At 39.3% G+C, this 72,089-nt stretch overlaps 4 protein-coding genes and 1 pseudogene across 7 annotated transcripts; 1 reads left to right on the top strand and 4 right to left on the bottom strand.

The window, feature by feature from the left end:
* The window catches only part of LOC120107905, a 14,639-nt pseudogene extending 14,285 nt beyond the window's left edge, over nucleotides 1-354 (bottom strand).
* A 15,758-nt stretch (nucleotides 355-16,112) lies between these two features.
* Nucleotides 16,113-21,792, top strand: LOC103723013. The gene is made up of 2 exons (XM_039121426.1): nucleotides 16,113-17,827; nucleotides 21,252-21,792. Exon 1 carries the CDS (start codon nucleotides 16,559-16,561, stop codon nucleotides 17,744-17,746), a length of 1,188 nt encoding a protein of 395 aa, XP_038977354.1. The 5' UTR covers nucleotides 16,113-16,558; the 3' UTR covers nucleotides 17,747-17,827; nucleotides 21,252-21,792.
* Nucleotides 21,793-25,268: 3,476 nt separating this feature from the next.
* Nucleotides 25,269-27,262, bottom strand: LOC120107906. The gene is made up of 2 exons (XM_039121428.1): nucleotides 25,889-27,262; nucleotides 25,269-25,794 (listed from the first exon to the last, which is right to left on the bottom strand). Exon 1 carries the CDS (start codon nucleotides 27,144-27,146, stop codon nucleotides 25,986-25,988), a length of 1,161 nt encoding a protein of 386 aa, XP_038977356.1. The 5' UTR covers nucleotides 27,147-27,262; the 3' UTR covers nucleotides 25,269-25,794; nucleotides 25,889-25,985.
* A 7,098-nt stretch (nucleotides 27,263-34,360) lies between these two features.
* LOC120103671 (ELMO domain-containing protein A-like) lies at nucleotides 34,361-51,075 on the bottom strand. 3 transcript variants are annotated; one of them, XM_039121430.1, is made up of 10 exons: nucleotides 50,777-51,075; nucleotides 44,681-44,852; nucleotides 44,470-44,578; nucleotides 40,776-40,879; nucleotides 35,802-35,870; nucleotides 35,483-35,598; nucleotides 35,331-35,385; nucleotides 35,085-35,205; nucleotides 34,864-35,009; nucleotides 34,361-34,750 (listed from the first exon to the last, which is right to left on the bottom strand). In XM_039121430.1, the coding sequence occupies exons 2-10, from the start codon at nucleotides 44,819-44,821 to the stop codon at nucleotides 34,649-34,651; spliced, it is 963 nt and encodes a 320-aa protein (XP_038977358.1). In that variant the 5' UTR covers nucleotides 44,822-44,852; nucleotides 50,777-51,075; the 3' UTR covers nucleotides 34,361-34,648. The 3 variants fall into 3 exon arrangements, with proteins under 3 accessions (XP_038977358.1, XP_038977359.1, XP_038977360.1); XM_039121431.1 differs by having other exon boundaries at nucleotides 50,782-51,075; XM_039121432.1 differs by having other exon boundaries at nucleotides 34,864-35,006; nucleotides 50,777-51,069.
* A 7,648-nt stretch (nucleotides 51,076-58,723) lies between these two features.
* LOC103723007 (disease resistance protein RGA2-like) lies at nucleotides 58,724-65,390 on the bottom strand. Of its 2 annotated transcripts, none has more exons than XM_039121427.1 (2): nucleotides 59,169-65,390; nucleotides 58,724-59,067 (listed from the first exon to the last, which is right to left on the bottom strand). In XM_039121427.1, exon 1 carries the CDS (start codon nucleotides 61,825-61,827, stop codon nucleotides 60,898-60,900), a length of 930 nt encoding a protein of 309 aa, XP_038977355.1. In that variant the 5' UTR covers nucleotides 61,828-65,390; the 3' UTR covers nucleotides 58,724-59,067; nucleotides 59,169-60,897. The 2 variants fall into 2 exon arrangements, with proteins under 2 accessions (XP_038977355.1, XP_008812009.3); XM_008813787.4 differs by having other exon boundaries at nucleotides 59,169-65,387.
* Nucleotides 65,391-72,089: the final 6,699 nt, after the last annotated feature.

Below are 72,089 nucleotides of genomic sequence, written 5' to 3'. Positions count from 1 at the left end.
CGAGGTCTGGCGAGATCTGGAGGGCCTCGGCGAGGGCCAGGGCATCGACGCTGCCGGGGCAGGGAGAGGACAAGCCGAGGAGCTTGTCGCGGAGGGTGCCGAGGGTTAGGGTTCCGTCGGAGAAGATGAGCTTGGGGATGGGGAGGAGACCGTACTCGAAGGGCTCACGGCGGGGGCGGAGGAGGAGAGGGGCGCCGGCGGCGCTGGCGGAGGGCGGAGGAGGGATGGTGGGGGTCGAGGGGTCGGGTCTCTCGTCGCCCATCCCGCTTTGCTTTCTTCGCCTTCTTTACTCGTGGTCAGAGGCCTGGGAGGAAAGTACGAGGGCGCGCAGATCTCAGCGCGAATGATATCGGAGTCAAGCGAAACGGGATTGCAGAAGATAATTATTTAAGCTTTTTGCAAATAACACCTTACCAGCGGCTTATCGTTTACAGATATTTGCATTTATATTGTATCCTCATTAAACTTTTGGGCGATCATTTGCATTTCTATCCTTCATATATGCGAATTTATCGCTTTTACCCTTCTGTGCAATTATCCCCTCCGTATCTCTCTCTCTCTCCTTGCGGCGGGTTTACGTGAACCTGCCAATAGCGATTTTGATGGAGCCACCAGCCGGAAGCCACGTCCATTTATTCAACTACTTGAACTTGTTGCAACGATGTGCGTTAAATAAAAAATATATTATTATATTTTGCAATCACAAATCTCATCCTTTTCACCAATGAGCCGGCTCTGCTGCCATTGATGTTGGGCCTTCCAAAAAGAGGCAAAGTCAGTTTTAACAGCGTCCTTGATCAAGCAGTTCTAATTAAATAACACCCCTCACTATAAGAAAGAAGAGATTTTCCGACATTTTTTTTCCGACGCTAGGAAGAAGCGTCAGAAAATTTTGGTTCAGCGCCAAACTTTGCCACGCTTCTAAAAAGCGTTGGTAAAGCTTCGAAATCAACGTCTAAAGATTCGACCTACAACGATGCTTATAAGTGTCGTCGGAGGCCAAATCCATTTAAATATCAGTCCCTTCTCAATTGATGCCCTAGTTCTTATAAACTTTTCCTCTCCTCTCCTCCTTTGTCCAGCGCCGACATCAATCCACTGCCTCCTAATATCTTCCCTCCCCTGAAACCCTTAAACCATCGCCACTCTCACCACTTCTCATGTGATCTAGGGCAAAGCAGCCATGGCCACTCGAACTCGAATCCTTAAAGATCCCAAGCCCTCCAAGAATAGTACAAATCCTGCTTCTCCTTCTCTTTTTCTTATTTTTTGCCTCGTGCTTTCTCTCAGCAATCTTTTGATCATTACATCATTTTTTTTCCTTTTGCTTTCACTTTTTCTTCTTTTTTCCCTCAAGTAATGGCGAAATATTTCAAGATATACTCTGGAAAGGAAAAGACAAAGGCTGAGTCCCATAAATCAGGTTTTGAATCATCGAGGTATATTGTTTTTCTCCGCCCCTCTTTTCTTCTTTTTTAATTGACCGTCTTATAAGAGTAGTAGCTCTGGCTTCTGCATTTTGTTCGCAGGAAGGATTCAAGAAAGGTCTTGATGGCCGCCTCTCGGTATTTTTTTTCTTTTCTTTCTTTAATAAAGTTTTATGTGCATGGTTATTGTCCCTTTGCCTTAATTATCACATGTTTTCTTGAAGGAAATCGTTGCCTGGGAGTAATGCATGTGAAAAGCCTGCTGTGCAAACTAGTCTGAATGGTGGCAAGGTGATTTCGTTGACTTGATCTACGAAATTTTGGTTCTATCCTTTCTTAGAGTTCTTGATTTCCTCCTTAGTTTTGTTTACCGATGCCTAGGTGTTTGTCCCTGTCTTCGGAAAAAAAAATTCGAAGAGTTGATGTTGCTGAGGCTGATATCGTTGATGTTGAGCCAAACGGCTAGGTGGATCTCTGATGTAAGAAGGAATGGGGATGCTGAAGAAAATAAATTTTTTAAAAAAAATTAAAGACTAAAGCCGACTCTTATAATCGTCGGCTTTGAGGCTTTTAGCGACGCTTTTAAGCGTCGCAAGAAAGCATAGCTAAAAACTGATCTTTTACGACGCTTTCCAAAACCATCGAAAAAAACTTTTTACGCTTATAAACGTCAGTAAAGGTCATAAAAAACATCGGAAAAGATGTATTTTTCTGTAGTGCCTTGGCAGTTTTTGTCTATATGTGTAATAAAGGATATTTCTTTCAGTTAATATCTATTAAGTGATTGTGGTTGATTATATCATATATTCTCAACAACTTGTTTTGCTATATGATAGTTTTCATCAAGTACAACATTGTTCGACATAGTTCTTTATGCAAAGCCAAAATACTTTGACCCGATCATGAGAGAGAGAGAGAGAGGTGTGGAGGAAAAGCCGCAAGGATTTCTGACCATCAATATGAGAAAATTATCAGGTTAAGTAGAAGCACAAGGAAACCTAGTGTCATAGTCCCACAATGACGAATCAAAGGAGTGCCACAAGAGTTTACGAGCCTAGGTTGGTCCTCCTCCTAATAGCTTAAGTTTTTGAGCTGTGAGTCCATAACAAGTGATATCGAAATCTGTTGACCCCCTAATGGATTTTGATGAATACAAAACACTAGAGTATAATTCCATTTATCTTAACAATTTAATTGAGAAATTCATGTGTTTTATTAAGAATATTGTTAAGAAATGTCTAGGCAAGTTTCCATAATTTTTATGAATTTATTGAAGAATTTTTTGAGATGAAAGAAAAAGTTCAGGACAGCCGAGATGTCTCCTGATAGTCTCAGAGACGTCTCTGGCACAAACAGGAAGAACTGGCACACTTGGAGACGTCCCCGGCACCTGCCGGGTCGTCCCCACGATAGCGGAGTCGACTCTCTCAGTAGCGGAGTCGACTCTCTCAGTGGCGGCAGAAAGGCAGTTTTCAAGAGATATGCGCGAGACGTCCCCACCGCAAGCAGAGTCGTCCCCACAAGTAAAAAGGAGACTTTCCGAGTCGTCCCCAAGATAGCGGAGACGGCTCTCTCAGGGTTTTTCCAGAGAATGATTTTTTCGGTGATAAGGCAGCGGAGACGTCCCCTGAAAGAGCGGAGTCGGCTCTCTCAGGGAATTCCAGAGGACATGTTTTTTGGAGATAAAGAAACGGAGTCGACCCCGAGACAGCGGAGTCGTCCCCATTCAAAAAGTGCAAACAAGCAGAGTCGTCCCGTAAAGTGCCGAGTCGACCCCAGACAACGTAAAAAGTAAAATCTTGTAGCCGAGACGTCTCTCGTTGAAGCGGAGACGTCCCCGGAACGCCTGGGACGCGACTGACAACTTTTACAGGTTTGGTTTGAATTTCAAATCTCTTTTACTTTATCTCTAACGGCTATATTTGCTTTTTGGGCTATAAAAGGGAGCTCTTAAGTGCTTCAAAACAACTTTTCACCAACCCAAAAGCTAGATCATTTAAGAGAGAAACAAGAGAGAGAAGTTCAAGGGAGTGAGTGCATTCAAGTGAAGAAATCAAGTGCTTTCAAGCTTCCCAAGTGATTTCAAGCTCAACCACTCTCTTCCGCTCGTGCATTCAAAGCTCACACTCAAATCTACGCGATCCACATCGGAAGAATCACCATTTCCCACGCTTCCAACGGCAAAAGGATTCTTCCGGGTTCTATTGTTCATCATTGCCATATTTGCTTTTCTAGAGCTTTTCTTTTCTGTGTAAACTCTTTCATTGTGGTGCTTGTTCCAGTCAAGGGACTTGGAACAAGGGAAAGGCGTCCCAAGCCTAAGTGAAATTGGGGGTGTTAGGGTTTGTTGTGAGCCCGGTGTAAAACAACGAGTTAGGTAGTGAACTCGCAAAACTACCGTACTGTAATCTTGGATTATAGTGAAAATTCCCAAAAGTGATTTGGGAGTGGATGTAGGAGCAGTGGAAGCTCCGAACCACTATAAAACCTTGTGTTTGCGATTGACCTTTCTCATTCCTCCTTCTTTACTTTAGTACATATATTTGTGTGTTTTATTTTTAATTAGGCGAAAAGTTTTAAAACACCCAATTCCCCCCTCTTGGGTGACCATCTCTGGGCAACAAGTGGTATCAGAGCAGGTGCTCTGTGTATTTCTTGAAAGACCTAACCGTCTTAGCCAAAGATCTAGATGGCAACACCCTTTAACAATGTTCCTGCCGAGGGCAATGTAATAACCCCATTTTTTTTTTTTAATTTTTTTATATAAAAAAAGGAATAGAATAGTCCTTTAAAATTGATATAAGGGGTAAAATTGGAAGGAATCAAAAGTTAATGGCATAACCGTAGATATGTTGAAGTGTTAGGGGCAAAATGGGAATTTAATAATATTAAAAAAGGGTGAATAGTTTTGATGTGATTTAATTGGAGGGTTTGAGCTGGCTTTTGGAATGAAACCGAGAGAAAGAGGGAGGGGGTTCTCAGGCGTGAAACAGGAAAGAAAGAAAGAAAAAGAGAAGAAAGAAGAAGAAAGAAGAAAGAAGAAGAGGAAGAAAAGGAGGAAAGGGATCCCGGTTGCACTTCCAGCTGAAGGGAAAAAGTAGATCTCCTTCCCCTCTACGCAAGGACCTCGATTTCCAAAAAGAAAAAGGTAAATATCCATCCCTATCTAGTCTTTTTAATGACATTAGGCTATACAAAGGGTGGATATAGTCTAGAGGTCGGATAAGGGTTGTAGAGGTGGTTAAAAGAGGAAGAACGGATTTTGACAAATTTTCCGCACTACGGAAAAACTGTGCGAAGTCCCAACTTCGGCGCGAATTATTTAGGGGTCAAAAACGGCCTCCGATGATGATGCATGTTATCTCTTGGCCTCTATGAGTGTAATGTTAGGTTAAAAATTTCATCAAATTTGGAGTCCTGAAAGTGGGATCAACAACCGGGATGAAGTAACCACTGTCAGTCTCGGGTTACTGTTCATCCGGGCTGGGAAAATAGGGATTCATGCTATAATAGAGTATTAAGCCTAGATAAGGAGACCTCTCATGCAGGGAAGTCCCTAATACAATAAATGGTGAGTTATTAATTAAAAAGAAAAAGAAGGAAAGAAAAGATTTAGGGAACAGGGGAGTTGAATCAATTAAAGTTCCCTATGTTATAATTGGCACGTAGATTATAGCCCTTGATACAAAGACTAAATATATTGTAAATGCATGTCCAGTTGGGCAAGAAGCTAGGAACAAGAGGAAGAAGTCCCCTGCTGACCTACTGTAAAATTCTAGAGGCGTATCGGAGCCGTGCCGGATTGACAGGTGAGTGGGAGTCATGTACTTTGCACTATGAGCATTCCTTAATTCATTTTCATGAATGTCGCCAAGTGTGAATTGATTCCACTTGAGCATATTGATTGATATTGTAGTAGATTCCTTTATAATCTTGATTCTCCATGCTTGATTATTCCTGTACATGCATTTGAGGGAACATTGAGAGGAATTACGAGGGGGTTGATGAGCTAATCAAATTGAATTCCGAATTGTGAAAAGATTTCTTTTGTAAATTGATTTCATTTCCTCTATTTTAAAGACTTGTGAAGTCGTAGCTTGATTATACTCTTTTATTGAGTAATTAATTGGTTCCAAATTGTGAAATAACTTCTTTGTAAATTGATTTCATTTCCTCCATTTCAAGATTTGTAGAGCCTTCTTAGTGTATATTGAGTTGTATTGCACTTCCTTGACCCTCACTCCTAACCCTGATGTTAGTTTATGATTGAGTCCATGATCGAGTGAGTGGTAGTCTTGATCATACTCCTTTTTAGTAGAGTATTGGGAGGGTGCATTATGGCATTTATGCATGGCTTGGCAGTATCTGCAGGACACCTACAGTCGAGGGGTTGAACATCGGCCTTTGTGCACATAGTAGCCTTCTGGGTGGGCGGAACCCAGTCCCTTCCTAGGGGGGACACGGCCTAGGCGTAGGATCGGCCGTCTACGACTTATATTCTGCTTGCCGCCGGGCATAGTAAGACCCGCGAGGTGCAGTATGGCTTTCCGCGGATGTAGAATTCCGCGAGGTGCCGTTTAGTATGTAGATGTGAGATGGATTTCTGTTCTGGATACTGGCCAGCATTTATATGATCAGTGTGGTGTCTTATCCTGCATATGCATGTGACAGTAGGAGTTGTTGCTGGTTCGCCTGGGGCGTAAACCCACCTCCGATAGCTGTAGCATTTATGTTATCGGTATGGTGTCTTATCCTGCATATGCATGTGACAGTAGGGAGTTGTTGCTGGTTCGCCTGGGGCGTAAAACCCACCTCCCGATAGCTGTCTAGCATTTATGTTATCGGTATGGTTCCTGCATCATTATCCTGCATATGCATGTGACAGTAGGGAGTTGTTGCTGGTTCGCCTGGGGCGTAAAACCCACCTCCGACAGCTGTCTAGTGATGATTTACATATTGGTGTGGTGTCATATTCGATGTATGCATATGGCAGTAGGGAGTTGTTGCTGGTTCGCCTGGGGCGTAAAACCACCTCCCGATAGCTGTCTTGTTGATGATTCAGCCTATTGACACCTGATTTATATGATTCAGTACTATGACCTGTTGAGTATTCATGAGTAGCATATATGTTACTTGATTATTCCATATATGCTTCAGATGAGTTGATATTGATTGTGGTGATATTTGATTTACTCATATTCTTCTATGTTGAGTTCATGTTCATCTTGTTATTGATCTTGAGATTTCACCTCGAGCCATGATTATATCTGTCTCATGTGCATAGTACTCTCTACTCCACTCACTGAGTATTTATATACTCACTCCCCAGTTTTGTTTTTGATTGCAGGAAAGGTATTGTATAGAGAGGAGCAGGATTAGTGGTTGCCTGCTAGCTGTGCCGCTCCATAGTATATGTATGTACTATGTAGATAGAGGTTTATATCTTTTGTTGTATTATAAACCCTTCTATTGATATAGTGCATGAGTTTAACAGTCATAGGATCCTGTTTGTGGATATTGGGTTTGGACCATGGATGGATGGGGAAAGCAGGTATATATATATATGTGTGCAGATCAATTGGTGTGCCTGTGATAATGTTATTGCTATATATTGTCCAGGTTTATTATGCTGACAGATTATGTGATTGCTGCTCTGACAGGTAGTGTGTTGTATGTATTGAGATAATCCTGACAAGTCACTATAGGAAAAGTGATCATTTTGTGCATGTATCATGCCGAATTTTTTTCAAGATCTATTGATGATTTATAGGTAGTAGGGTCTCTACGCGGTGGCTGGTGGCCTTTATGCCTACCCGCACCCTAGGACCGTCGCGGCGGCCCGCCGGGAACGGGGCGGGGGTCGTGACAAAGCTTGGTATCAGAGCAAAGGTTAAACAAGAGTCCTGTCAAGAGCAATAGGATGAGTCAGGATTAAGTATAGGATTATACTATGGAGCATTAGGATTTTTCTGTATGTTATTTTATGAGTCATTTACAACTCAGTAAATATATCATGACTCAGTGTGTAACGACCATCCTCTCTTTTTGACTTTTTTAGAGAGATATAAAGAATACCTCCAAGGAGAGGGACCTGCTCGTCCTGGAAGGAGGATGGAGCCAGATATAGCATTGGATGCGGGTTCTGCACATGTCGAGCCCCAAAGAGAAAAACCTCCTCCTGCTGATAGACGGAGGGTTAATGATCAAGGAGAGGTAGGAAGTAGAGATGCATTGATGGAAACGGTTACTGGCGGAGAATCAGGCTCTGAGAGAGCAGATTGCTCGGGGGAAACCTCCTGCCCGTCAGTTAGTATCCATCTCACCTCCTGTACCTGTGCCAAGAAGTTTGGCTAGGCGGGCTCTAGATGATGAGGGGATTACTGTACAGGAATTTCTGAGGCTCAGAACCCCGGAGTTTAAGGGGGAAGAAGTGAAGGATCCTCAGAGATTCCTGGAGGAGACTGAAAAGATGATACGGAGACTGCCCTGTTCTGATGCAAGGCAATAGAACTTGTAGGGCTCACAATGAAAGAAGATGCCTGGGGCTGGTACCAGAGGCACTGTGGAGGACAGATGTACAGTAGGAATCCTCCAACCTGGGAAGAGTTCAGGCAAGCAGTGATGGATGAGTTTTTGTCTCCGGCTGAGAGGCAGAATCGGGCTCTTCAGTTTGAGAGGCTGAAGCAGATGCCCGGAATGAGCGTATCTGAGTACGCTCGTGAGTTCACTAGATGGGAAATATGCTCCTTACATCATCTCCACTGAAGCTGCCAGAAGAAAGATTCAGGCGGAGTCTGATTTCCCCCGCTTTATAATGCATGTACTGGCAGTAGAGGTCCCCACCTTGTCTAGGCTGATAGATAAAGCAAAACAGTGGGAGACCAGAAACAAAAGAGGAAAGAGCTGAAAGAGAACACAGAGGAAAAATTGAGTGTGGGGAAGGAGCAAAGCAGTAGAGGTAGATCTGAGGGAGTAGATCTCTCGGAGGGCCCGACGGAGCAGTCTGTATGCTCAGCTCCACCTGCCCCACGTAAGAGGAAATCGGAGGGAAAGAGGTCAATCACCAAGATACTTTTCTACCATCAGTACCTCTTCCTCCAATCACTATAGCCAGAACTGAATCTGGGTTCCAATCATGGCCAGTGTGTGGCATATGTGGGAAGCAGCACCCTGGCAGATGCAGAATGGGTCAAGGAGTGTGCTACAGATGTGGACAGCCGGGTCATTTTGCCAGAGAATGCCTGCACGGGTGCCCACCCAGCAGTTTGTGCCTTTGGCATCCTACCCTTCTGTGCAGATGGACAGGCCTAGTAGTAGGGGGCCTGTAGGCAGAGGCAGAGGTCAGACACCAAACGTCACAGCAGAGTATTGGACCATCTCAGCTGTTAGCTCCAGCAGGCAGAGGGCAAGGAAGGGTGTTCACGGTAAATCCACAGGAGGCACAGGCCTCAAATGCAGCTGTGACAGGTATGCTCCTCATTGATAAGATTAAAGCTTGAGTGTTATTTGATTCTGGAGCTACCCATTTATTTGTGTCCCCTTATTTTGCTAAGAAGTTAGCTAAGGATAAGATATTAATGCATATTTCCTTAGCTATTAGTACATCTGTAGGGGAAGTATAAAAGCGAAGTATGTGTATCCTACCTGTGTGGTAGAGATAGAAGTAAAAACACTCCCAATTTATTTGATTTTCAATACCACACCGAGCAGAATATGAAAAAGCAAATACACTCACCCCTTTGAGTAAACAGGTAATTTACTCTTTTAAATTCGAGGACGAATTTTATATAAGGGGGGGAGGATGTATAACCCCCAAAATTTTTTTTTTATATAACAAAGGATAGAATAGTCCTTTAAATTGATATAAGGGTAAAATTGGAAGGAATCAAAAGTTAATGGCATAACCGTAGATATGTTTGAAGTGTTAGGGGCCAAAATGGGAATTTAATAATATTAAAAAAAGGGTGAATAGTATCTTGATGTGATTTAATTGGAGGGTTTGAGCTGGCTTTTGGAATGAAAACCGAGAGAAAGAAGGGAGGGGGTTTCTCAGGCGTGAAACAGAGGAAAGAAAGAAAGAAAAAGAGAAGAAGAAGAAGAAGAAAGAAGAAGAGGAAGGGGATTCAGGAGGAAAGGGATCCCGGTTGCACTTCCAGCTGAAGGGAAAAACGTAGATCTCCTTCCCCTCTACGCAAGGACCTCGATTTCCAAAAAGAAAAAGGTAAATATCCGTCCCTATCTAGTCTTTTGATGACATTAGGCTATACAAAGGGTGGATATAGTCTAGAGGGGTCGGATAAGGGTTGTAGAGGTGGTTAAAAGAGGAAGAATCGGATTTTAACAAATTTTTCCGGCACTACGGAAAAACTGTGTCGAAGTCCCCAACTTCGGCGAATTATTTAGGGGGTCAAACGGCCTCCCGATGATGATGCATGCTATCTCTTTGGAATCCTCTATGAGTGTAAAATGTTAGGTAAAAATTTCATCAAATTTGGAGTCCTGAAAGTGGATCAAAACCGGGATGAAGTAACCCACTGTCAGTTCGGATTACTGTTCATCCGGGTGGAAAATAAGGGATTTCATGCCAGAATAGGGTATTAAGCCTAGATTAGGCTAAGGGAGACCTTGTACTCATGCAAGGGAGTCCCTAATACATATAAATGGTAAGTTATTAATTAAAAAGAAAAAGAAGAAAGAAAAGAAAAGATTTAGGGAATGGGGGAGTTGAATCAATTAAAGTTCCCTATATTATAATTGGCACGTAGATTATAGCCCTTGATACAAAACTAAATGTATTGTAAATGCATGTCACAGTTGGGCAAGAAGCTAGGGAACAAGAGGAAGAAGTCCCCTGCTGCCTACTGTAAAATTCTAGAGGCGTATCGAGGCCCGTGCCGGATTGACAGGTGAGTGGGAGTCATGTACTTTGCACCATGAGCATTCTTAATTCATTTTCATGAATGTCGCCAAGTGTGAATTGATTCTACTTGAGCATATTGATTGATATTGTAGTAGATTTCTCTATAATCTTGATTCTCTATGCTTGATTATTCTGTACATGCATTTGAGGGAACATTGAGAGGAATTACGAGGGGTTGATGAGTAATCAAATTGATTCCGAATTGTGAAATGATTTCTTTTGTAAATTGATTTCATTTCCTCTATTTTAAAGACTTGTGAGTCGTAGCTTGATTATACTCTTTTATGAGTAATTAAATTGGTTCCAAATTGTGAAATAACTTCTTTTGTAAATTGATTTCATTTCCTCCATTTCAAAGATTTGTAGAGCCTTCTTAGTGGTATATTGAGTTGTATTGCACTTCCTTGACCCTCACTCCTAACCCTGATGTTAGTTTATGATTGGGTCATGATCGAGTGAGTGGTAGTCTTGATCATACTCCCTTTTTAGTAGAGTATTGGGAGGGTGCATTATGGCATTTATGCATGGCTTGGCAGTATCTGCAGGACACCTATAGTCGATGGGGTTGAACATCGGCCTTTGTGCACATAGTAGCCTTCTGGGTGGGCGGAACCCAGTCCCTTCCTAGGGGGGACACGGCCCTAGGCGTAGGATCGGCCGGTCCTACGACTTATATTCTGCTTGCCGCCCGGGCATAGTAAGACCCCGCGAGGTGCAGTATGGCTTTCCGGGGATGTAGAATTCCCGCGAGGTGCCGTTTAGTATGTAGATGTGAGATGGATTTCTGTTCTGGATACTGGCCAGCATTTATATGATCAGTGTGGTGTCTTATCCTGCATATGCATGTGACAGTAGGGAGTTGTTGCTGGTTCGCCTGGGGCGTAAAACCCACCTCCCGATAGCTGTCTAGCATTTATGTTATCGGTATGGTGTCTTATCCTGTATATGCATGTGACAGTAGGGAGTTGCTGCTGGTTCGCCTGGGGCGTAAAACCCACCTCCCGATAGCTGTCTAGCATTTATGTTATCGGTATGGTATCTTATCCTGCATATGCATGTGACAATAGGGAGTTGTTGCTGGTTCGCCTAGGGCGTAAAACCCATCTCCCGACAGCTGTCTAGTGATGATTTACATATTGGTGTGGTGTCATATTCGATGTATGCATATGGCAGTAGGGAGTTGTTGCTGGTTCGCCTGGGGCGTAAATCCACCTCCCGATAGCTGTCTTGTTGATGATTCAGCCTATTGACACCTGATTTATATGATTCAGTACTATGACCTGTTGAGCATATTCATGAGTAGCATATATGTTTACTTGATTATTCCATATATGCTTCAGATGAGTTGAGATTGATTGTGGTGATATTAATGACTTACTCCATATTCTCTATGTTGAGATCATGTTCATCTTATTATTGATCTTGAGATTTTCACCTCGAGCCATGATTATATCTGGTCTCATGTGCATAGTACTCTCTACTCCACTCACTGAGTATTTATATACTCACTCCCCAGTTTGATGTTTTTGATTGCAGGAAAGGTATTGTATAGAGAGGAGCAGGATTAGTGGTTGCTTGCTAGCTGTGCCGCTCCATAGTATAGTATAGTATAATGTAGATAGAGGTTTATATCTTTTGGTGTATTATAAACCTTCTATTGTATATAGTGCATAGTTACAGTCATAGATCCTGTTGTGGATATGGGTTTGACCATGGATGGATTGGGAAGCAGGTATATATATATGTGTGCAGATCAATTGTGTGCCTGTGATAATGTATTGCTATATATTGTCCAGGTTTATTATGTGACAGATTATGTGATTGCTGCTCTGACAGGTAGTGTGTTGTATGTATTGAGATAATCCTGACAGGTCACTATAGGAAAAGTGATCATTTTGTGCATGTATCATGCCAATTTTTTTCAAGATCTATTGATGATTTATAGGTAGTAGGGTTCTACGCGGTGGCTGGTGGCCTTATGCCTACCCGCACCCTAGGACCGTCGCGGCGGCCCGCCGGGAACGGGGCGGGGGTCGTGACAATCATTTTGTTTAAATCTTTTATTCTTTATTTCCTTGAACTTGTTTATTAAGATTTTTATAGTAAATTTCATGATGTCTTTACTCATAAATTGTGGTTTTGGATAGATCTGTGATTCTATGTTACACGAATAGTTTTGTAAATTAAACATTTCTTACATGGAATCTTTGATTTTTGAGGTGACCATTGCATATGTAATGTCACTATTTGTGTCACCGAGATTCAAATTGCCTTCACCAAGATTTGGAGGGTGAGGACAATTTGTCTAAGACTTTTCCTCTGCCATACTATCAGGTCCTCACTATAAAGCCCGTTAACTATAGACCTCTTCTACTTAAAAAAAAAAATAATAATAAAATTTGAATTTTGTTTGGCCAACCAATGCCTTAACCACAGTTAATATTACAGGTTAATATTTTAATACTTCAGCTCACTAGAGCATTAATCAATTTTTGAGAACACATTAGAGCATAAATTTTGACTTATATATTCATTCTATTATTTATGAAGGGTTGTCAATCTGGAGTACAATCAAAGCTTGCAACTCTAGATCTTCTCAATTCTGTGAGTTTTTTCTTTCATCTTACAACTTCATCTTCATTAAAGCAACATAAGTTTAGCAATTTTATGTCCAAAAAATAAATTATGATTTAATAATGCATACAATCATCACATATGTAATAAGTAACACCACTCACAACTCATCTTTCATAAAAATAAGCTTTGTGAATCATTATTCATTAAACATGTCTATTTAATTAAGTTTAACCATTCCTATTTAATGCTAGCTCATCTTTCACCATTAACTCATTGTTAATATTGAATAATTTTTATGCTTAATCCACACAAATTGTGTATTGTCCACTCATATCTAACTAATGAAATCCTTAACTGAAATTTCTTGTTCCAACAAGGTTACTAAAGAATGAAATAAGTTTTGAATATCCCATTATACAACCTTTTAATTCATTACCAGAAATATGTAACATATAATATCCCAGAATAAGGAGGATAATCACACTCTTTTATAATGTTTTGAATAAAATAGAACGAAATAAGTTTGGAGAAAGGAGAATGGTAAAACCTCTTATCTATTAGATTCAATATTCTTGTGCTAATGGATATAGGAGTTGATAATGACCAAGGCTAACATGCTCTCCTATCACAACTGGACTGAAATGCATATCTAGCATATGCTACACCTCAACATTTGAAATATAAAAGAACAATAAAGTAATAAGCTAACAGCCTAGTAAGATACTTCTAATACCTCTAGTCAGATCAAGCCATGTAGTAAAATTATTTAGATAAGTGCCGATATCAATTATATACATTTATGAAGGAAGCAAGTTGAAAATTAGGATAAGATTTCCATATCTTGTTCACAATATTCATAACTTAAATAGTTAACCTTTCAAAATAAGAGTGAAAATCTAGGTTTGATATAATCAGTGAGAAACCACAATATTATTAAATTTTCAAGAAATAATTACAAAGAAAACCCTCTCTTAGTCATCATGAATATGGCCATGATTAGCCTTGTGACAAGGCTTGAAACAATATTTGGCCCTATGGTGTAGGCTTTGTGATGGAGACTCGAAAGTAACCAGTTTCTAAACACATGTTTGCCAATGATCATCCTCACCGACTAAGCTTGAACTATTGTTACACTAGAAAATAACCAAGAGTTTCCATACCAATTTTTTCAGCCACAAATACCAATTCTTTCAGATGTATCATTATAAAAAGTGTACAATATTGCAACATGATACACCAATCTAATGTCTCTTTTTAACATATTAACATCATAAACTAAATAGCATACCTAATAGAATTTCCCTTCTTGATCCCTATTTTAAAAAATAGTTTCTTTTCTAGGGTAAATCAAGCATAATATTTATTTTCAATCATTTCCATAAAACAACTCTATAGCATTCAATCTTCAAGAATTGTTGTCATTTCAAAGTATAGATCTACAGATATTTTAAACTAGGAATGCAAATATGCTAAATTCACAGAATCAGGATATAAGTTTCAATATAAATTTTCTAAATATATTACATGAAATGCATGATAAAATATTAGGGTGATAGAGGCACTTACTGATCTAGGGCAACAAAGTCTAGAAATTTCTCCCAACAAAAGGTTACATATAACTTACAATAAATATATTGATCATTAAGCTTTCTTCAATCCCAAAGTAAAATCCTTGCAACCCAATCTTCCTTTACTTTTAGGCATTAGGAAGTTTCTGTTGGTTTGTGAGATACTCTCTCAAGGCTTCACAACCTACGATCCTTCCAAATCAAGCATGATGATCTTGGATCTGCAAATAAGAAACTATATCTTTGGATGGTAGAACCTAACCTAGGCACATATCCCCTAGCCAAGCATACAGAAGTTCCTAGGCTAGATATTCATCAACTAGCCTATCCTACATAAACAATTAAAAATTGGAATGAGAATTTACTGACTACCTCAAGAATAGGTTTAGATCCCATGATGGATGCTACGAGAAGATTGTGGGGTTTGACCTGAGAGAAAATGGTTAGATCCTACATACAAATAAAATAATATAATATAATAAATTTGATAAACTAGAATGTCTCTATGAAGAGGTATACCAATCACTCAATCAAACAACCAAGCAACTCAAATGGTCAAAATATTTGGAATATACTAGCACCATTGTCTAGTTTGTAGAATGCTAAATTTAATATATGAAATTATTAAAGCAAGAATAACTAATAAAGGATTTATTTTGGATGCAGGGTTTCAAGAATGTGAAAAACATGCAACGTGGTTATCTTTCATGGGTGGAGAGTACAAGCAAACTAGCAGAATAATTTTGTACAATTCACCAAAAAAGTTCCTTGCAAATAATTATCGTATAGTGATATTCCAATAAAAATATATGCTACCTCCAACTATAAAATCCATGTTGATTAAATATGCAACTATTGGGCGGTTGTTTGGTTAGTAGTTTATTTTATTTTGGAAGCTCATGTTCATAGTCTTTCTCCGTGAATGACTGCTAAAACTATAAAGCTAATAAGTCCAAATAAAATTTAGGATGGGAATATTGCAGTTGTCATATATTTGTGATAATCATATCTAGTATTTGATACAATAAAATTGTACAAAATATGAGTGAACTACTAAAAGAATGATGGTGATACAGAGAAATGTTTCCTTGATAGTCATTTCTTTTATTCTTTTTTTTGCTTCCCTTATAAGTAATTTAATCTAGATATTATAAATATGCATCACAAAGATTATCTAGAACAACATACTGGAGGGGCATCAATGCTAGTATATCTTGTGTATGATCACTTCTTTCAAGATCCAAAGCACTCTTATGTAATTAGACGAGGATGTGGTTCAAACTATAGCCCCACATGTCCCAAACTTTCTCACTTAACATAGATTATAATGTTAATAGCTTAAAACATTTTTTTCTCCTTGTTTTTAAGCGAAATAAAGAACTATGTCTAAGGCTAAAAGCATTGATTATCGACTTGACATCCGTGGAGCGATCACATTGATGAACATGCATAGCAGAAAATAACTGACGTCAGTCAGTACAACAACCAGGAGTGGAAGATAGACGTGAGAACAATTGTGAGAATGCATAGTTATTATTATTAATATAACTAAGTAGAAAGTATGCTTTGTACAAGATCCATTGACAATCAATCTAATGAGTATTTATTTTTTATCTTAGTTTAATCTACATCTTATTTTAGAAGTAAGTGTAACTTAGCTTTCTACTCTAGACTAATATTACAACCTTATTGTAGCCCAGCACTACATCGTTCTACTGTAATCTAGCATTACACCCTTCTATTGAAGCCCAATACTATACCCTTTTATCCACCTACAAATGGCAGTATAATGGTGGCAAAAGTTCTTCAAGGTAGTTGAACACATGCTATTTTCCACCTTTCCTCTGCCAGGCAACACAGTACTCTCATACCCCGTGTTCTCTACGACTTGCCCAAATAACACAAAAAAAAATACCAACATAATTTAGAGGGACCCTCAAACTCGATGCAAGCTATATGAGTAGGGCTGGACGCATGTCAAGGAGCGAGATCCGCCGAAACGTCAAACAGCATCACATCGCTAATTCTGAGTTCTCCCTCGGCCGTCATCCTTTTCCGCCCGCGCAATGCTTCGCCTTCTCCACGCTCGGCTGCTCCATAGCGTTACTGCTGCTCCTCCCCATTTCCTCCCACACCCATTCCCTCAGCCTTTCTCCCACATCTCCCTCGCACCAAACGATTCACCATCCCTGACGGTCCATTTCCTCGAGAAATCATGCGGCCTCTCCTCCGAAGCCGCCCTCTCCGTGGCCACCAGAATCCAGCTCAAGACCACGAAGAATTCCCACTCTGTGCTCGCCCTCCTCAAACACTTCGGCTTCTCCAAGCCCGACATCGCCCGCCTCATCTCCCGTCGCCCCCGGCTCCTCCTCGCCAGCCCCGACAAAACCCTCAAGCCCAAGCTGGAGTTCTACCGGGACATCGGTCTCTCCGGCGCCGACCTCGCGAAGCTCCTCTCTGGAATTCCCGGCCTTCTGCTGTGGAGCTTGGAGAAGCGACTGCTCCCAAACTTCCATCTCCTCAAGCCCTTGCTCCATACCAACGAGAACGTCATCTCAGCTGCGAGGAATTCTCCTCGTTTGCTTATCTCTGACCTCCCCAAGCTGTTGCTTCCCAAGATTGAGAGTTTGAAGAACTACGGCGTGCCGCCGGCTGTAATCTTCACACTGCTCACCACCCACCCGAAATCTCTGATAGAAAAAGCCGATCACTTCGAGGAGACCTTCGCCGCAATCAAGGATATGGGGATTAGTCCTTCGAGTTCCATGTTCGCCCATGCATTCGGGGTGCTCTCTAAATTGCCTAAGACAACAGTGAACAGGAGGTTGGAGAATTACTTGAGCTTAGGCTGGTCGCAGGAGCAAGTCTTTTGGGCGTTTGCCAAGCATCCATACTGCATGTCGGCGTCGGATGACAAGGTGAGGAAGAACATGGAGTTCTTCGCGGAGAAGCTCAGATGGGGGCCGGACTATGTGTCGGCGAATCCGGTGCTTCTGTCGCTCAGTTTCGAGAAGAGGATTGCTCCAAGGTGTTTGGTCTTGGCAATTCTAGCGTCCAAGGGCCTGGTGAAGCGTGGTGTGAAAGCGCGGCACTTGATGATGGGGGAGAAGAAGTTCCTTGAGGATTATGTGACCAAGTACCAGGGTGAAGTCCCGGAAGTTGTTGATGCTATGGAGGGCAACAAGTTGGGACTGCTGGGCTTGGAGATGGGAAACCTGGGAGCTGATGGGAATGAGCATTTTGATGCAGCTTAAACAGCAATGCCTCAAACTCCTCTTCATTTCATTGATGTCTTTCTGATTCCTTTCAGCGGTGAACTGCAACAGCATAAAGAGGTTGCTTCCTGTTCTGTTCTATCCAAAGCTTGCTTTGTTATTTTTGGACTTACTTTATTTTCGATAAAATCAAATTGGATTGATAGGCCCCATCTTATTGCAAGTTGAATGACATCACCTTCTGGAGCCCTAATATTTTGTAAGGAGTGGGGAGTTACTCCTCAATCTCTGATGAGGGTGGGTAAAGCATTGCTATTTATGTTCGTTTAGTTGGGGTACTACGTCATATTACGAGGTAAGCTCGGAATTCTCGAAAATTATTTATCTAGAAAAATGATGGCGGGATAAAATAAATTTTATTGTGTTTGATTAGGAAAAAATTATTCCAGAAAATGACATAAAAAAAGATTACTATATTTAGTTGGAGATAATCTTACATAAGAATATTATTAAATTTCTAACAACACCTTTGAATAAACAATTCAAGTAATGATTTTTTTTTTTTTGGTTCAATCCATTTGTTGGCCATTTATGACCCACTTGCATGAAGGCTGTCAATATAGGCCATTTCAAATATTGTAATATATTTACATGAGTCAATAAATATTTTTAAATTAATTATTCATATTAAAAAAATATTTTTATTATTAATGAATTTTTTAATTTCTTATTAAGTAAATATATTTAAGTTGGGACTGTTGTGGCATTGACAATATTAGAAGAGTGCATAAGTGGGTTTTAACCAAATAATTGGTGTATTTTCATCAAGCAATGATAATTTTATATTACCTTCACTCGGTAATCTAGTGTGGGAAAAAATTAATATCCACTTAGTGGTAACTTTTCTATCAATAAAATAGGCATGGGACCCACCATATATTTTACCTTCTCGCTTATCTTCTTTTTTGCACCAAATATGCTAATCTGACATATGATTTAGTTTTCCAGGCAAGATTACCCCCAATAAAATGAACCTTAATAGTAACTCTATCGAGGGCCAAATTTCAGGCTTCTCGGTACCTACAACATATACCAGCTTGGCCTAAAGAAACTTCTTGATTTCTTCTAAAAAACCTTCTTGATTTCTTCACTTCCACAAATCTTAATATGGTAAATTCAATGACACCTAGTAGGCTATCCCTGTAGCAGACTTCCTCACAAAGATTTAATAATAATGACAATGACAATGATAATGATGATGATGGAGGACTCAGAGTTTATGGCAGTATAGAGTTTCGATGGAGGAAGATGAGATATCTTTATCAAGCCCTGGAAGATTGAGGTTGGGGTTGTTGCTCATAAATATAGAGTTTGGATTAAGTTATCTGATATTCCTATATTCTATGGGGACAAGATGAATATATTTAGTACGTGAAGCCCTTTCGGTGCTATTGAAATTCTTGAAAAAGACTGTGTTCTGAAAAGGAATATGAACTCTCATGCGTACCAATATTTGTTATGATTTGCAAAACAGTGTTGAGATTTCGAAGGTTAATATGACTGTTATACATAATCTGTGGAGGTGGAAGTTGAAGATTGGTTTAAGTACTCAACTATTCTCAAACCTCCAGCTGATTAAGAAGAAAATTGGAATAGACGGTATAAGGAGGTACATAAAAAATACAAGAAAAGAAGTAATATTTATTCTGTTAATTCTTCGAGAAACAGTTCTGGTGTACATAATTCTGGAGCTGGAGTTGCTGGTAGGGAAGCTCTCATTGTCAGCAATCCATCTCTGGTTGCTCAGTTAGCTCAAATTGTCCAGCAGGTAAATATGGAAGTCCAAGAGTCTCCATTTTTAATTGGATTAAGGTTGGATCTGTTGCTTGTCCCAAGGTGGCTGTGGATGGATTCCCATGGATTCCCAGGAGACCTCTTCTAAGAAAAGTGCTATTCAATTTGTGCTTGGAAGAAGATATCTTGAGGAAACAATAGAGCCAGAGTTAACTAGTTACAGTCGGGTGACAGGAATCTTGAGTATTTTTACAAGATAGCCAATGGAAGTAGGAAGATTGGATTCAGCAGATTGAAGTGGATGATGGAGTTATTACAGATGAGAAGGAGATTGTTGTCTTGGATTAGAAGCTTATTATTTGATGGGAAGACAGCTATTTTAATCAATGAAAAGCCTGGTAGATGGATGAAAATTAGAAGAGTGCATCAAGGGGACCCATTGTCCCTTATTTTTTTAATTATGGCAGCTAGTATTCTACCAAGTCTGTTGAAGTATGCTGCCTTCTCTGGAATTATTGAAGGTCCGGTTACATGTGAAAATTTGAAGGTTAATTCCCTCCATTTTGCTGATGGCACTCTCATTTATTCTTCTCTGGCCTGGGGGAAGATTGGTAATCTGAAATGCATCTTGCATATTTCTGAATTTCTTTCTGCATCAAAAGTAAACTATACTAAATCTTCTTTAACATATATAGCTTAAAATGCTCAGAATGTATGGATAGCAGCTGTTGCTCTGAATTGTAAGATCTCTTCTTTTCTGTCATCTTATTTGGATCTACCTCTTATACCAGCTAAACTGTTGAGAAGTGATAGGTCTGCTGTTATTGGTCTTCTAAGGTGCTTTGTATAGGAGGGAGATTCTCTTTTGAACTCTGTCCTTGCGAATTTACCTACTAATTACTTGTTATCAGTATTTTGGATGCCGGGTTGCGTCATTAAGAAACTTGATTTACAATATCATCCTTTTGAAAGGAGAAAACATGGTTAGTGGCGGACATTGTTTAGTTAACTGGAAGGACTGTATGGCAAAGGCATAGGAGGCTTGTGGTGTTAAGGAGTCGAACAATTTCAATATATCTTTGTTAGCTCAGTTTGTGGCGGAAGCTTCTCAAAGGAGAATCGGGTTTCTGGAAGGACCCGGTTATGCAGTTGTATTATAATAATAGGAGATCATGGTTTTCGGATCCAAGGAATGGTGTAATTTCTCTAAAGGTTCTTTCAGAACAAAGGATAGCTTCTATGTGGTATTTCATTTTTTGTTGGGTAATGGGAAATGGATCAGGTTTTGGTGGGATGGGTTCCGGTTGCATCTTTTGTTGAAAGAATGATTGACTTCTTTCACAACATTGACCTTTAGATTGCGCCCTATACCAGATCTCAAAGCACTCCAAATTCATTCATTCATGTGCCTATACAGATCTCAAAACGACCCTTGCGTGATCCAAAAGGAGGTGAATCCTACTTTTGCACGAAAGATACTGCCCTGTCCTTTGCCTGATCATTTTCCAAATTTGTTCCTTTGGACTTCTTACTGCGTTTCAGTCTGTGGAAGCTTTAATTGGGTGATTCTTTATAGAATGACCGTTGGAGTTAAGCTTTCTTGGAATATAATCAACTAAAGGGGACCTTCATTTGATTTCCCCTTCTAATGACAAATTAAAGTGGCACAGGTCTTCTTCGAGCTTGTTCATAGTATATTCGTATTATAAGTTCATTAATTTTGGTGGTAATTTGGAATGATATTGTTCAGGTTTTTGGGAAGATCAAGGTACCAGAGTAAGGATTACTTGTGGTTAGCTTCAAAAGGAAAGGTTCTTACAGCTGCCATCTTGAGAAAAAGTTCCTGGCCTCGGACTCCATGTGTGCTGAGTTATGATATGCTAAGCGGCAGTGGGAGAATTTCAGCGCAAGATTAAATGGAAAGCAAGAGATCCAAATCTCTTCTTTTGGGGGTTTTTGGAGACTGAAGAGGATTAAGAAGAAACACAGTGGGTTGGGATATTCTATTTGCTGCAGTATGGTGGAAGCTTGGAAGGAGCATGATGCAGGAATTTTGAATTTTGAAGCTAAGTTTTCATTTGTTAACCTCAGAAATTTGTGCAATTTGGTTGGAGTAGCCTTCTGTTTTGGAAATATTATAAGGACATCTTGCATTTCAAATCTTTGTTATTTTAGCAGCCTGTAAGTCTCTCTACTGTACTTGAATTTCATATGCATGACTGAAATCTTGATGGGTGCCCCATTTTCTCAAGAAAGAAAATAGTAATAAATGATGATGATGATGATGATGATGATGTTATCTTCCTGTTGTAAGTGTGTACAACTTTATTGTAGCTCCCGCTAGAGCAATCAATCGCTGTAATGGTCGATGACTAGGGATATTCATTGTTCCCTGAACAAGAGATCGAAAAGAATTAAATGGAGGCCATCCCTTATGCTTCTGCTGTAGATAATTTGATGTATGCTTATTATGTACACTTCTTGATATGAGCTTTGTTTTTGGATGTTGGTATGATATCAAAATAGACATGCATCACTTTGAATGTTGCCAACAAATCGATGTGATATCTTTAAGGGACCAGAAGCTTTATATTCGCATACAAAGATGATTTATAGCCTAAAAGTAATTGTAGTGAACAAAAAGCTCATATAGAAAAGGCTAACCAGAAGGTTATCGATTGGAGTCCTTCATCTTTCTTGAGTATCCAAGACCCCCACAACACACTTGATGTAGAATCAAGTGGTTCTGCACTCCAAATCAGCTAGAAGTATGTAGGTATATGACCATCCAACATTTCTTATAGTATAAGCAAGATCATAATCTATAATACCAAAGCAAGTTAATTAGCTACAGTCATGTGACAAGCAAGTTCTAATCGCAACTATATCATATCACATCTTCCATTTCAAACAAAGATTACAAATCTAAACCTATATAAAAACGATCATATAATGGTTTAGATACAAACCATCATATAAAAAAATGCTTGAGTTCTCTTTTTCTTAATTTTTTTCAATTTTGAGTTGCATTTGGATTGTAATTGAATATCTTGTAGCTCAATATCAAATTTATGCAGTTATTGTTTTTATCTTTTGATGCATAATAAACTTATAATGTTGGAGCTATTGATTTGATATTAAAATACATATACATCCAACACCATTAGTTTATTTTTTTTGAAACTAAGTAGTTTTCATTTCACAGAAACCAATAATAATGATGCTCTATACAAATTGTAAATTATTTGATGGTTCGTATCTAAACCAAAACATGATTTTTTTAATAACTTAAAACACTACAAAGAGAATATACTCACAAGCGTGTGTACATGTGTGCACATATACATGCATGCACACAAATATATGTAAATTATTATTGGATTAGCCAACAGGTTATCAATTCAAAATTACTAGCAATGAATCTCAACCCAGCTTATCAGTTCAAGATTCAAGACACGAACTCAATTATTATCTGATCAGGATGAATTACCAGACTACAGCCCTAGCAGCCTGCAAGCAAAGGTTAAAAATAGACTAATAGAGAACAAAGAAGAGAGAAAAGGCAGCCTACAGCCAGAATTCCAGCAAGCAGAATACAGTAATAAGAACAAAAAAAAAACAGCAGAAGAAAAAAGGAAAAAAAATATAAGGAACATTTAAAGTTTTGCTCATTAAAAAGAAACAAGAAAAGAAAAGAAAATATTAGGAAATATCAAAATCAAACCAAAAGGCAATCCTAATGGCCTAAAACCTTTACTATCCTGATCTTCACTATAATAGCAATTCTAGATAGCAATCCTATTAGAAATAGAACTTAAAGCCATTGCAAAAGTATATCCAAAATTGAACATGAAAGATCATGATATTAGAAAATATGGTTGGATCAACATGCCTTTATCTATATTTGATGGCTGGGATAATTCATGATACTTTCATTCTTTATGAGAATATATATGTCGAAAAATGGTTGATCAATTCATTCTTAACACAAACCATTATACAAACTACAATCCTGGACAAGAGTCTCAGGAGTCTAGCACGCATTAGACTCTCCATCTTTTTCTAAAAGCAATGTGCAAGATAATATAACAAGAAAGGCGAGGTGTCTCACATATGTGCTGGAACCCAAGTATTTATCATTGCATATAACGTAGATTAGAAAAGATGGCTAGGTCAATATATGATGCAGATATTTGTTTTTCTTTTGTGCAGTTGTATTACACAATTCCAACATATGAGATTCTCCTTATAATTTATATATATAAATATTAGAGCAATGGATGCAAATGAGCTCAATCTTTTATTTGATTTAAATTTTTATCATATCAGAGCAAACCACGACTTAAAACATTTCATCTTTCTTAATACGAAATATGATTTGTGTAACCTTCTGCCAATAAACAAGCAGCTGACCCATGCGATACATGGGAAGATGTTTCAATTGAGAAACAAAAGGAAAAGGATTTCGAACATTAGAAAAGAAAGAGCACACTGTAATGAAGTAAAATCTTGTTAATAGTGAAAATTACTCTATTATTATCTGAATATTCGTGGAAAATTTTAGATACACCTTATTAAATTTTGTTTCCTTTTAAGTGAGAAAATTTAATATATATTACAACACAGGAATAGCTGAATAAAATAATAGAAAATAAAACTGAAATTGTACACCAAGATTTAATGTAATTCACCTAAAATCTAGGCTACATTTGCCAAGGGAGCGAGGAATCCACTATAATATTCAGATTATAGAGATTTACAAGTATTCATGAAGAGAAAATAACTTGAGAAAACTCTCAAGGGAGTTGAACACGAGAAACGTTGCACCAAGAAATTTCTCACAAAAGAAAGAGCCAAAAAACTGAGGGTTCAAAACATGAGGTGAGCACCAAGAAAAATATATTTTCTATCTTCTTCTATTCCTCTCCACACCCCCCCCCCCCCCCACCCCCTCTTCCTCTTCCACTCTCTTTCTCTCTCTTTTTTTCTTCATTCACGTTCAGCCAAAGGCTCCATGGAACTCCATTGTTAGCATCACCAAAGGATACACAAAGTCTTTATTAAAAACTAGAGATCGCTGACCTCTTTCTTCTTGTAATAGGAAATGGAAAGTGAACGCCCAAGTCCTGCTCAACTTATTCCCTATGAAATGGCAATAAAGCCATAATCCCAACATTCTCCACCTTTACTTTAATTGCAAAATCCACAAGAGAACTAGTAGAAGCCCTTGCTCCACATTCTCTCATACATCACAATCCCCTCTCCCCAGGGTAACAACTAGCTCAACTCCTAACATGCTGCGAGCATGAGCCTTCCACAAATCTATTCTTGCTGTCACCTACAGCTTTGCTCATCCAAGAACTCCTTGGGAAAACTTCATATGTGACCTTGGCAAAAGTGACCATAATTGGTCACCTTTCTCTAATTACACCATCTCGAGAAACATGTCTCCACCTTACCATACAGACCACTGGAAAGGCCATCTACAACAGTGTTTTAAATCAATCGGAATATGCTACCGCACTTCTCACCCTTCATTAAAGCTGCGATACCACGGTTACCTTCAGAACTCTATCTTGCACTAAACCACCACAGCTCTTGAAAATAATTACATGAAGCAAAGTTACAAAAAGAAAATAACCAAGTTGTGCAACAGAACCAAGTTAACCAAACATTTTTCATCAAAAATTGCAGGTTTCATTCAATCCCTTGCTTGGCTCTATCTTAAACATTTAAATGTCATGGGTAGTCAATAACAGCAAGAAAGTATGTGAACAACATTTTAGTTAGAAGATTGGAGACAAGATGTGGCACATTGAAAAATCATCTCAGACATTTACAGAGGAGGTCAATAGCCTCAATATATTTAATGATCAAAATGACACTCAACACCTCTGAATGAAATCAGCAACATATACAGATGTCCAAAATAGAGCATGTCAACAAGTTCCAAACTTTCAAGAATGAACTACTTAATTGGTGGGTTAAGAAAAAAAATCACAGACCAATAGAGAGTTCCAGAAAATCTCACCTTCATGCAGGACAGAATGGACACATTATTCTCTTTTATGTGAAACATTTGGAGATCATTTTTTGCCAGCCAAACAACAAGAACCAACGGTGAGATAATTTGCCAAGCTACCCTTCCAAAATCCCCTTCACAGTGAACATCCCGAATTAGCTTGAGTCTATCTGTGAATGTAGACAATTCACTCCCATCTTGGCAATATAATTTCTTTTAAAGCATGGTGCATGTCATTCTGGTAGCTGAAGCGACAACCATACAAGAACAACTGGCCCAAAGTGATCAAGCACTCAGTTTAGAATGAGCTTAGTTTTTGTTAAAAGTTAAGAACAAGAGTAAAAAGTCAGCATGAACCAACGTACTGGAAATTATAAAACTTCCAAGAGTGTGACAAAATGGAACAGATAGAGGAAGTCAAGAACTCCAGCAATTAAACCCTTTCGCAATTGCCGATTTCCATTAGCTTCTCCGGTACCTTTTCTGGAGTCCTACAAACTCCAATTTCCCCTGGTGAGCCTCAAGCACCTCGGGGATCTGCTCCCTATACTTGATCACATACTTCTCTAAGAAGTCTATCTCACTTATTAGCAGAAAAGTATGCACACCCGATTTCCAGCTCACCAATCCCTTCGACTCCAAAATGCTGAAAACCGAGCACCTTGGAATGGTCCTCTTCTCGAGACTAAGGCACAGAAGCTTCGGACGTGCTGCCAGAAATGCCGGCTCCCAGTGCAGCTTCTTCACAAAGAACTCCATCACTTCCCTTATCTTCTTGTCCGACGATAGCATACAGTAGGGGTGCTTCGTGAAGGCCATGAGAGTCTCCTTGTCGGACCATCCTAAACTCCTATAAACCGCTAGCTTCCTCTCCCACGTCGCCGTCGTCAGCCCCGACATGACATTGATAGCGAGAATGAACTTTGTCAATATCGGTTTCAACCCCATTTCTTTAAGCAATTTGACGATTTTGGTGAAGTGATCGGGCTTCTTCATCAGCACTCGTGGATACCTGGTAGCCAACATGACGATCTTCGGCGCCGGAACTCCGTGATCTCTCAATGTCTGCAAATTGGGCAGCATCATGGTGCTGAGATTGTACCGGAGAAGCCGAGAGGAACCAGCGATCGCCGCGACAACGGCCTCCGGCGAGCCGAGCAGTGTCTTCAGCAAGTCGAAGTTGCGGACGATCCGTTTCTCGAGGCTGACCAAGAGGAGGTTGGGGTCGGAGGAGATGAGCTTGCCGAGATCGGCGCCGGTGTAGCCGATGCCGGCGAAGAATTCGAGCTTGGGTTTGATGGTCTTCTCCGGGCTGGCGGCGAGGAGGGCGGGGTGCTTGGAGACGAGGTTGGCGATCTGGAGCTTGGTGAAGCCGTGTTCGTTGAGGAGGGCGAGGACGGCGTCGCGGTTGGCGGTGGATTTGAGATGGAATTTTTCGGCGGCGGAGAGGGCGGCGGAGGGGGAGAGGCCGCAGGAGCTTATGAGGTAGGAGACGGTGGCGGGGGCGGCGGCGGCGGAGGCGGCGGCGGATTGGTCAGTGGGGTTGGGAATTGGGTGGTGAAGGAAACGGAGGAGGGTTGCGGTGGAGTGGAGGGGACGTCTGCGGAGGAGAGAGAGAAGCATTGGAGGGAAAATGGGAAGAGGGGGGGCTGGAAAGAGGAAATGGAGTTCGGAAACGGGGAAATAGGTGGAGCGGCGTGGGCAAATAAACCCTAGAAACGGTTCAAGGAATTTGATCAAATAACCCCAATAGCGCTGCTTGTGTTGAAGACGGGTTAGGTGCCACCTCCGTAGCATTTGTTAGTTGGATTCCACCTTACTCAAAATACAAGGTGTGCGAGAAATTCAATTGTTAGTACATGTTTGTTAAAATTTAAGAACTAAATTGAAATTATTTGTCTATAATTCAGTAGACATGTTATTTATCCATATTTCAGCATTACAATTGTTTTGCTTAGACAATATCCAAAATCTCACCTCTATTTGGGTCTAGTTTCTACCTCACTATCCTATTCCCCTGAGGTGGCGAGGGACATCTGGGTCTCCCATTCACCTGTGTCAACGACCAAATTTGCCTTCTTTTCCTGGGAGCCACCACCTCCTAACTGTCTCAAGGTAAATTTTGATGGTAGTGCTACTGATGGGGGCGAGAGAGGAGGTGTGAGCTTCATTATTAGAGATCATCACTTCATGTTTGTGGCGGCTGGTGGTAGACGGATCTTTGATACCTCCGTCATAGGAGCGGAGCTGCGGGTGGCATGGGAGGGTTTTACCTTTGCGAGGCACGCTCTAGGTGTAAAGCACATCCACTTGGAGAGCAACTCAACCTCAGTGGTAGAGGAAATTTGTGGGCGACCCTCTAAGTTAGACAGGCAGCCCTTGCTCTTTGACATATGGTGGACTGCAGCGGACTGCGGCTTCTTCAGGGCTACATATGTGTACCGGGAGGCCAACTCAGCTGCTGACTAAGTGGCCTCCTATGTGGCGGGGGAGTTCCTCTGGGTGAACCAAGCGAATGTTCCCCTCTCGCTTAGTTTGCTTCTATCTTTTGATTTTTTTTGCTGCACTTATATACGTTCGGTGTGAGAAGCCGGTGTACCAAAGAAAAAGCCAAATTTGAATGGCCCGATCAAAAGTCTCAAGCCCAAGGGCCAATTCATGATACCTGTTCAATCATACTAGTTTAGCCCAACCCATAGTATATAAATTATATTTACTTCTACATTCTAATATCATGTACATGATGCAATGTTGTGTATTACTTTTAGTTCTCTGCTTTGACATGTTTATGACAAATAACATTTTTTTTACATTTTTATTTATTTCAAAGACAAGCAACCATGCATGCACATTCATCATTGCCATGAGCCCAACTGACTATTCTAAATAAATATATTGCCAAGAGCTTAAATCCCTAATCATTAATCATTATTTTAAATAAACAAATACGTCAGCTTTTCTTTCAATCAATAACTTATAGTTCAAGTTGTCATTTGTTATATTGTTTTTGTGGTGCTTTCATCTCATAATGTTTTTGGACCTTCTCATTGATATCAGTTAATTTTTGACATAATTACAATAACACTCCTTCAACTTTTGGTGAGAGACACTTTGACTCCAAACCTTTAAAATTTTTCAATTAGATCCCAAAATTTAATTTTTTGTTGCAATATGGACCAGTTGTCCATCCAAGCTCTAGCACCGTTAACGACATGTATGAATGACTAGTTTACCCTTGACTAATACCGGTGGAACAAAATCAAATTTGGAAAAAATCTCAGCTAGGCATCTGACTAATCCCTGTCATTTCATCCTCCAACCTGGCTAGCACTCGATTAATCCCTTTTGTTCCCTCCTTCTCCTCCATTCTAGCTAGGCACCTGACTATATCCCTCTCAGCCCGGCTAATTCCCTCCTACTTCCATCTCTACGACTTCTCATTTTCTCCTCCATTTCGACCAGTTGGCCGACTACATTCCCTCTAAACTTAGCTAAATCGTTCTTCATTGGTTCGCCAAAGTGTTCATCTAAGAGGCTATCACCAAAACCATCCATTAGGTAAGAAGAAAGTAGGGTTTTGTATGTTTGCCATTTAAATATTCTATGTATTTGATAATGCCGGTTGTTTCATGAATCAGTGACCCTAATTGTGCTACTAGGGCTTTTGCTTCATGCTATTCTTGATATTAGTCGTGAATCAATGACTGTAGTGTTTAGGAATTGCTTGTTAGGGAGCCATATTGTAGTAAAATATTGCTTGGGTTAGATCTCTATGAAATTGTTTCCATGTGGGAAATGTGCAATGTTATCTACCTATATATCTACCAATGTTATGCTTTATGACAATGATATATGTGAATATAGGAAGTGTGCAATATTGTCTGCTGACCTATTTTTCATTGCAGATTGTGGACTACATGATTGCAGACTTTACTGTATCTGCACATATGATTCTTTATATGAGAGTTTATGCAGATTGTGAAACTGTGACTAAGGCAAAATAAGTTTGATAGAGTTAGAGAACTTGACACCAAAAATCTCAGATATTAGAAAATTGAGCAGTTGTACTACTTTGTTCCTAGGCAGACAATAGAAAAGGAACTAAGGATACTTAACAATGACAAACATGTGTTGTAGATGATGGCTGTCACAAGCAACATAAACAATGTGACAATCTATATAGAGCATAGTGTGGATGAAAAAGATTTGGATATAGTAGAGGAACCTCCTGCATTTCCATCTATCCAACAGAATGATGCGGCTACTAATCGAGTTGCACCAAAGGACACAATTGTGGAGCATTGTAGGGAAGAGGAAAAGGAGAAACAAAAGGCATGTGAAGTGGAGGGTTTAGTGAATGTAATATAGAAGAATACGAGGGGGGTACATAAGGAAATATATGAAGAGAGAAGAATGCATGGTAAAAGAGAACTCTAGAAGAATAAATGCAAGTGCATGGTGAAGATAGTGGCAATGACAGTGACTTATCCTTGAGTGACTTTAAGGAGAGTGACAAGGAGGATGATGACCTCTTCAAAGATTATGTTGATGACTCCATCAGGGAGAAGAAATTGGAGAAGAAGATGAGATGATGGCAAGAAATCTGAGTTACTTAAAATTGATGAGGATAGAAGCTTGGACAGCTCATCAGAAGGAGAAGCTTCAGATACCTTCAAGTTTCCAGAATTCAATGAGACACTAACTTTAGCAAGCCTATAGAGCTCAAGCTTGGCAAGTATTTTGCTTCAATACATCTATTTAGGAAAGCACTAAGGAGTACTCTAAATAGGAGGGCTTTGATTTTATTTATAAACATAATGAAAAGTCCAGAGTCACAGTTGGAGGATCCATATCTCTCCTCTATCTTAAACCCTTCCTATCATTCACTACAGAAATGATCGAAATCTCTACTTACCTGATAAGATCACCTTTGTTGAATACTTTGGTCGACCTATCAAGGTTGACTATGTAACTGTCACACCGGCGCACAAAGTTCAGGTACCCAACTCATAGACAATGAAAAAACTCTACGAGGAGAACAAATTATTCATCTCCTACCCCTCCAACGAGGTCGTCTAAAGGCTTAAGGCCATAGGTCACATTTATGGGGATAGCTCTTCATTAGTTGTGAACTATTGCAACCAATATAAGGAAGGAATACACCATAAACTCAAGTTCAAGGTATGTGACAACCTCCTCAATCTTCCTTAAATCTATTGGAACATTGAAGTTGTGGCCAGTATAATTTCTAGGTTTTGTGTCCTCTATCATGCCAATAGGTCAAGCACATGTTGGGAGGACCTCACTAGCTTCGATATGCACTTCTATTATGAGGACCCTATAAATGGTTCTAGAACAAGAGAGATTAGAAGCAAGAAAATCCTCTCTCCCCCTTGCTCTTTAGCCTCGTGGCTGATACTCTAGATAGAATACTCAAATTAGCCACTTTCGAAAAGTTAAATCGCTAGGATCGGATTGTTTGATATCATTGGACAAACTCAGTGTCTTCAATTCGCTGATGACACACTGATCTTTTGCAATGTCTCTAGGGAGCATATCCAAATGATGAAGCTGATCTTATACTCATTCGAGCTCTTAACCGACCTAAAGATCAACTTCAACAAAAGTATATGATCAGATTGGGCTTATCTAGAGAAGAAACTAAAAGCTTCTGAAGTTAAGGTGCCAAATAGCTGATCTTCCCATTCAATATTTAGAAATTCCCTTTCATTACGCTTCCCTCAAACGACTGGAACCTCCTCTCAGAAAAAAATTGAGAAAAAGCTAGCAAGATGGAAAAGAAAGTTATTATCCCTCCTTGGTCAACTAGTTCTCTTAACTCGGTGCTTAGGGTTGTGCCTATCTACTAGATGTCAACTCTCCTAATCCTTGCGACTATCATCCAGAAGATTAATATCGCTTATATCCAATGTTCCTTTGGAGAGAATCACTAAAAAATCTAAGCCGTTTGGGTATCTAAAACCTCAAAATCCAACCAAGCTCTACTATTGAAGTGGTGGTATTCAAATTTTTCATGAACCAATGACAACCATGGCAGGTCCTGGTCCAAAAGATTTATCACTCCCGCAGGTTCTCCGATGATCCTTCACCACATTTGATAAGAACTGCCTTTTCTTTTTGGAAAAACATCCTGAAATTGTTTCCAATTGTTTCAGTAATGCTCCTTTCTCTCAGTCGGCAGTGGCCAACAAATTTTATTATGGCTTGATCCACAACCTCTCATGCTAAAGTTCCTCAACTTGTTCTTCTTTGCCAAGAGCCAAGCTGGTTCTATAGCCAACTTCCTTATGGGAAGTCACTTGTCCTCTAACTTCAGATCCTCGATGAGCTATGCAACTGGAACAGCATTCCATGCCTTATGCTCCTCCCTCTGCTCCACACAGCTTAGTAATGAGAACAACAGTAGACACAGGAAATAACACTCCAATCACTCATTTTAGTGAAGCATTGTTATCGCTTCTTCATTCACGGTGGGATCACATCCCACTTCGGGGCCATAGTATAGAAGCTCTCGATCCCTGAGAAGGTTAAGATCTTCAACTGGCTATATATGTTACAATAATAAAGTCCTTACCACTGAAAACCTCACAAAAAAAGGTGCCACAGGTCCCAACTCCTACCCGTTGTGCACTAATAATCCGAAAATTTGGATCACCTAATGCTGGCCTGCAACTATTCTAAATCTTTCTGAAACCTCCTTATGCAGAACTCGAGGGTTCATCAATACCAAATAGTATTTTTGACCTTTGGCATGAACGGAGAGCCTTCTTCCCTAGAAAAGATTTGGCCTAAGCTCACGACACCTTACTCTCCATCAGAAGCTGGTGCATTTGGAAAGAGCATAACAATCAGTGAAGCAGGTGGTTTTTCTCCTCAAAGGCTGGACTTCAACAACTCAGAATGAAGAGATTCATAAGCTTTCTTCTAGATTCAACCTGCACTGAGCAGCAGAATCTCCTCCTAACTCCTTTCTGTCCTTAGCCCTTTGTCCGTTAGGGTAACCTACAGAAAAAGAACATCAAGACAGTGATTCTCTATTGATTAGAATACCCGCTTTGACACTTTGAGACTACAATAAGGGACAGACAACCCATCTTCTGAAACTATGCATAGTTTCATGTCAAAATACATGAAGGTTTGCATGGTTTCAAAAAACTATGCATGGAATGTCTCGTAAGTAGCATGATTTCGGATTTAAGGCTGCCCTTTACCCATGCAGTCTTTAAATTAGACTGGGTCCGCTCGCATTCAACCCTCTTTATATCTTCTGTACTCATCATCAAGCCATATGTACTAATTCAATATAAATAATGCAATCATGGGGGAAACTACCTTCTTCCTTATACTCTTTAAAAGAGATTAATTGAAATAAAATAAGCTATTCTTGGTTTTGCCCCTATCAAAATGATTCATCAGATTAGTCTTTATCAACAAATCAAATAAGAATTATTCAGTTGCTGTTAAAATTTTTTTAAAATTTATAAAATTATGCATGATTTGTTTACAAATAACTAGGGAAACCTCTATTACATAATATTGATGCAGTATGTATTTGCTATTTGCATTTTACAAGTTTTGCCTCCCCTGCTTGTTTTTAAATAATTAAATATACAAATATATAAAAAATATTCTATTTTTCTATATTTTAAATTTTCTGAATTTTAGTTTTAATTTTTATTAGCTTGGCAAATTTTTAGCCCTTCGTTCAAATTATGAAACTTAATGACTATGCTAAAACAACTTTGCCTATATAATTGAAGCTCTTATGTTCCTTAACTAGTATGTTATAATATACTGACTCCTCCTAAGTCAATCATCATTTTTTAATCTTTTTGCTTTTGCAATTTTAATATCTAAATAGTAAAATTAATGCATAAAACAAGAGTAATAAACCAGCTGACTTTTGGTTAGCAGCTTTAAATTCACAAAGGTATCCAGATAACGCAGTCATTTAGAAATAGGCAGCACTAATTTTATTCCATTGTTTATAGTCTTGATTAATTTTATTAGAAATGCCTGCTTTGTCCCACATTCTATAGCAAGCACACAGTCCTCAACATCATCAGGTGGTGAGGCTCTATAGCAAAGCAGATGGTCCTCAACATCATCAGGTGGTGAGGCTGTGTTGGATTGGATAGTGGCTGGGTCTTTCATCTTGAGGACTTGTTTGATTCACAGAAAAAAAATTTCCTCGTCGAAATATTTTTTCTAAAAGAATGATTCATGAGAATACGATATCTAAAAAAACGATTTTGACATATTTGATTGATTATAAGAAATTGGCACATTCCAAAATGGCTTATATTTGATTGAACATCTACCTTCTTAAAAAAAAAAAAATTATATAAAATACCTATTATACCTATAATAAAGAAAAAACCTTATTCATGAAATTTTATGGCTTAAAAATATTTTTTAAAAAAAAATTTCAGTTTCCATCCAGTGGAAAAATAGCTTTTCCATATCTTCCATATTTTTTTCTTTTTCATAAAACATAATAATCTTATTCACATAAAAAATGTTACTTTCCCATTTTCTTCCTTTGAAAACTCCAAATAAACAAAAAGTATTTCTTTGTTTTTCCCTTGCTCACACTTTTTGCTTCATTTCCCACGAACCAAACGAGTCCTTGGTCACATGTTTAGAGGCAAGTCGGTCTGCTAACTTCTTAGCCAGGAAGAGAATGGTCAATGAAATGAGTTCATTTTTTCCCGATCGAATGATTTGTCTCCTGATCCCATTCAGAGGTAGAACAAGGACAGAAGGAAAAATTCAATCCACCTATTGCATAATCATTTCATCATCATCATCATCCATGTATCAAAGCTGCAGATTCAAAATACGATTAGTTTAAAATTTACAAGTCTAGCAACAGCCTTTTTCAAGCAGATGTCCTGGTATATTCCTTCTGATTACATCGTCATTCAGTACTTGTAAATTTGATTCAGTATTTGAGAGCCCCATTTATAAATTTCATCCACCATTTGTATGAATACAACCATAGATGAAATTGGTGATGAGTGACCCTAAATATAGCCATATAGCATACGGAGGGTTAACAAGGAAAAAAAAGGAAAAAGCTAACATTTGGGAATAATGGTATGCTATTGATTCAACATGTTGTATGCTGGTAGATCTTTGATACTGGTAGTGTCCTCTAGGGCAAGCTCACGCTCTAATTGAGCTCTTGTAGACGTCAGAACTTCCTGGAAGGGATGAGGGAGACAGATCAGAAAAAGCACAGATAATGGAGACACAAACCAAAAACTGCCAGCATAGAGTAGTAGAGGTTATTAAAATTTGGAAAGCTGAGAATTACATTAAACTCCATATAAGAAGCACGCTTGGCAAGCCACTGGGCATCCAGCATTCGAAAGGCTACACAGTAGAGGTTATCAAATGCTTTTTCATCTTCTCCAAGAAGTTCCAGAAAACGGGCTCCTGCCTTCGAAGTTGGCATGCCTGCTAGAAAGAATCAACAGACTGCTTAAGATATGTTTTAAAAATATTAAAAATAGAAGTGTTTGTCTGACACGTTACCTGATTGTAAATCTAACATCTGTATCAGCATAAATGATATATTAATACCAGCTACGGCAAATGGGTACTCCCATTCAGCTCTTTTCCCTTCTTGCTTCTTTAACAGCATTTGGAAAGAATCCTCCATAAGAAACAACAGAAGGTTAAGGAGATAAGTAATCCATGGCCTCCAGTTTAACATAAACATGAGGGAAGAAAAGGGAATTTAAATTAAATGAAAGGCATCTCCAAAGAGAAGGTAGTTACAGGATAGTTGTTGGCAAAGAAGATGAGGTTCTCCAATGATATAAAGCCACCGCCCCTGAGAACAAATAATCAGCACCAATTGTTACCATCAAGTACATTTATTTCGTACACGAGAGATGAGCAAACCTCTGCAAAGTGCTTGGTCATATTACCTAAAATCTGTCGATGGGTCGGAACCTTGCCAACCCATCTCCTTCCACAACTCTGATTTGAGAGGAGGAATCTCTTGATTAGGATAAGCCATCCTCCAGAGTTGTTTCAGGGCGTCCTGCAATACAAAATCAGCATCGGATTTATGGATTCCATATTAGATTTATTCTCACTTGAAAAGAGGGAAAAGTCCAAAGAACCATCAACTTATCAATGAAAAGGAAATGTCGGAAAAAAAGGAACAAGGTCTCACAACAATGTTCGAGAAATAATACAAGCATGCAATTGATAACAAATTAAAATTCTGGCAAGAAGATGTACTTGATGTTCCACACGAGAACCATCGAATGGGACCTCCAGTCTCTGCCTCAAATATCTCAGTCTTTCTTCCTACAAGGTTGAGCAGTACTAAATCAGAAAATAATCATTCATAACCAAAAAAACCTAGAGAGGGTTCTAAGACACCCGGGGAAATGGTCGATTTCCCACCTTCCTTTTTTCTCGGGCATATCGAGAGGTTGGTCTAGTACAAGAATGAGAAAGTTTTTAACATTACATTATACAAATATTTAGAGGTAGAAAGTTTATTATATGCCAGGAAAGACAATGATAAACTTAATGAAGCTGCAAATAGAACAAAGCATATTAAAATTTATCTAATTAGCCAAGAAAAAAAGCATTGATTGCTTTTCAATCTCCAAATGCCAGATATTCTATTTTTTTCTGAGATATTGACAGATCAACAGAGGTATAGGTCTCTGCCTTATTGATAGAAGCAACTCTCTGGTTAGGGACATGACATCCATATTTATTACTCTGTAAAGCCGACCTCTCTTTTCTGGCATAGCTGATGCAGCATGTAGATAAGGAAAGCATAGTCCCAGTGGGGACCAGTGCCTTTTTACAGTCTAAACTCCTCTAACAACTGATACTCTAAATGTACTAACAAAAAAGCAAGCATAATCTATGATTCAGATACGGTCAAAAAACACCAGCCATGTCAGTTGGAGGTTGAAGATAGATGAGTTCCTCAAGAAAGCAAATCCTCTCACAGATTAACAGGATCTCATAGACAAAGATCAAGCATCAACTACTTCATCGTCAAAATTGAAAATAAAAAGACACCATGTCAATAACAACATATGCAGAACTACCACTTCTGTGTTCTTTACAAGAAAATTGAGGTCAATTTTACGCACATTCCATGACAATTCACCTCATATGTGGTGCATATGGGAAGAAAAGGAACAGCCTAACATGGCATTAGGGCCAGCCATTGTCGGTCAGCAGAAAAGCCAATCCCAAAACAAGCACCTTTAATTTGGCCTCAAACTCACCCTGTAAAAGTTTTGATTTGCTTGGGTTTCCTTTTATTAATATAATACGTGATCATTTAGGAGTTCTGCAGGAGCTTCTGCATGCAAACATGGGTTGGTTTTGGGTGCCTATTAATCTTATAATTAATTTCCTTTTTGACGAGCTACAGTTGAACACACATTGGGCAGCAAAGAGGTGGTCAGTCAGTTTTCCCAAAATAAATATAAGTTGCTATCTTGTTTTGTTATTAAGAAGTCCTAACATGAGTCAACACGATGGTCTACTTAGTCAACAAAAGGTATGCTATACAACTACTTATCTAGTTAAAATAAAAAATTACTTATCTAGCCAAAATATTTTTCCTGACGTTGAAACCTTAACAAACTAATAATCAAAACCGTTTGGTCAATCAACTGATGGAGAGATTGGTTAGAAAAGAAAACATGGACATGCCTATTCCGGACTAATATTCTTTATGCTGAATTGAGGAAATCTTGTAATAGAGTAACATGCCATACTATGCTATACCACCCTGTATCCACAAAGCATGAGTTGATGTAGGAGCTGTACTAATAAATGATCAATACATCCCCTAACCATGGTATTTAAAACCTTGCTTAAAAGCAACATTTAGAAACCTGGTTGGCCAGGCTAGGTCAACCAATTACCTGCTAGACCTTGCATGTCGAGTCAAGGCTAAACCTAGAGATAGTTTAAACCATCTTTGAATTGGTAACTTGGACAGTACAACCTTGAGCTGCTCGGGTCAAAGACTTAAGACCCACAAGTCAACCAAGGGTGAGAAGAAGAGGAGGGGAAAATATAATACCTTCCTGACCCCAAATATGCCAAATCCTAAGATTTCCTCCCCTCTTGATCTCTTGGCGTACATGGACGAGCACCATTGTCAGAGAGGGTTATAGAGGATCTTGATGGCATCAGTAAGTAGGTGTCCGAGGAGTTGTCAAGCTCGGAGGAGTCGACATTGCCAATGCATAATGTCGGTAGAGAGGTCATCTTATTGGGGGCTCAATGGTGATGTTGAAGGGAGGTTGGCTTGTGCAGGGCTCGAGGGCGATAGTGAGAGGAGGCCAAGCTATGAGGCTCCGTGGCGATAGCGAGAGGACGGATTGTGGCAAGGGTCAAAGGTCATGGCAAGAGTAAAGCAAGAATTTGGATCAAAGCATGGTTGTCGGAACTGTCCCGAACAGAGTGGTTCAGGGCGTATCGAGCCGTACCGACGGTGGACCGGGACAGTTCCAACAACCGGAACGAAAGCTGTCGACGGAGGGGGAGAAGGAAAAAGGAAAGAGAGAAAAAGAGAGAGCAAGCGGGGGAGGGAGAGTGAGAGAAAGGAAGAGAGAGAAAGGTGGAGGCTGGCCGACGGAGGGCCGGCGAGCCGCGCAGAGGCCGGCGAACCGCGCATAGGAATCGGAGGAGAGGCTACACCTCGAGTCCCATGTTTTGTTCGAAACAGGGGTCTCAGAGGGGGCTCCTTTTTTATTTGCCGACTTCACTTAAAAATCTCTAAATTAAAAATAGGCCCCCTTTGGAACCCTTGTTTCGAACGAAACATGAGACTCAAGGTGGAGCCTCTCCTCCGCCTCCTTTGCACGGATCACCGGCCTCCACCACCCTCCTCTCTCCCTCCCTCTCCCCCCTTCTCTCTCTTTTCCTCTCTCTCCCGTTCTCCCTCTCCCCTGCCTCCTCTACTATATCGGTACAGGCCCGGATGGAATGGTACAAGGGCATACCGACCTATGCTGCCGGACAACTGGTACGAGCCTAGTTCCGGCACAACAAACCTTCGATCGAAGAGAGTTGGATAAAAAGGAGCAGGGATAAGCATTTTGGAAGATGGGTGATAATGAAACAAATATTGAAGGAGAAATGGAGGGATGAGATATTTATAATCTTTCTCTGACTCGCAGTTATCCTACAGTTGAACCATAGACCCATGACATGGCCACCAATCTGATTTAGTGCATGTCAATAGGTTTGGTACACTGGTTAAAAAAGAATATACAAAAGGATTATATGTAGATCACTAGATAGATTTAGCATGAGGTCTTACACTCGTGTCTTTATGCCTAGAGAAGTGACCATAGATATTTAATCGGAAATTCTGTGATTTTCTTTTGTGAATAAATATGAAGAAAATTGAAAACAACATTCGAATTATAGAAAAGATTCTTGAAATAATGATCCAAAAATAAAATTAAATACCATATGGTATGCAATTTTAGCAGGAATAAAAGGGAAAATAAGACCCCCTATGTTTGGACGACCAATACCAAATTGAAAATGGTCTCTATCTTAAATGAAGAGATAGATGAAGGATCACAAGACTACACAATCAGATGGGAAAAAAGCTTCTTATACTTTCCATAATGATTCAATCTTTTAGTACTAATCGTAAGTGATTAAAGAACAAGTAAATTGGACACTAAAAAAAAGTATACTGGATCATTTAATATCTGGTAGCATGCACAGGTTGATACTTACACCATAGCAGGTGCATAAGTGCACATAATCTGATAAAATTTAACAATAGACACTTAAAATAATGAAGAAGGAAAGTATACATAATCCACATATAGAAGAGAGAGAAAGGTGGAGGCTGGCCGACGGAGGGCCGGCGAGCCGCGCAGAGGCCGGCGAACCGCGCATAGGAATCGGAGGAGAGGCTACACCTCGAGTCCCATGTTTTGTTCGAAACAGGGGTCTCAGAGGGGGCTCCTTTTTTATTTGCCGACTTCACTTAAAAATCTCTAAATTAAAAATAGGCCCCCTTTGGAACCCTTGTTTCGAACGAAACATGAGACTCAAGGTGGAGCCTCTCCTCCGCCTCCTTTGCACGGATCACCGGCCTCCACCACCCTCCTCTCTCCCTCCCTCTCCCCCCTTCTCTCTCTTTTCCTCTCTCTCCCGTTCTCCCTCTCCCCTGCCTCCTCTACTATATCGGTACAGGCCCGGATGGAATGGTACAAGGGCATACCGACCTATGCTGCCGGACAACTGGTACGAGCCTAGTTCCGGCACAACAAACCTTCGATCGAAGAGAGTTGGATAAAAAGGAGCAGGGATAAGCATTTTGGAAGATGGGTGATAATGAAACAAATATTGAAGGAGAAATGGAGGGATGAGATATTTATAATCTTTCTCTGACTCGCAGTTATCCTACAGTTGAACCATAGACCCATGACATGGCCACCAATCTGATTTAGTGCATGTCAATAGGTTTGGTACACTGGTTAAAAAAGAATATACAAAAGGATTATATGTAGATCACTAGATAGATTTAGCATGAGGTCTTACACTCGTGTCTTTATGCCTAGAGAAGTGACCATAGATATTTAATCGGAAATTCTGTGATTTTCTTTTGTGAATAAATATGAAGAAAATTGAAAACAACATTCGAATTATAGAAAAGATTCTTGAAATAATGATCCAAAAATAAAATTAAATACCATATGGTATGCAATTTTAGCAGGAATAAAAGGGAAAATAAGACCCCTATGTTTGGACGACCAATACCAAATTGAAAATGGTCTCTATCTTAAATGAAGAGATAGATGAAGGATCACAAGACTACACAATCAGATGGGAAAAAAGCTTCTTATACTTTCCATAATGATTCAATCTTTTAGTACTAATCGTAAGTGATTAAAGAACAAGTAAATTGGACACTAAAAAAAAGTATACTGGATCATTTAATATCTGGTAGCATGCACAGGTTGATACTTACACCATAGCAGGTGCATAAGTGCACATAATCTGATAAAATTTAACAATAGACACTTAAAATAATGAAGAAGGAAAGTATACATAATCCACATATAAAAACACCAAGAACAACATCACTCCTTTTTATAGCTAGAAATTCATGAAAATACTTAAGATTTCACATCTTCTCATTGGTCACTTGATGAAATTGACAACATTAAGAAGGAAAAAAAGGAAATTCTTCAGTGTTACCTGCAAGGGACTAAGACAGATTGGATTACCCTGTCCATTTTGAATAATAGATGGAAGAGGTAAGAACCTCCCTATAATTGAACCAGAGCCCAGGAGAATGTTTACTGCAGAGAAAATAAATGTAATCAGCATCAAGGATTGAGATATTTCATGCCAATGCTATGGCAACCTTGGCACTAGCACAGTGCTACCATGTCGTGTTATGCCAATGCCTGGCAAACAATGCCACCACAAAGTGTTAAACATTGGCATGGAGCACGCCAGTGGCCTATGTTGATAAGGCACTAACATGCTACATATCAAGGTACACCATACCGTACCAAACCGGACGGTACAGGGTACCAATTCAGTATTAGTACACAGTATAGGGCCGTACCGACACTTAGTATGCCAAATTAGCCCCCATACCGGATATACCGACAGTGATAGAGTAGCACCGGTATGGGGCCTGGTACTAAGACGGCATGCCTTGCTACATATCATACCAATGAGATTTAATTTCATGATCAAGATTATTTAGAGTATGTTTAACAGTGCAAATAGCAAATAAAGGAAAACAAAACAGAACATAACTTTTATCTATCAAGGTAGAGAGGACTTAATATGAAATAAGAAAGAAATAGCTTATTTAGGATGTGCAATTACATGGAAAAGATTTGACCTCTATTGATTATTAGATAACTTCAACCTTTTCAAACCATTTACAAATGAACAATTTATTTGGCCGTCAGGTAATAGGTGTGAAAAATTTCATTATTAAACCAGCAATCTTGAAACCATTTTCCAAAAATATAATTAAAACAGCTCCAGTTCATGGAATAATTGATAGATCTGACCAGTAATGTAGTTTGCATCATCTACTTGATAAGGATACAAAGACAAATTGGAGGAATCTGAAGAAATGTTGCTTTTAAGAAATGTCTGTGAGAGTCAGTGCACTAGACTATGATAGTAAGTATAAACATGCTAAACATTAGGTCTCTTCAATTTATTAGTTCAGTCTATATAATCTGTATAGAGGTTATACATATATGCCTAGGTGCAGATTGACCCTGTGGGCGGCGGGGGGCGGGGGATATCTAACATTAAGGTTCCAAAAAGTTTGACGAGCAAAAGACTAAGGTTGCACAAGTCATCAAGATATGTGTAACATTGTCATATCCAAATTCTTCTGTTTCTGACTTCAACATCCAACTATTGACATAAAGTATCATAGAACTAGGTAAACTCCGCTAAAGCATCATGGAAATTTGGGGCTCCAAGGTCCTCTTTGAGGGTGATCATGTGATACTCTCTTTCCAGGAATGTCTTTTATCTCTTGCGAATCAATCATGTATCCTCAAGACAATATAGTACCAATATATGTCAGAATTTTCACATTTGCTCAAACAGTGGATGTTGCCTAAAACTTTCTATGAAGCATCAGCTCATGAGTTCTATTAATTCCAAAAAATAATTAATGGCTGTTATACACCAAGATGAATATATCCCTTGTCCTCCAGGGTAAAGAATAACATTTTCCTAGAGTGGCCCTTGATATTATGGTTTCTGTAAGACTTTCATATAATATTGCATTTTCATCCCTCCAAAACTTGCAGCAGTTTATTAATCCATGTGAGCCAATTATGTTATCTGCAGATGTAATTCGTTGTTGTTCTTACTGTTGTTATGTTATTACATACTAATCCACTTTATCAGATCTGCTTAACCTGATAATTTATTCAGCACATTTTTTGAACTTTTGAAGAATTTTGTATATATTGATTATTTACATTACGTCACATATATGCACATCAAAGTTAATGTGTATTCGCAATTTCCTGTGTATGCATCTAAACATACATTTCTGAGTCTGAGTTTGATGTATAGACCTCTAGACATGCATTTTCCTGGTCAAAGGTTATATACTAGCATAATGCCCTAATGAAATCATTCAAATGATGCCATCTCTTTCTTGTAAAGTCAGAAGAAGTATGTTTCATACGTCTCTCTCTCTCTCTCTTTCACACAACACACAGAGAGAGAATAGTGATGCGGGCACCACCAATCATTTCAAAGAAATGATGTATGAATGACCCAGACAAACACTTGGGAAAACACCTGACAGTAACCCAGTTTTTAAAACTCTCTTTTTTGACCATATAGATGTTTGATTTAGTTACAACATGATGCTACTATAGAATCATGTGTATGAGATCTAAGACATCATTATTGTCTTTCCATGAAAATAAAAGGATCAGTCAAAGATACCTAATATCATTTTTGGAATAATAATAATTTGTATAGGTTTCAGTCCAGTCTTTAATCAACAGAAATGCTACATTTCTAGGGTCACGGATCAAACCCAGTCCAATCATTGAGAAGAATATAAAACAGAGAAAAAAAGATTAAAAATATCCTTCTCTGATGATAATCAATATATGTGCAACAAATCAGGACCCAAACATCACGTTGAAATTATTTTGTAAGTCTTTTATAATGCAATAACATTTACCCATAAATTAACAGGTCCATTGTTTCTGTTCAATGTGCTCCACAAGAGGATAATGACGATAATGCCCTTGCAAGTCTTTGCTCATTTAAATTTTTCTTTGTATGTTGACCATGAGTTTGTTCCAACATTCTCATCACTGCCAATGTTACCAAAAGAACAAGCATGAATCAAAATCCTTCTCACCATGCAACTGTCCCCAATCTACAGTAACTGCACTTGGACAACCCTTAACTTCCACACAAATAAATCTTGCTAGCGTTCAGAGATCACATAACATTCCAGAAATGCTATTCCACATGATCACCCACATCCCATTGCTCTATGCAGCATTCTATCTATCTCATCTTTTAGATCATAAAGTCAAGGCGTAAAAATACATTGCTTGAGGATAACTCCTTTATTAAACTATCCTTTCCACTAAAACCTGCTTAACAACTTAGTTACAGCTTAATACCGCATCTCTGAAAGCATTCATCTATGATAAGGGTACTCTGTATTTCCTCAGAAAAAGATACTCTGTAAGTCATTCATGTCAAATGCATGTGCTAAAACAAGAATAAAATTAAATATAAAATTGGTGCGGACACCAGTGCCAGGTCACCCGTCACTCAGGTCTACGGTCGCCGCAGGAGGATGGTCCAACCAATTTGATTTTATTTTGGAGTGATTTTATGTTATTAGGGCTTATTAGGGTATTTTGTTATTTAACAGCCTTTAGGGCTTATTTTGGTATTTTATCATTTTGAGGGTCTTTGTGAGATTAGTTTCTTTTTTAGAGGATCTTTTGCATTTTCTGGGTCTTATAAATATGTTGGACCATACATCGTTTAGGGTTATGCTATGAATAAAAAAATTCTGAATTTTTTTCTTTAGCTCTGGCGTGTGAAACCCTGAGCGGGACTAGGTGCGAAGCCTAGTTCTTCTTCCTCTTCCTCCCTCCTCTCTCCTTCTTCCCTATTTCTCCTCTCTCCTTTTTCTCTCTTTCTTTCTTTTCCTGTTGTCCGGCATCAAAAATACCATATGATCGGATCACATACTTTGATGTATTTTTTCTTTACCATATTACATTGATTTTAATATTTACTTACATTCTGTAACTGTAACAAACTGGATATTAAAAGAATTGATCACATTGAAGTTAACTATAAAATCTACAGTAAGAGGTTGTACTGGTAATGGTGCACACTTAATGACAATTACCTAACCATTGTGCCCACTGAGCAATCAAATTCGAAAAAAGATATGTCCAGTGGAGCTGTTCCTTCTTTTTGTCGTCCCAAATATCTTCATGACTTCTATGATCATATCCCTTTGAACAACATAAAGCTAGGTAAGCATAGAAAATAACAATGAGAATTGTCTTCCAACTTCAATTCACTCCCATGGTCCACAATAGAAAGAGAAAATTCACCTCAGAGTGGTCCTCATCATAACTATAATTTCCAAGAAGAGGTTCATTTAGGGCATCTAAACCTGATTCATCCATATGCTCATTTCTTCCCCCATCAACATCCCCGTGACGAAGCCGCCTTCTTAAGGTTCTGGTTGCCATAATAGAAATTATTTGATTTTGCTAACTCTGCCTGTAACAAACAAGATAAGCATATCATAAGCATGTGTGACATCAATGTCTTAAAATAGCCTCGTTATTTCATTACAACATATTAATCTTAAGCAAGTGGAAGGGAATGGCAAAATTAAATCAAATGTGATTCTTTCTACAAATTTGAATTATTAAAAATTCCTAGTAGTTTGGAAAAGTTAATCATGTGTTCATGAAATCCACATCAGTACTCTTTGTGTGTTGTAAAAAACATCAGTAATTGAGTTTAAAACATTAATTGAGTTTATCTGCTCTAATATTGTTAGGATACAAGAAAAGATGATATATTTATCACAGACACTGAACTGAACAATAAAGTAATATAAAATAGACTGAAACTTTTACAATTACCAATTCCATTTCTCTCTTTTTTTTTTAATAACTGATACCATGGGAGACAGTAATATGTGTCAATTATAACAGAAACATGCAACACATCTGCTGAATATCAGCATTCATCTTTTACTAGCCAAAAGGTATGATCTTCTATTTGTTTATACATCATTGAACTACTACAGGTGACTTATGTTATTTAGAGAAGGAATTAGGCCATGTAATTAATCAATACTTGCACAAATTGCATGTTGAAGGGGAAACAGTGAACTTTTTTCACATAACAATCTAAAATAAGTGTTCATATATTAGTTGAAAGTGAATCAAAAGTTGCAGAACAGTAAATCTGATAACAACATTCACAAATGTGACATTAAAGTCCACCGTAAGACATACATCATTAATTGCATTATGTATGTGGATTGTGATTTCAGTCAAAACAAGCCACAACGTAGTTGTTCCCTGGATCCAAAAAACATGTTACTAGTCCCTATTATCATTACCTAGAGATCACAATATCCCATCATTGCAAATAAGCATGCTGGATACTATGCATCAAGTATATACAAAATGAGTAGTTATATAGTGCAAATAGTATGCATGTGCTCTGCAGTGCCTCCTCTTTACAATCAGCAGTTGGTTTAAAAGAAATGTAAACAAATAGAGGCCCAAAATTGACACAGTGTACACGTTTCCACCTCAAAATTCTCCAGTCTCAGTAAGTAATTTGTATAATTATAGCTGTCACATACACATAGTTAATACTTAATACTACTATTCTATTCAAGATGTCAGTAATGCCTTTCTTACTCAAGAACCGACTGAATAAATACTTAAATTTCATCTTAGGCTGTTAACCAAATTGTTCTACCTCGTCACTCTTCAACTTTTTGCTAACCACACCACTAAGATGGTCATCTTGTTTGGATGTGCTAAATTCATTTTCTCACTACAACTTCATGATAAGATATAAAAGCCTCATTCCAACATATTTAGCACACATCAGCACATCTTTTTCTTATAAATTGGTTCCAGCATTTTCTCCAATTCAATTAGGAGTTGCTAGTCCTAAATAAATAGACACCATAAGAAAGCCAAAAATAAATTTGACATAAGAACTTGCATACGTGCCATGTTTTAACAAGTACATAATAAGTAATTTATTCACATGCATGCATGCAAGCATGCAAGAATGCATCCATACATATGCATATATACATACTTATACACACATTATTATGCAAGTACAAATATAGATATGGATTTATGAACATATGATTATATATATATATATATATATAGAGAGAGAGAGAGAGAGAGAGAGAGAGAGAGAGAGCGATCTAGACTATGCTACACCGAGGTGGATCTCCACTCAGGTTTAGTCAGATCTAAATTGGATAATGAGGGTCCCACATTGATTATATATAGATATATATATATATATATAGAGAGAGAGAGAGAGAGAGAGAGAGAGCTAGACTATGCTACACCGAGGTGGATCTCCACTCAGGTTTAGTCAGATCTAAATTGGATAATGAGGGTCCCACATTGATAATCCAAACTATTGGATGTGATCTACTACATCTAAACTACTTGTACCAAGGTTTACCATCTCAAAATTGGATCCGTAGAGATACCATCTTGGTACAGTATTAGTAGACCTGATACGGGTGTCAATTCAATGTACGGACACTCAGTACACCATCGACACCCGTATAGTTTGGTATCAATATGGTATGATAGGGTCAATACATGTGATTTGGAGACCCCTATAAATTCATGTATGGGTATATACATGTGTTTATATAAATGTGATGTCTATCTAATTCTACATTTTGACATTCTATATGCTGGCACATACCCACTGTACATATATACTAGTAAATGGAGATGGAAGAAAAATTAGAATCTTTATCTATACTTCTTTTATATCTTCAGCATTTTGACAACATTAATAACAGAATTTCTTTCTTTTAAAAGAGATGCATGCCATAGAAGCATCTTCTTTTATATTATATAATGCTTATGTATGATGAGTATTCTATATACACATGCTGCCTGCAGTATAACACTCGAAATCCCCTCCTTGTATGGATCACAGCTACTGAAGCAGAGAAAAGGGAGGGAAGTTGAAACACACAAAATCATATTCTTCCTTAACATTTAGAAGTTACATCATGGTTCCGCCCAGTTTTATTCTCATCTAGAGGAATACAAAATTTGATCTTTCCATAAACCTGATATTTTCTATAACTTAACAAAAGCACATTACTGTTTTTTGCATGTTCATATAGTACAAATATGTTACAAAAATGAATTTATTTATGAAAAGTCTGACAAGGTGGGATGCAAATGGGCAGGCAATTTATATTCTTCAAGCTGACACATCAAGCTGGCCCTGTAGACATTTTTCAATATCCTCTGCAGGTCAGGCACAATGTGCATCCTTCCAGACCACCCTTGTTGGAGACCCAAAACAACTTCAGTCATATAAGTCCTTCTCCGATGTTCTTATACTTTCAGATTCTATATCATTCATAGCTTTGTTATAATAGCTACAACCTTTAATATGGCCTTCTTTCTTAATGCTCATAACATTACCTTATGTAGTGACCTATCCCTTGCTTCCTAAGTTTAATTCAATGCATCTCCAAGCTGATAGCTTCATCTCTACATATATAGCACGAACTCTTGCAGAGCATCTCCAGCCCCCAATTATGATTTTATATTTCAAGTACCCAACCGTTATAGGGTCAGTGGACTATCATCCAACAGCATACATAGAAGTGAGACAAGAAATTGGTCTATTATCTTAAGCATGACATAGTATCCATGACTCACCCAAAAGAAATTTAAAAAAAATAAATAAATAAAATAAGTCCACACTCAAGCTACTGGACAGCCATCCCATGGCTATGATCAGCTAGCCTCCATAAGAATGGAGAGGAGATAGAATTTGTAATTTCATCCTGTCATGCCTGTGCTCGTGCCACCTCAATGCTACCATGAGTATTAGACTGTTATTCAATAGCTATACATGGCTAGCTCATGTGCAAAAAGAAAGACCAGGAGATGAGAAGTAGGAGTTTTTGAAACTCCTCCCTCTTCCGCCTCTCAAGTATTTAGTGGGATCGCCAAACATCCATCATAAACACTTCTCATATATTAATTGCATCGATCACATGGGACAAATGCTAGTACATGCAATGTTAATCATAGTTACACAACCCATGTGTTCAAAACAATTTCTCATGATATAAACATACCAGCAACGAACAAGCCTTACAAGACAACCTTCAATTCATTTGATGAATTCTTCTTCTATGTTCATTCCTATCCAAAGCTACCTCCTTTGCTAAAGCAAGATTCTCCAAATCTTGTTATCATGTGGAGCTAGCTCATATGAAATGTCCTTAATATTAAGAGAAATCAAATAATCAAATAAAGTTTCTATAGTTTGAGCTTCTTACTACAATCCACAGCCACCAGACATTCCAATGACTAGGATCATAAAGATTAAATGAACATGATGTATTAGATCAAAATAATCCTTTGCAATAAAAAGGGGGGAAGCGGGAGTATATGGAAGAGTAAATATACTATCCACTTAAACAGACTTGAATGGTGCTCAACTTTTCATGATATATATGATAAAATTAATAGTATGAATAACCAAGATATACCATACCATTCCAAACCAAGCGGTATAGGGTGTACCATACCATACCAGTTCGGTACCGGTATATGGTATGAAGGGTGTATCGACACTCAATACGCTAAACCGGCCTCCATACCAGGCGTACCGACACAGTAACAGGGTGGCACCAGTACGGAGCCTGGTACCGAGACGGCGTACTGTGTGAATAACAATTATCGTGATTCAATTGACTAACTTTCAAGGTTCGAATAGAACGAAAATATGCTCCTACACCTAGTGCAACCCAAAAGTTCAATGGTTATAATTCTATAGATATCATCTCTTTGACACAACATTGTTGGATCGTAATAACAACATATAGTCGGATATGACTGTTGCTCCAAGGCCAAAAATATGTGTGATTTCTGACAAGGAAGAGATCAGTAGTGTGCCTCTAAAGTTTGGATGTTTCAGATTTCTGACAACTCAATAATTTTCTGAGAGAAGACTGATGTACCAACTACCAAGATAGAGCAGAATCCCATTCATTTACTCCAAAATCACTTTGATACTCTTTAAAAAACGAACAGAATGCTAACACATAAATCTTATGAGCATTCTATCCACAAAAGCATGGAAAAAAGTTATTATGCATGCATATATACACGCTAAGCCAATGGAAATCCACTTAGTGTGGAGATCTCTTGCCCAAGTCAGATGTCGCTTTCCCAAAACCACCATTTTGACTCCCCCTCCCTTTATCATGTATCTACTTTGGATAGTCCCATCTGTTATAAATGCACCCCATTTGCGCAGGTCTTGCTTCTGTTTGGCCTACGTGCTTCTTCTCATGTACATCCAATGTATGCACATGCAATCCTCTATGTTTGTATGTATTTGTGCATACATTTGTTTGCAAATATATCAAAAAGTTGTCATACAACCATCAATATATCCTAAAAAATTTATTCAAGTAATATACAATTCCAAAGGATGCAGATCCTCAAAATAATCAGAACGACCGATACAAAACTCCGATCAATTATGGCTCCCTTATGTCAAGCTTCTACAAGAACTATTAATTTCAACAAACATGAACATGCAAGATGCAAGCATAATCAAAATTAGATTAACAACCAACTTCACTTTCTATTCACTGATCCTCTAAGAAATCTTCAAATCGGATGTAAAGATCCATTGGAAGGCAAAGAACCCTGGCATCGAGGTTATTCAACCTTCACTAGATTTATCTTTCTCTCCATAACAAACAATTTGAACAACTGGACCAAACCCTAAGGTCAACAGACTTCAACAGTTTCTTTCCAATGATTCTTCCGAAGAATGTCATTCAAAGTCTCCAATGTCAGCATAAGACCCAATTGGCAACAAACCCACACCAGATCCACCATGCCCGTAACTCCTTGCTGAAAAAATCATACAATGTTTAGGAAAAACGAAATAGAACATCAATATACCAAATTCAATTGGATCCAAGAAAAACTATTTAAAAAAGGCACCTTTCTTTCAGCAATTTTCTCACTACAGCCTAATATACATTACCAGATAACACAAAACAAAATCAGCAACAGAAATGCAAACATTCTCCAAGAAATTCAGCAAGAAACCGTCTTTAATTTCATCTGGATCAATCCTAACATGAAGAAACATCGGATATAACTGAGGTATTCTTTTTTTTCTCGAACAGATTTAAGATTTTCTTGTCACACAAACCAAGAAAATAAAAAAAACAAAAAACAAAAAACAAAATATCCATCCATCTCCTCAGTTTATCCTCTAGGGCCCCAAAATCCAAGACAACGTTCCATAGAACAATCGAATTAGCTTCATTGAGATCTATCTAAACTTCTGAATATGAAAAAGAAAAAACAAAAACCTTCTGAAAAATCTAGAGAAACATGGATTCTAAGACAAACCTTACCGAAAAGGCGACCTTTCAAACCTAATTAGAAGAACCCCACAAGAAGAAGGGTGAAGCGATCTCTTGCTTAAAACGAAAAGATTCGTGCTTTGGGAATTGAGATAGAAGCTTCGCTCGCAAGGTATCTGAAGCCCAAATTGAGAATTCGAGACCCGTTCTCCAATCAACAGAGAGCAGGGAATCCCGTAGAAATCTGGAGCTCGTCCAGAACTTGATATAACCTTCCGCTGTTTAATTCCACGCCATCGTCCGACTCTCCGACTCCGGACGAACCGGATGGCCTCCTACGGTTGAATCTGATGGGTGGGGGCTGATAATCAAAACATGGGGTGGTAATATCTTCTGCGCCGCGCCTACAGCGATGGTATCTTTTAAAGCAATACGATTAACGCTACGATTCGCCCATTAGTTGTTCACCAACACAAAAGGCTAGTTCTTGTGGTTTGAAGATAAAGTGGATGGGCTCGTTTGGTTCGCGGGAAGTATTTTCCCTCCTAGGAATATGATTCCTGGGAATCAGATTCCTAGGAAGAGGATACCTAGGAAAGTACTTTTGACATGTTTGGTTAACCATGGGAAAGTGACTAATTTCCAAAGTGCTTATGTTTGGTTGACCATCCACTTTCCTAGGAAAGTTATGTATAATTTCTATTATGCCCTTAATAAAAATTAGGTCTTTAATGCCTCTTTAATGCTTCTTTAATGCTGAAGGGTTTTTTTGGGAAAAAATAAAAAAGGAGTGATTCCCACCTCATGGGAAAGTAACTTTCCCATGTTTCTTATGGGAAAGACTTTCCCATGAAATGTGGGAATCATATTCCCATGGGAATACAACTTTCCCATCTCTCTCCTTTGAAAACTCCAACCAAACAAGAGGCATTTCATTACTTTCCCATTGACCACACTTTCTTCCTTCGTTTTCCTGCGAACCAAACGAGCCCTTAAAGCAATACGATTAACGCTACGATTCGCCCATTAGTTGTTCACCAACACAAAAGGCTAGTTCTTGTGGTTTGAAGATAAAATGCCTTTGACTGCTGCTGTTGTTCATGAATTGGTAAAAAGATGGAGAGATGAAAGGTCATTTGAGTTGTTCATTATTATTATTTTTTTTTTTTTGGTTCAACGATAGCTCACATCAATCTAGCATAAGATGAAAAAAAAAAAAGATGTCTTATAGTTAATTTTGTAGCATCCGACCCTACCAGGTGGAAAAAAAATAAGATGTTTGTATGAAATGTCCGTTTTAACAAAAAAAAAAAAAAAAAGATGACACAGGGGTGAAGGCTTAGGGTCGGATGCTGTCTACAAAACCCATCCGAATGTTGAGCTGCAAAGGAGGCGACCCAGTCGGTAACTCTGTTCATCTCCCAATAAACATGAGCAACCTGGATAGAGTTGATTGTTTTCTTTTCTCTTTTTTTTAGCAAAACAGTAGAAGTTCAATCATTGTTTTTGTATTCATTTTATAAGCATAGCCCAAATATAATCCAATATAAAAGATAAAGTTAAAATAACATATATCTAAAATTAACTACAAAGATACGATTTTAGTCTATGAATGCACTATAGAAAAGGATAATTAAAATATTTTAAAATTAATGGAAGACAAATATGCAATCCTATAGAAAAATTCGTAATTGACAAGTGGAATAGGCCATAGCTCATGTAATAAATGTTAACCATAATCAAATAAATATAAAAGGCATTAATTAAGATGGAATTCTTTGGATTCAAATGATTTGAAAAAAAAAATAGAAGAAGGGGAACAAGAACAAGGGAAAAAGAAGAAGAAAGAAATAGCCTTCTTTAAATGAAATTCATAGTGCTGGTCATGATTTATGATGTCCAAATTGTCTCAACACTAAACACCATGTATTTTTTCTAGAGATTTTGTTGCAAATCAAAATTACATATGAGGTAAAGATAATGCCATTATACAAATCAAAGGATAATGTAAATTATTAAAATTACATATAAAAATTTTATGTGTAAAGAAAATGCCATTAAACAATAAGTATAGATTCTTTACAATCCTTGTAAGATTATTTACATATAATGCAAGCGAGATAATGCCATTATACAACAAGTACAGGCTCTTTACTTTAATTCCACTCTTGTATAAAATAAACCATTTAAATTGCATATGTCCAAATCTAACCTCCATAATCCAAAATATAGTTGTTTATCTAAGAAAAAATTCCATGATTGTAAGATTTATTTAAATTATAAGCTGATTTGGAAATGAGGAGCTAATGGAGCAACTAGTTTTGGAGGTAACAAAAGTACAAGAGCATTGAAGGGCTGATTTTGGGAAATGGAGGGTTGGAGCGACAAGTTTTCTTTGTAGGTGTGATCGTTGGACATGGATACAAATTTATAATTTTTTTAATTTCTTAGCTTTTTTTCTATTCCTTGATAGCATCAAAATATCATTGTACTTGGATATTTTATCTTAGAAAATATGAATATCTATTAGAAAAAATTGACTTTTGAAAAAAAGATTTTGGGGTGGGCACCATTAAATTAATAATATTATTAACATACAAGATACTAGTGCTATTATGGTGGAATTTTTCATCTTTGAGCAGGCCATGGCCTCCTCCTAACCGCTAGGATCACCCATAATCATGAGTACCATTAGGCACTTCTTCTAAATTATTTTTTGATTGCTCTAGATTATTTTCTAAATCTTTTTCTAATTCTACGACACTAGCATTTTTAATAGTTGGATATTAAATTATTCAATAGTCTCATCTTCAAATACATTATTTGATTTAAAATTTTAAAAATCTAGAAGATTTACTATTCCTAGCATATCATATGAATATAGATTTAGTTGTTTTGTTTCCTAAGTTAGGTTTCTTTCTTGAAGGGTCTAAATAAATAAGCAATACAAATCCAAATCATAAAATAATGAAGATCAGATTTTCTATTAATCTATATATCATTTGGTGTTTTATCTTGATTCCCATACAAAATTTCTTAGTCCGAAATTCAGCAATTACTTTAATAATTTAAAATATAACTGTGGAGTGATTGATTAAAACCCCATTTGATTTTGATGAGCTCAAAGCATTTGAGTATATCTTTTAATTACTAATGAATTCAATTGAGTGTTTCAGTGAAAATCATGTCTAAGTGTCCCAAGACTTGGTTCATAATTGTTGGATAAGTTAAGGAGTCTGTTTGAACCAATGTCTGAGACTCGAGTCGACTCCCGAGTATCACGAGTCGACTCCAAGCGTATCAAGTTCACTGGCACGAGCTCGAGTCGACTCCAGATGAGTACGAGTCGACTCCGACTGAGAACAGACAGAAGAACAGAAAGGATCAACTCAGAACCTGTCAACGAGTCGACTCCTGAAGTGCGCGAGTCGACTCCAATGTCCACCAAGTCGACTCCAGGGAAGTAAGAGTCGACTCCAAGCAGTCACAGGCAGAAAAGTCAGAGAGCAGTTTTCGGGTCTGAGATTCGAGTCGACTCCAGTGGAACGCGAGTCGACTCCGATGGTTGACAGGTCGACTCCAAAGAAAGCAAGAGTCGACTCTCAGCGGTACACAAAGAAAGTCAGAGACCATTTTATGGACTCTGAGATTCGAGTCGACTTCCGCAATACGCGAGTCGACTCCAAGACACCGCGACCCCAAGACAGACAGAAAACCAAGTTACTGCCTCTGAGATTCGAGTCGACTCCCAGACAGCTCGAGTCGACTCTAAGACAGCTTCACGTCAAAAGGCAGAAGACCATCTTTCGGAAACTGAGAGCCGAGTCGACTCCAAGGAAGTTCGAGTCGACTCCAAGACTGGACGAGCCAAAAGACAGAGGATCGGGAGTTCGGGCTCTGAGATTCGAGTCGACTCCCAGGACAGTCGAGTCGACTCGAGTGGACAAAATTCAAAATTGGATCCACGGACTTCAGTGGATGAGCCGACTCCAAAATTGCCAAGTCAGCTCCAGAAGTTGACGAGTCGACTCCAGGTCAAGACGAGTCGACTCCCAGTCGTGAAGGCAACTTTAATTCAAATTTGGAACAGTTGCCGAGTCGACTCCGGAAAATCTTGAGTCGACTCCCGCTACAGCCGAGTCGACTCCTGATCGCGCGAGTCGACTCCAACCCACCAACGGTCATATTGTCAGGCTGCGCAGAGTGTTCAGAACGGGCAGAAAAAGCACTCTAACGGCTAGTTTCCGTGGAGGTTGGCTTAAATAGCCACAGAGGACTGTAGCAAGGGAGAGAACAACTATTTTCACTCCAACTAATCAAGCATTCAAGCTCCGCAACGTGCTCTTCAACGAAAAAGAGGAAGATCTGCATTTACTGCTTCCAACTACATCTTCCCAGCAATTAAAGCCTCCTTCTCCTGCATTCAAGTCGACTACTCTTTCAAGAGGAGACCAGAAGTTTAAGAAGCCATTCCTCATCTCCAATCTAAAAGCGTTTGAAGCTTCTTAACTTCATTTATTGTTCATATTGTTTTCATCTGCTTTTTGAGAAGCTCATTTTCTGTTTTCTTTTTACAACTTGTATTTACTTGGTTCAATCGGGGATTGAATCAAGGGGATTGAGGTTGGTTGGTGAGCCGAGTTAAAACCAACGTGTGTAAGGGTTCGATTGTGATCCCGGGAAAACAATCGGGGGTGGTTCTAGTCGGTGAGCCTGGGAAAACCGACCGAGTTCGTTGTGAGCTCGTAAAACAACAAGTTTGGTTGTGAGCTTGGAAAACAACCGGCTGTAATCCAAGGGGATTATAGTGAATTCCCAAGTGAGACTTGGGGAGTGGACGTAGGAGCAAGGGTTAGCTCCGAACCACTATAAAACTTGTGTTTGTGATTGATTGTCTCTTCTTCTTCTCATTTCATATTACTCACAGCACATAGTAATTAATTAAATAACTTGCAATAGTTTTTAATTAATCATCCATAACGTTTTAAATTATCTAAATTATTTTAAAACCCAATTCACCCCCCCTCTTGGGTTGTCTATCTGGGCAACAATAACTCCGAGGAGAATTTGGGTGCTGACAACGAGGGGAAAGTTGCAATAATCTTCAAAAAAAAAATAAAAGAGTTGGTGAGGATGAAAATTTAAAAGAAAATGTTACTTCATAAGGTTGATCTAGCAACATCGACTTTTTTAGTCTCTTTTACATCTTGCCATGAACGGCATGTATATTCTTAAATTTGAAAATACTCTGACTATTTCATATTGGCAATTGCACTGGATGATCCGGATCGAACTTCATTAGAATTTGGAAATTTGAAAGTATTGATCAGTTTCACTCCTCCTAAAATTCATTTCCTATATTGACAAATTTAGCTGCTTAAAAAAAAAAATAGAAAAATAAAAACATATAAAAAATTAAAACTTTCAGCTATTTGGATGGTGAAAATCTAGGACAGAAACAGATTTTTTTTGACTTAATTAAACTATTTTAATTCTATGGAAATTTTTTTATTTCTTTCTTGATCGGTTTTGCCAACAACCTGACATACCGAGGACCCCAGCATGATTCCGTTGAAGCTGGAGGGCGTCCTAAGAAATGGAGAACGCCATGTAGGGGTATTTCGGTAATTTAACTATATAAAAAAAAAAGTAAGGAGGACACCGTCGCTTGGATTGTTGACGAAAGGGACAAAACCACCCCCGCCAAAATTTATCCGTCGGCATCTAGCGCCAAAATTTCTTGAAGGGCCGCTATCGCTCGAACTTTCTCCACGCGATCCGATGGCTGACAGTGGCCGAAAGCAACAGTTGTTCCACCTAAGGTGGCTGTGCTTCAATCCAATGCCAGTTTCTATGAATGATGTGGCATTTTAATATGTATTTGATAAGCAAATTAAAAAAATATTTTTGAGTACGGCAAAATAATTATACAAAATATTACATAATATTATATAATAGAGCATAATCGGATATAATATATATTAATACATAAATATATAATATAGTATAATATTACTGTAATTTAATATAATATTATTATAATATAATAATATAATATTATATATTATAGCACAATAATTTAATATAATATTAAATTATTTAACATAATATTTCAATATATTATGATATAATGTAATATAATATTATATTTATAGTATAATACAATAATAAAAGTATAAAATATTATAATTATTAGTGTAAATTAATTTTTCATAATATAATAAATTTTCTAGCTAAGTGATAAAATTGGTTAAATAATTATTAAAAGGATATTTTGTGTAATTGTTATATTTTATCACAGATATTTTGGTAAAAAAAAATAACTTTCCAACCAGACCTAAAAGTGATTTTTCGAAAAGCTCCAAAATAAAGCTTCTTCCAAAAAACTGTTTTTAGCTTTTTAGAAAAACTAAAACAGCTTCCTGAAATTTTTACCAAACACTCCTATTTCATCTAAAAAAGTTTTTGGAGGGTTAGAAAGTACTTTTTGACCTTCCAAAAGCTCCTCCAAATCGGCATCCTTTGCCTCCTAAGCTTGGCTTGACTAGGCTCCTTCGAGCCCATTGTGACACCAACATGCTTTGTCAACCTAACTAGTGATGGCGGCCGTAACCACTGCTGGCTGCACAAACCCGGTGGCTGCTCATGACAGCTCCCACCGGCTATCACCCTACTACCAGTCACTATGGTGCATGCATCACATTTGCCAAGTTCTCAGGACCCATCAGATCCAATAATGGTCTAATTGTCAAGATCCTGGTGGAAGGTGTGCAATAGTGGCGGGGGTGCCCCAAGGGCTCCTTGAAAAATCCAGTACATATGGCAATATAAACATAGATCTAGTTATACTAGGATGGATGCATATTAATCAAAGGAAACAACCCTAGGGCTTTGACACCAATGTCAATTGTAATATAGATTAAACAAAGTATTGATATTTTCGGATAATCATACTTTACATAAGCACAAACACATCATATCTACAATCTAGAGTTGGATAACTTTCTCGATCCCATAATCAGGTGTGCACTAATGAAGCGAAAAGCACCCTCAGGTGTGCACTAATGAAGCGAAAAGCACCCTCTTGCCATTGCACAAGTGCCCTATAGCTTTCTAGAGCATTGATGGAGAACCTCTTGGATTTCTTCATGCACCTGGCTGCTTACTTATCGCGGTTCCTTGAATCTTTGATCCTCTCAATGCTTGTGATCTTTGCGTGATTCTTTCATATACCATTGAGGTATTGCTCTCTATTATAAAGATGAAATCCCTAATCACCTCAAGCAACTGAGTGAGAGTCAAACTCTATCAACTCCAGTGATTTTTTAGAAGTAATATTGGACTCTATCCCTCCCTCAAGATGGTAACTATCCTTTTGTGGAACTGCGTTTGGATTGGACAAGGTTAATCTATCATGGGCATCCCAATTTGGGTCCAATACCCAAAGTGCAACAGATGTTTTCACCTTCTTTTTACCTACTGAATAAAGGGCCCTGCTCTCTATGTTTCTTTTCCCCCTCCATTCTCTGAACTTTTCTTTTAAACACAATGCACCCATACTTTATTTGGAAAAAAGCATAGGTAAATACCTCATGAGGAATAACCATAACCATTCAGTGTTGTCTCATCCATTTGGATCAGCAGATTTTCCATGAGATAAAATTAGGATTTTCCATAATGATCTCATTCATTATTGCATGGAATGTGTCTGCTCAAAGAGTTAAGATCTACAAAAAGAAGTATACAAGCACTTTTATCGCTAAATTTCAAATGCTTGCGTGAGAATGGAATAGAGAAAACAAAAAGGAAAAGCCAAAGAAGCAGTCACGCATACAGAGCTCTCTTCTGCGCACATCTTCTCTTTCAACTATGCAATTCAGATATAAAAAGGACAATGAAATTGTGTTGCAAGGTTGAACTTTTAGTAGCTCATGACAAATGCAGATGCAGTATATTCTATCGAAATTTGAGTTGTTGGGAAGAACCTGCAAAGTGATTGGCTAATGAATTGAGATCTTGAAAATAAAGAACTGTTAAGGGCACATAAAACATGTACATGACTCCGAGCAGAATCATTCCTTACTAAATTACATCACAAACACTACAATTTAACTGATTAGGACAGCCATCATTTGATCTTCTCAACCAATTACTTTCGGGGTTCCACTTATTGTAATCACAGCCTCTTCTAGTGAGACTGCACGCCTCTTATCTTATGTGGACCAATCCATATCAGAACACAAGAGAGGCCACAAGGTCCTGGCACACAGGTTATATATGCACTTGCATCAGGAATTTCTCTGAGGTTATAATCTTTTGCTCTTGTCCAAATTCTTCCTGTATTTAGATCATAAGGCAAGACTCAGTTATGGCACAAAATAAGGATATGAAGACCCAACAAAGGATGGAGGAAATTTACAATAGATAACATGCATTACCTAAGTCATGAGGATTTTGATAGCTCTTTAGCATAACTAATTCACGACATGATTAATGATGGGCATCCAGTAATATCCAGAGTCTCAAGTGCCATCGGTAACCGTTGCTCTGCCAAATATTCAAGGTCTGGACATGTTCCACATCTTAAAGATTCTGAATATGGCTGGTCATGCTTCTGTTTCAACACTGACCAACACTTATCTAAACCATTGATCACTGCAAGCTTTTCGCACTGATCTATCTGAAGCTTCTTCAGCGCAGTAAAGCCGAACAAAGACAGCGATGTAATTTTTGGACATTTCAAGATTGCAAGATTCTGAAGGCAAGGAAATGCATGTCCCTCTTCGGGTACATGCAACCATTCTTCCCATTTTGGCAACATTTTGAGTAGTAGTCTTTGGAGTGAGGGGAATGTCACCTTTGTGTCTCCATAGAGCTCATGGCCTATTCGTCGCAAACTCTGCATGCTGAACACTTCGAGAACCTTGAGGGATGGAAGCTGGCCAAGAGCTGGGAGCTGCTCCAAGCTGACACAATGTGAAAGCTGTATATCTACTACATTTGAGAAGGAAGGATTCCCCAACCAGGTGGGAAATCTGCACCACTTGTATCCTTCTATCTCGAGGCGCTGGATGGTGGTGTGAGGCTGGAGACTTTCAAGCACCACCTCATCATCCTCATTCCTTGAGCCAATAAAACTCATAGAATTGTCCCATTTTAGAACCAACCAGCTGAGGCGTTCCTTGAGCCCTAGTTTTGCCTCCTTGGCTTCACCTATGCGGTCATGCGTTATGTTATGGAGATCCACTATGGAAAGCTTTCCTTGGAGATCATTCAAGTCCTTCAGTTCTGCGATCCCAGCATATCTTTCCTCTCCGCTCGCAGCGAACAGTGGTAGTGTCTGGAGTCTAGTTAGTCTTCCAATGCCTGGTGGTAACATAAGTTTCTCACCCCGGAAAAAAAAACTCACAAAACTTGGAGCAGTAAATTTATTGTGGATAACAAGGTGACGCAGGTTAATCAAATGCTTGATATCTCTTGGCAACTCCACAAGGCTGTTGCAAAATTGGAGGTCAAGCGTCTGCAAGTTATACAGGTTGCACAAAGATTCTGGCAACCTTTTAATCCTTGTAGCAGAGAGGCCAAGATATCTCAATTGTTTTAGGTTGCCTATTGCATCTGGCACCTCGGCGATTCCACTGCGATTTAAACAGAGTACTCGAAGATGTTGCAATCTTGGCTTCGCGAAAAAATCTCTTTCGAGCCGAAAAATGGTGCGCCAACCTGGATGTAGCAAGAGCGACCTTAATGCATCATGCTCTTCACCTTGCTCAAATGACACAGATAGTTCATTGCTTACAAGAATTGATAAATGGCGGACATATTTATTCCAGGTAATGCCTTGTGATTCTGCATATTCTTTTATAGAACATTCTTCTCCTGCTATGGATTTTACCAGGTCGTGGATGAGATCATGCATTGTGAAATTGAGCTTATAATCGAAGTGAGATGGATCTTGAAACAATGACCTCCTTAGTAGATCGTCAACATATGCACGCCCTGTTTCTTCCATCTCCTTGGTATCCTCTGTGTGAATAAAACCTTGTGCTACCCACATCCTGACCAGTCTTTCCATCTCAAACTCATGGCCTTTAGGAAATACCGCACAATATGTGAAACATGGCTTGAGAGCTGCAGGCAAATGATGATAGCTCAACCTTAGAACCCTCAGGATGCTCTTTCACCCTCGTCCAGATCCCATACATCGCTCGTCAAAATCTCATCCCAGTTTTCTTCACTGGTTTCAGAAGATAAGAGACCCCCAAGTGTCTTCACCATCAAAGGCACACCTTTGCACTTCTCCACAATCTTCCAACCAATTGCTATCAGGCTTGGTGAGGCAGCAGCTTGGTAGCCATAGAATGCATGCCGGCAGAACAAGGCCCAGCAATCACTTCTCCCCAAACCACCTAAGCGAAGAAACGGCTGTGCGCCCATGATCGATGCTGCATTCTCGTATCGGGTGGTGATCATGACTCGGCTCCCTTTTGCTCCACTAATTAAGGATGCTTGTAGTGTTTCCCAATGGATCGGATCCTCGTTCCAAATATCATCTAATACAAGCAGAAACCTCTTCCCTGAAAGTACTCTGCTCAGTTCATCCTGAAGTTCATCAGGATTCCTGAGGTTGCATATTTGATCAGTTACAGACTCGATAATTGCTCTTGTCAGCCTAATCTCATCATAAACTTCAGACACCCAGACCCATGACCTTACTTGAAAATGTTGTTCCACTCTCTTATCGTTATAGACAAGCTTAGCAAGGGTTGTCTTGCCCATCCCACCCATGGCAACAATAGAAACAACAGGTATAGCGTGGTTATCAGACTCACCATCAGCTGACAACAGTGCATTCACTATCCTGTTCTTATCATCCTCTCTACCATATATTTCTGAGAGATCTGCTAATGAGCTCGTGGACCGTCTAATGTTGGTTTCAGCTCTCCTGACACCTTCTTCCTCCCTCAAGCAGAGTGTAACTCGATCTTTGTTAATCTCATCAGACCTCTCCATAACCATCTTTATCCTCCTCAACAAGTCATGCTGGAATGGAGCATCTAATGCTGAAGGACCGTTGGTATGATTTACCTCGCGCATTTCAGTGTCGGCGCCGATGAAACGGATGCATCCGGAGAAGGGATTGGTGCAGTTCTGTCCCAACAAGGCAGGCCTATTGCATTTATAAGCTGGGCCCTTGGGGTTTCAAAAAAATCTTGGTCTACATACGCCAAGAAGATGCTAGCCATTGTGGAGGCAATACGCTTGTGGCGACCTTATCTACTAGGAAGGAAATTTTTCATCCAGACCAATCAGCGCAGCCTAAAGTATTTTTTGGAGCAACATGTGGCCACTCCAGAGAAACAAAAATACGTGACCAAGTTATTAGGCTATGATTACGAGATCATCTACCGCCCAGGTCGTGAAAATTCAGCAGCTAATGCCCTATCATGCAAACCTAACAGCCCAATTCTCCATCATATGTTTTTACCAGAGGTGGATGTGTGGGAGGAGATCAAACAGGCTTCAGCGGATGACTCTTATATCCAGTCCATGGGCCACATAGCCAATAACCAACCAGAAGGCCCCTACATTTGGCGTAATGGGTCGCTTCTATTCAAGGGCAAGGTAGTGATTCCTTCTAACCCAACTTTACGGGCCAAACTGTTACACGAAGTGCATGATACGAAGATAGGAGGCCAGATATTCAGGAGTCTTACGGACATTCAAAAAATTGGTTCAACAATTATTGGCCCACTATATATAAATCGGTCTAGGAATATGTCAAGCACTGTGAAGTATGTCAACGAATTAAATCTGAAACTTTGGCTCTAGTAGGGCTTTTACAACCATTGCCCATTCCGTGCCAAGAATGGGACGACAACATTTTGGATTTCATTGAGGGGCTGCCAACCTCCCATGGCAAGAACATTATTTTGGTGGTAGTTGACAGGTTAAGTAAGTCTGCACATTTCCTTCCTTTAACCAATCCTTTTACTACTAAAACAGTGGCTGAAAAGTTCGTTGAAGGGGTCATCAAACTGCATGGTCTGCCCAAATTCATCATCAGTGACTGTGACCCAATCTTCATCAACAAATTTTGGCAAGAGTTCTTCAAATTGTCAGGTACCAAGCTGCAACTCAGCTCCGCCTACCATCCGTAAACCGACGGCCAATCGAAAGTAGTAAACCGTTGTGTGGAGGAATACCTGCGGTGTTTCGTCCACCAAAGGCCGCATAAGTGGAGCACCTACCTTCCTTGGGCTGAGTTCTGGTACACCACAACGTACCATACATCCACAGGGATGACTCCCTTCCAGGCGCTTTATGGTCGTCTTCCACCCCCGATTCCAGTCTATCGAAACGGCCTATCACCGGTGCATGAAGTTGACCAGAGTCTCTTAACTAGAGATGAGCTGCTTCACCAACTCAAGATTAACCTTGAGGTGTCTGTTAACTGTGTGAAGCAAACGGCAGATCAAAAATGGCGAGATGTTTCATTCGACGTCAGTGATATGGTGTTCCTAAAGCTGCATCCCTACCAACAACAATCAGCTTTCAAATGTGCTTATCAAAAGTTGGCCAGTCGATTTTATGGCCCATATTCGATTCTGCAGAAGGTTGGGATCATCGCCTACAAGCTACAATTACCAGAAGGAGCTCACATCCACCCGGTCTTCCATGTATCATTGCTTAAAAAATTCGTAGGAGATCTTGCTGCGCCCTCCAAGGAGCTACCACCGGTTATAGATGATTGGGTTGTTATCTTAAAACCTCAAAGTATCCATGATACTTGCTGGGTCAAACAAGGTGATAAGTTTGTGGAGGAAAGTTTGGTTCAGTGGAACCATCTACCAGCGGAAGAGGCTACGTGGGAAAATACTAAGTTGTTGCTAGAACAGTTTCCATCTGTGGACCTTGAGGACAAGGGTCCACTTGGTGGGGGGAGCATTGATAGGCCGTGACGCTCGGAGAGGAACCCAAGGCCAAATCCCAAGTATCTGGGATGAAGCTTGGACGTGGTGAACCGTTGCATGCATTGCGCAGGAGCTGTTTGGACGTGGGGAACCGTAACATGCATTGCGCTGGAGCTGTTTAGACGTGGTAACCGTTGCATGCATTGCGCTGGAGCTGAGGCAGCTATAAACGGCTACATGCGACGTGACTAAATCAACTAGCCGTTGGAGATTGTTTAGCATTCCGTTTTCCATTCTGTTGCATGTTATTTGCTTAATAGTCAAGATAGGGACCTTTAGTTTACAACAACAATATGTACGTGGGATTTATTAGTCATTTGCCTATTTAAGAAGCCACGAATATCAATAAAATCATCAAGCATTTTATCCAAACTACTTGTGGCTCCTTCTCACCCAAAGAGAATTCTATTTACTGTGCAATTGTGTTTAGCTCTTGATTGACCTAACAGCAAGACTCAGTTTCCGCACAAAAAAAGGATATGAAGACCCAACAAAGGATGGAGGAAATTTACAATAGATAACATGCATTACCTAAGTCATGAGGATTTTGATAGCTCTTTAGCATAACTAATTCACGACATGGTGAATGATGGGCATCCAGTAATATCCAGAGTCTCAAGTGCCATCGGTAACCGTCGCTCCACCAAATATTCAAGGTCTGGACATGTTCCACATCTTAAAGATTCTGAATGTGGCTGGTCATGCTTCTGTTTCAACACTGACCAACACTTATCTAAACCATTAATCACTGCAAGCTTTTCGCACTGATCTATCTGCAGCTTCTTCAGTGCAGTAAAGCCGAACAAAGACAGCGACGCAATTTTTGGACATTTCAAGATTGCAAGATCCTGAAGGCAAGGAAATCCATGTCCCTCTTCTGGTACATGCAACCATTCTTCCCATTTTGGCAACATTTTGAGTAGTAGTCTTTGGAGTGAGGGGAATGTCACCTTTGTGCCGCCATAGAACTCATGGCCTATTCGTCGCAAACTCTGCATGCTGAACACTTCGAGAACCTTGAGGGATGGAAGCTGGCCAAGAGCTGGGAGCTGCTCCAAGCTGACACAATATGAAAGCTGTATATCTACTACATTTGAGAAGGAAGGACTCCTCAACCAGGTGGGAAATCTGCACCACTTGTATCCTTCTATCTCGAGGCGCTGGATGGTGGTGTGAGGCTGGAGACTTTCCAGCACCACCTCATCATCCTCATTCCTTGAGCCAATGAAACTCATAGAATTGTCCCATTTTAGAACCAACCAGCTGAGGCGTTGCTTGAGCCTTAGTTTTGCCTCCTTGGCTTCACCAATGCGGTCATGTGTTATGGTATGGAGATCCACTATGGAAAGCTTTCCTTGGAGATCATTCAAGTCCTTCAGTTCTGCGATCCCAGCATATCTTTCCTCTCCGCTCGCAGCGAACAGTGGTAGCGTCTGGAGTCTAGTTAGTCTTCCGATGCCTGGTGGTAACATAAGTTTCCCACCCCGGAAAAAAAAAGCTCACAAAACTTGGAGCAGTAAATTTATTGTGGATTACAAGGTGACGCAGGTTAACCAAATGCTTGATATCTCTTGGCAACTCCACAAGGCTGTTGCAAAATTGGAGGTCAAGCGTCTGCAAGTTATACAGGTTGCACAAAGATTCTGGCAGCCTTTTAATCCTTGTAGCAGAAAGGCCAAGATATCGCAATTGTTTTAGGTTGCCTATTGCATCTGGCACCTCGGCGATTCCACTGCGATTTAAATAGAGTACTCGAAGATGTTGCAATCTTGGCTTCGCGAAAAAATCTCTTTCGAGCCGAAAAATGGTGCGCCAGCCTGGATGTAGCAAGAGCGACCTTAATGCATCATGTTCTTCACCTTGCTCAAATGACACAGATAGTTCATTGTTTACAAGAATTGATAAATGGAGGACATATGTATTCCAGGTAATGCCTTGTGATTCTGCATATTCTTTTATAGAACATTCTTCTCCTGCATGCCGGCAGAACAAGGCCCAGCAATCACTTCTCCCCAAACTACCTAAGCGAAGGAATGGCTGTGCGCCCATGAGCCGCATTCTCGTATCGGGTGGTGATCATGACTCGGCTCCCTTTTGCTCCACTAATTAAGGATGCTTGTAGTGTTTCCCAATGGATTGGATCCTCGTTCCAAATATCATCTAATACAAGCAGAAACCTCTTTCCTGAAAGTACTCTGCTCAGTTCATCCTGAAGTTCATCAGGATTCCTGAGGTTGCATATTTGAACAGTTACAGACTCGATAATTGCTCTTGTCAGCTTAATCTCATCATAAACTTCAGACACCCAGACCCATGACCTTACTTGAAAATGTTGTTCCACTCTCTTATCGTTATAGACAAGCTTAGCAAGGGTTGTCTTGCCCATCCCACCCATGGCAACAATAGAAACAACAGGTATAGCGTGGTTATCAGACTCACCATCAGCTGACAACAGTGCATTCACTATCCTGTTCTTATCATCCTCTCTACCATATATTTCTGAGAGACCTGCTAATGAGCTCGTGGACCGTCGAATGTTGGTTTCAGTTCTCCTGACACCTTCTCCTTCCCTCAAGCAGAGTGTAACTCGATCTTTGTTAATCTCATCAAACCTCTCCATAACCATCTTTATCCTCCTCAACAAGTCATGCTGGAATGGAGCATCTAATGCTAAAAGAGAAGGGTTGGTATGATTTACCTCGCGCATTTCAGTGTCGGCTTCGATGCGAAGGTTTTGATCAATGTCGACGGCCATCATCTCATAGTCGATGCTGGCTACCATGGCCTCGGCACCATAAGGCGCCATTTGTTTGGCCCCGAAGTGCCAAAGCTTGACAGGCTCGTCAGCTGCGTCCATCTCCTCGACTGCGGCGGGCGGAGGTCGAGCAGTCTGCGCTGGCCTCTTGAATTGAGCGAAATATGATGAGGATGGATTGGGTGCCTCCCGTTTCCTCTTCCGAGTATGAGTTGGAGACCATGCTCCATTTCCACTCGCAGCAGCTCATAGTCGAAGTCACTGAGTATGCAATGTCCTTTATGGTAATTTTGTCATATAAAAGTACTTTCTCAGTTTGTTTACCAAACACAAAACAAAGTACCACAGCACTTTACGAATGTAGTTACCAAACAGCAAACAGCTTTTTATAACAGCTCTACTTCAGACAGCTCTACTTCCAACAGCTCTACTTCTAACAGCTCTACTGTCAACAGCTCCCCCAAACAGGGCCTATGTCCTCAGCATCATACGCGACTTGTTTGAGCCAAAGCTTGACGGACTCCTCCTTTATCTCCTTCTCCGCATCTGCGATCTGGGATCTGATCTCGGCAATCGTGGTCATAGGCTTGTCGAGCTCTTCTGCTACATTGGAGGCTGGCGAGGACCCAAACGAGGATAATATTGTTGTGGTGAGTTTGGCAAGGGAGGTTAAGATTATGCTGGCCATTCTCTTTCTTGGCCCTCGGTGTTTCGATTTGAGATGATGGAAGCTATGAAGATTGAAGAGAGGATTGCCCGGGAGCTCGTTGCTTACCCATTAGCACAAGAGTAGGGAAGACAAGAACGGGAGAGGCTGGAACAGATCACATGGATCCTAAGAGCAAGCGGCCGTCCGATTATGGAACCGCATGTTTTGATTCCACAAAAACCTAGAACCTTAACCGGAACCGAAAATAGTCGGTTCGGTTCCGGTTCTAGAACTGCCGGTTCCGGTTTCGGTTCTAGACGGTTCCGGTTCCGGCTCTAGACGGTTTTAGTTCCGGTTCTAGACGGTTTCCGGTTCCGGTTCCGGTTTTAAACAGTTCCGGTTCCGGTTCCGGTTTTAAACGGTTCCGATTCCGATTTTTCAACATAAATTATAATTTTTTTTTAAAAAATAGATTGTGTAATTAATTTGGAAAAATTTTTAAATACAAATAGATTGTGTAATTAATACAAAATGATAATTTGTACTCATTTTATTATTTACTATCAAAGTAAAATTTAATAATGCAACTGGATAACATTATAAAAAAAATAATAAGTTACATTAAATAAATTTGGAACTAATTTATTTTATTATAAATGAAAAAAAAGAAAAAAATGGGCTTGAACTTAATTAAAATTAAGCTGCCTACGTATTCTCTTGGGGTTTAAAGGAATCAAAGCCCTCGTAGTTCACTTACTTTCATGGTTGAGCAATTAACCCCCTTACCTCAATGATCAATCACTATTATTGCTGCCGGCTATAGACGATCCGCTAGTTCCAATGTCAAATAAGTCTTTGATGTCCTCAAATGTGTTATCTTGTAATCTACGTTCTGCCTTTCTCCAATCGTCAACACATGCTTGGGCTTCCAAGTTATTCGGCCTTAAACAAGATCGTCGCTCATCTAAGATTTGACCTCCAAGAGGGGGGTTGGTGATTTGGATCCCAAGAATTTGGGTTTGGAACAAATATTTTCTTGCCTTTATTTGAACGGGAGGAAGACATTTTTGATAATTGGATTGGAAAAAATGAAAATATGAGAAGGTTATGGAATGTATAGAGAATTTGAATAGATTGAATAATTGAGAGTGAAAAATTAAGAGAGAGATTGGAAGATTGAGTGGTGTGGTGAAAAAATTGATTTGGAGAGGTATATATAGTGTTGGGGATAATTTTTGTTTCCTAAACTAGCCCTTTTTTAGTTGTTAGGAGGGGTAAAATAGTCATTTTTTTCCGGTTCGAACCGGAACCGAACCGCCGGTTCCGATTCCGATTCCGGTTCCGGTTCCGGTTTCCGTTCCGGTTCGGATCTGGTTTCGGTTCCGGTTCGGTTCTGGATCCGTTCCGGTTCCGGTTCAGTTCCATCAAACCTGAAACCTTAATCGAACTGTATTTCTTAAGGTTCTAGTTCGGTTAAGAACCGTGAGACACGGCTCCGGTTCCGCTCCGGTTCTAACCGGTCAAGTCTAGGTAAAACTAGTCCATAATTAGCTCAGTGGTGGAACTGATCCTACTAATAATTACTCTATTAAATAATTTGTGATGGTTGGAAATATGGCCCCTAATGTATTGAATGCTTCAAAAAAAAAAAAAAGATGCACCTAGGGATGCCTGACACCGTATTACAAAAATATCTTCATGCAGTGTGATACAAACAAATGCCCCATTGCAAGACAAGCATAGTCATCATCTAAGCAATCAGGCCTGAGCATCCAGCTTCCATAAGATGATGGGCCAACAATTTGATCAGGATAAGATTCTTGCTAAGATGTCTTCTTCAAAAAATTTCATTTGACATGCAATCAAAGGAGGGAATCGGATCCTCTCCACTATCACATACTTGCTATGATGATTTGGACCGGAGAGGGCGTGTCTTCCAATCACGGCCATGATTGAATGAAGCTGCAAGGCATATAGAATTGGAAAGCACAAAAAGCTTCAAAGAAAACTGATTTGCCTGTATTTTGTACCAGCATCTAGATAAGGAAATTTATGATCGAACAGACTAACCAAGAAAAGGGAACAGAAAAGGTGCCATCACAATGGAATTGCAACATCACTCAAGAGAGTTGTTGTAACTTTTTTTTTTTTCTTTTTTATTGTTAAAAACTGTTTAACTCTTTAAAGAAGAAATTATTAGTTGAATCATGCACTAAGCCAAACTAGAAAGCAACACAGCTAAATACGAACAAAAAAAAAAAAGGAAGAAAAGAAAAAAAAAAGGAGCCGAGGCTGTGTTGTTTTTTAGATGGACCGGTCCACTAGTTCAGTAGTTCAATGGTGGATCTAGTCTAACAAAAAATTTTACCTTTAAAAGGGTTAGGATCGGCTATTTTCAACATTTGACTTCTGCTTAGCTCATGCTAATAGCCTCTCCACTTTTCAGTTACAAAGACCCTGCAGGCTTTATATCCAATTAAAAGCATAACCTAGGGTGCCTTCACCATTACTTTGAAGAGCACTATACTAGAAAGAAATCGAACCCAACCTTCTTAATTTCCAGCCATAAATGATGCATTACGTGGGCTGCTGATTTTCCTGATCCATGTGTGATATTTCCACTAGTTAGCAGAAACATTGGGAGGCCCTAGGCCTCGGTATAGTAAATATTACATTATTATAATCAATCACTTTCATGGTTTTAAAAAAGGTACCATGGCCTTACAATGTTGAATGCTTCAAAGAAATACGCACCTGGGGATGCCATATCCCCAAAATATCTTCATGCAGTGAGAAAAAGAACAGATCGCATGGTTGGATGCTAAGAGCAAGCAGCCATGCCTTTTCCATCCACGTGTATCTAATATATCTATATCAAAACGGAGGCCCTCCGTTGGCAGAGCCTTCGCTCACCGCCAGTTCACAAATATCCGCCACATATAGTTATCCTTTTTGTTTTTTTTTTGCTGGAACAAAGAGGAAGGGGAGAGGAAGAGACAAGCCCACCTCCACATAGTAGCCCCCACTGGGCCCCCACCTCGCCAGAAGAATGTTCGATGTGGGCAGAAATGACCGTGTGTTGGGCACTCCGGCCGGTTTTACTCATATCCTCCTCACCCATGGGCCGGCTCGGTGACCCCTCTGGGCTCCGGCACGAAACCCTCCATGTGAGTATGTCACATCTGGTACCACCAAGGCTACCAATGGCCTAATAGCCCTTCCAAACTCCGTGTCCGAACAGGAAGCATCCGATCTCCTCAATGTAATCGATGCCCGCGCGTTTCGAACTCGGAACTATTTGATTGGAAGTAAGGCCCCGTTTTGTTGAGCTACCACCTCAGTGGCTATAGTTGTCCCTTCAGGAAAAAAAAAACGAGCGACTTGAGCCCATGACGGCATCGGATGAACGTGGCTCCGGTCCGACCCCAAGGCTTTAACCTCGTATACAAATTTCTATTTAGATTTCGATCCACCATCCCTCCCGACCACCGCACCATATCTCATACGTTCATATCAAGCATTGCGCTAGCCTTCATTTCCAACTCTTCCGTGTTAACATAATTTTAGAAATTACATAATAACTTGCATTGTTTATAATTTTTTTTATTAGCACGATCGTATATCAACCTTTATTATTTTTTTTATTAGCATATTCTTGTTAGAGTGATTTTAGGAATTACATAATAACATATATCGCCCATAATATTTTCTTTTATTAGTATGATCCTATATCAGCCTATATTATTTTTTATATAGAGTATGTACATGAATATATATAACTCTTAAGATGTACCGAATATGATAAAATAAAGAAATAAAATCACTTTTCTCTCTCTCTATTTTTTCTTATTTTTCTTCTCTTCAGCAAATATTTTAACATGGTATCAGAGCCATGATTATCTAATATGCTACTGCTATCCCCTCTGCCCTTGCTATGGTCGTCGTTGCCATATCTAGAAACTTTGAAGACCACCTATAGCCGATTTATTGATCTCTATTTTCTAGTGAATCAATACTTGAAGATCCTCTGGTTTTTGGTGGATTCACAGATGCTCCATTTTCCTATAGATCCTCTATTAACTAGTGAATCAACATTCGAAAATTTCATATTTTTTAGTAGATCTACATATATTCTATTTTCAGTAAATTAACATCTGAAGATTCTTTATTTTATAATGGATCCATAGCTCCTCTCCACCACTTTTTTTCTCGGCTTCAGATCTTCGGTCATCTCTCCTCATCGTCGCTCGGCCCCTTTCTCTCCACCTTTGGTTTTATTTGTTGCCTCCAGCTCATTCACTATCTAGTCCAAGGTCTCTTGCTCCTCTTTTATGGTATCTCCATCTATGAGGATCATCGACCTTCGGTTGTCTTCTCTCTGAGCTTTGTCATTGCTACAACTAACATCTTTTATATGTCTTCTCACTGTCATATCATCAGACAAGTCAATCAGTCACATCGGAAAACACGTCAATTTGTCATGTTAACCAAACACATCGACAAACACACCAGTTTGCGATGTTAATTAGCTATATCAGTGGACACATTAGTTTGTTGCGTCAGTTAGCCATAGGTGGGCCAGGTCTAAGCAACTCGATTAATGAATCATGGGGCATAGACTTGATTAGGGCCAAAGTCGTTCGACAAGGTTCATCATCGGTTGGTTCTAAGGACACTCAACCGGGCCGGCGGTGATCGATTCAACAGATTGCCCCGGGCACCAAGACGGTTCAGGGCATTCTTGTGGGGTCATCTCGGATCCATAGAACAGGTCAACAAGGCCCCTCATTGGGGTCCATAGGTTTTATAGAGAGAGAAAGAGGGATAAGTGAGAGAGAAAGAAGAGAGATGAAGAGAGAAGTAAGAGAGAAAGAGAGGGATGGGTTTTCTCTTTCTTCTTCTCTTTTTTTTCCTCTTCTTCTCATTGGTAGAAGAGGGGAAGAAGGCATGGTTGACTCCAGCTATTGTCGTGGTGGTCCAG

Source organism: Phoenix dactylifera, unplaced genomic scaffold, assembly GCF_009389715.1.
Source record: "Phoenix dactylifera cultivar Barhee BC4 unplaced genomic scaffold, palm_55x_up_171113_PBpolish2nd_filt_p 001071F, whole genome shotgun sequence".
NCBI lineage: Eukaryota > Viridiplantae > Streptophyta > Magnoliopsida > Arecales > Arecaceae > Phoenix > Phoenix dactylifera.
This window is presented reverse-complemented; position numbering and strand designations above follow the sequence as displayed.

What these genes read in the sequence shown, in the direction of transcription:
- LOC103723013 (XM_039121426.1), top strand. Translation starts at nt 16,559, where the DNA reads ATGCTTCGCCTTCTCCACGCTCGGCTGCTCCATAGCGTTACTGCTGCT.
- LOC120107906 (XM_039121428.1), bottom strand. Translation starts at nt 27,146, where the DNA reads ATGCTTCTCTCTCTCCTCCGCAGACGTCCCCTCCACTCCACCGCAACC.
- LOC120103671 (XM_039121430.1), bottom strand. Translation starts at nt 44,821, where the DNA reads ATGGCAACCAGAACCTTAAGAAGGCGGCTTCGTCACGGGGATGTTGAT. An exon ending in GACCCATCGACAGATTTTAG is followed by an intron (nt 35,386 to 35,482) that starts GTAATATGACCA and finishes ATTTGTTCTCAG; the next exon opens with GGGCGGTGGCTTTATATCAT. An exon ending in TCTTTGCCAACAACTATCCT is followed by an intron (nt 35,206 to 35,330) that starts GTAACTACCTTC and finishes TTTCTTATGGAG; the next exon opens with GATTCTTTCCAAATGCTGTT.
- LOC103723007 (XM_008813787.4), bottom strand. Translation starts at nt 60,805, where the DNA reads ATGGAAAGACTGGTCAGGATGTGGGTAGCACAAGGTTTTATTCACACA.